The 60,948-nt window shown below is 42.0% G+C and overlaps 3 protein-coding genes across 3 annotated transcripts; all 3 read left to right on the forward strand.

The window, feature by feature from the left end:
* Positions 1-21,495: 21,495 nt before the first annotated feature.
* LOC133971400 (phosphoinositide-interacting protein-like) lies at positions 21,496-24,085 on the forward strand. The gene is made up of 2 exons (XM_062408734.1): positions 21,496-21,590; positions 22,150-24,085. Exon 2 carries the CDS (start codon positions 22,166-22,168, stop codon positions 22,571-22,573), a length of 408 nt encoding a protein of 135 aa, XP_062264718.1. The 5' UTR covers positions 21,496-21,590; positions 22,150-22,165; the 3' UTR covers positions 22,574-24,085.
* A 2,186-nt stretch (positions 24,086-26,271) lies between these two features.
* Positions 26,272-30,910, forward strand: LOC133971609 (transmembrane protein 238-like). The gene has a single exon (XM_062409035.1). It carries the CDS (start codon positions 26,833-26,835, stop codon positions 27,457-27,459), a length of 627 nt encoding a protein of 208 aa, XP_062265019.1. The 5' UTR covers positions 26,272-26,832; the 3' UTR covers positions 27,460-30,910.
* Positions 30,911-32,463: 1,553 nt separating this feature from the next.
* foxk2b (forkhead box K2b) lies at positions 32,464-46,504 on the forward strand. Its single transcript, XM_062408381.1, has 9 exons — positions 32,464-32,971; positions 38,341-38,535; positions 40,206-40,359; positions 41,400-41,546; positions 41,649-41,842; positions 42,323-42,525; positions 42,690-42,935; positions 43,529-43,729; positions 44,565-46,504. The coding sequence occupies exons 1-9, from the start codon at positions 32,679-32,681 to the stop codon at positions 44,768-44,770; spliced, it is 1,839 nt and encodes a 612-aa protein (XP_062264365.1). The 5' UTR covers positions 32,464-32,678; the 3' UTR covers positions 44,771-46,504.
* The last annotated feature ends 14,444 nt before the right edge of the window (positions 46,505-60,948 follow it).

Below are 60,948 nucleotides of genomic sequence, written 5' to 3' on the forward strand. Positions count from 1 at the left end.
TTCAATCTAGGCAAGTAGGCTGAAGTCTCTCAGAGGAGTTTCCTGTAGGGGCACAAAGTAAGCACAGAAGAAAAGAAAATACTCACCATCACTTCCTCTGCAGTAAGCAGCTCTCTGACAGATCAGCTGTGTCAAGAGTTCACGTTGCAAACTCGTCAATCAACAGCAGTGATGCTGCGGAGGGCTCAACATGAGGCCTGTGATCCTTCACTGAATCACTGTGTGCAAAGACATTTGAATTGAATGCAATATTTTAAATATATGTACTGTATTTTTGGGGGGAGGGGGGGTCTTTTTAAGAAACGTGCACAAATGTGCAGCGCCAACTTCCACTGAGAGCCACCCTGGTAATATGAGGCCAATGAACAGCTTGTCACATGAGACGAACTGTCCTGGATTCCAAAGACACTGTGTGACCTTGATTACTACAGGAGAGAAACCTACAGAGCTCTGATTTATTTCCCTGAGCCTAAAGGAAAAGCTGCAGCATGTGTGTGAGCAGAGTGACCTGGAACAGCCTACTTCACTGTGGAGGCCGCTGTGGGAGGAGCAGAGGACAGGTATTGATACGGACAAAAACTAGTTTGATTCTGAAACTGGGACAACACCACCATATGGTCTATTTAAACCTGTGCTATGAGTCTGCTCTCTAATGAACTGGTTAAGATTCTGAAAGATAATTTTTAATGGGATGGACGTTCTACATGGTTTTCCTCGTGTTTCTGGATTTTTGTGTGTTGCCCTTCTGTCAGTGAACGATGGTGGGATGCATCACACAAAGGGCAGCAGATTCCTTAAATGAAGTCAAAACAATATGTTTTAATATGAATTCCCACTCTGAGAAAGTCAACCATGTGTTTGGTTCTGTGTTTTCAGCTTGAGTTTTGTATCATCTGAATCCAACATGCCAACCTACTATGGATAAGCCTGTTGATTTGTGAATCAATATCTTTGTGGCAGTTTCTGTTTTGTTCTTTGATGCCTGCATTTGGGTACAGCTCTGCAAAGAACCTGATCACCTGGTATTAAAATGTCTTTTGTATCCAGATATGATTTTAACCTGGTTACAGTTACACCACAGTTATGAATGTGTGTGAGTGGGGGAATGTAAAACTGTACCATAAAGCACTTTGAGTGTTCATCAAGACTAGAGAAGTGCAAATAAATACAGACCATTTACATCACACCCTTCCGCAGATACAATAACCAATAAACACCAAAAAAGTATAGAAGAAGGGAAGAAGATGGTGGCCAACTTTGAAGCTTTGAGCTCTGATGGGATGAAAGGACTAAATTGAGACAGCTGGTGTGTTTTCTTGCTTTTTGATTGGACCTGGCTTCACTCTAATTGTGTCTTCAATTACATGAGGACTGAGGAGGGTACTACTGCCTAACGGCTCCAATCTGCCTAACTGCTACATTGCTAGTTCGGAATAGTTGCATATGATTTTCTTCCAGCCCAGATACTTCTTGTATGAAGTTTGTCAATGTAATCACAATGAGTCCCAGACCACCTACTGATCACAGCCCAGCCTCAGTGCATCTTAGGCACTTGTACACCTTCACCTTCTTGTAGCCAAGCACTACAAGATTGCAATCTGATAATAACACTGCCAGGGTGTAAATGGTCTAATAAGGGTGTAGTATCAAATAGGCCACACCTCTACAAGAGAGTCAGACATGGCCTGAGAGCTCAGTAGTTTGTATCACAAGACTCTCCTCCTCCTCCTCTCCTCTTCTGCCTCAATCAGTTCAATGGTCGTACTGATGCTACTGCTACTGACAACCCTTCAGAAAACACAAAGGATCCCCTATGGAGGAAGTATTTGATTTTTTCCATTGTGAGCCACTGTAGAAAAATGTCAGTGAAACCTACCGCACTCTAAGAAATGTATTTTATTTTTTTAAATTAGAAATCCTTGTACAAGGTTAATACCTGACATGAATAGTTCTGTATATATCTATCGTTGTGCTCCATGAGAGAGGTACTTGACATTTTGGTCATTCAAATTAACATTTTAGTCTCTCTCTAATTATGTTTGTAAATGTCATTGCTAGATTAAAGTTATAGTATTATATGCTGATTTATTTGTGTTATTTAATTTCTTAAGGGGCTACACAAATGTACTCAATATGGCTGTAATGATCCTCAAACTGAGGCCGAAATCGTACTCCAAACTGTCCATGGTTTTGTGTTGCTATTCAAGAAGACAAACTGCTTGTGCAGCCTGTTGAACTCTCATTACAGCATGCATTACACCCAGACCCAATGGTGGCTGTGTGTCACGATTGTGTGTTGTTCACGCAGGCAAAGTGTTCTGTGTGTTTCCTTTTTGCAGTCTTTACTGGTTTCCAGTGTTTTTTCTGTTTATGAATGTTCTGGACTTCATTTTTTTAACCCTGTTTTCTGTAAGTCCCTTGGTTTAATTAAAATACTTATGTTTGTATTGCTTCTGGAAATGTGTTGGCACAAGAAAGAAACATTCAAACATCAAAATCATGCATTGAATGTTAGTTTGTTATCGATAACGAGGCTTATCAGTACTTATAACTCAACGACCTCTCCATTAACAGCAGTTTGAATTGCTGAATAATTTCTAAATAATCTGTGCACATGTCTTTGGTTTTACGAACATTTGATTTTAAAAATGAGTTATCAAACCACTCAATGAACTCATCCTCTGCTGTGCCAGCTGCTGTGTTCTTCCACTGTAACGCTTTTTTTCAGTGTTTCTGCTTTTTTGTTACGCAACACAAGCATTTCTAGAAGCCACCAGTTACATATACATTGATGAAATCACACATTACTATTATTTTCCTATTCAGGCCAAAGATTCTTCTTAACCTACACACTGGTTAATTGTGAAATGAAAAGTGCTACATTTGAATCCTGGGATGTGGAAACCAGGCTAACAGCTACCCCAATTACTTGGCCTCCCTCCTGTGACTTGCCGAATCAGAGTGCTAATTTCCCCCAGCACTGCCGAAACTACCTGAAGCCCAGAAGTAGTGTTTAATTCATGTGTGGTGAAATCGCTGCTGTGTTTTTTTTATTGAAGTCTACACGCTCAAAAGACAGATTCATAAAGAAATGTTTTTCCCTGCTTGGTGTGGAAGAACTTTACTGGTCTGGTCAGACAGCAGTCAAATCCCAGGTCTCTCACTCTGAACCACAAATTCTCCAACAAAGGGAATTTCACAGCAATCCCCTGATGGCAGCACAAATGCACTGATGTGAAAATATGCGGTTATTTTTATTATATTTGTTTACTGAAGCTAAATCATATTTTTTAACCACTTCTTTTTCTAAATCATTCTCGTTTTGGTTATTGCCGGCTTGTGTGTGTTCTTTTCTGTCTCCTTTATGAGTGCAAAGCTTAAATGTGTGTGTCCCTGGCGTCTTGGCTACCTGCATCTCCCACCAGGTTGGCTGACTCAGTGAACTCTTAAGTCCTTTCTGAAAACACTTTTATCGGAGAGCCTTTCCTGATTTTACTTGAGTCTTAACTTTTTTTATAACTGTCTTTTAATTCCTATTTTTAATTCTTATTTTAATTATATTTGCTTGCTTTTTTCTAAACCGGATTTGTTTTGTGAACTGTCTGTTTTTAACTTGCCGCCTTTGTAAAGCACTTTGTAACATATGATTTGAATATAAACATATAATAAGGTTGATCATTAGTAGTAAAATTAATAGTCTTTCTGTTTGAATGGAGAAAGTGAACGAACCGGCTAATTTGGTTGCCACTAACTACTCCACACTAGTTCAAATGCATCAAATGAATGTCCTTGTTGTTTAAATTGAAAGCATTCAGTTTCGGGAAGTTCCCTGAACCGTAAAACCAATGTCTTTGTACCCAGCGCCTGAGTAGACCCGTCTGATAGCTTTCTTTGCTGCCATTACAAAATCTTGTCACCTCATTCATTGTATGTTAATAAATCTCTAATTTGAGTCTACACACATCTCCTGTGTTAGGAGTTGACACACTGAGCCCTTGAACACAACAGAAAGACTGCAGCCTAGCCTGTAGGTCCCTGATGTTGTGTTAACATATTGATATAAATTAATTATAGCTTACATATGGCTACATAACTAACACCTTTTACTATTATTGCAGTTTCCATATAATCTGTAGAATATGTCACACACATGAAGAAATATCCACATATGCTTCACTATTTAATAATCAAACGTAGGCCATAATTCCACTAAAAATTAACCAATCAAAATGCTGCCCCTGCATATATCGATTTGAAAGTATGGGAGGGCAGGAATAACATCAAGAAGTGTCCAAACCACTGTCTCTCTGGACCAGTTCTCTCTCTGAGCCTGATAAAAGTTGACCTTAACTTGTGTTCACTTCAGACGAAACATCAATGAGAGAAAATGAGCAGAACTCACTTTGTCTGTATTTTTTAGCAGTCCAGCAAACCGCTGCAAGTAATGTGCTTGAAAAAAAGAAAAAAAAGTAATAACAGAGAAAAAAATCATAAATGCTTTTATCTAAAATGGCAAAAAGATTTCCCTGTTAAGGTCAAACCTCGCAGTGTTTGCCTCTGTGCGGCTTCAGAATAATTAAATGTGGCGGGACAGTTTAGAGAAAACAAAAACACCTTTGGGAGAAAAACAATATTATATTATAATAATCATGAATAGTTCAAAATGTTGATCTTTCAGCAAACTGCACATTGTACTGGGTGTAAGAATAAAGCTGATGAGAACGTGTTTGTACTGACAATGTTTGAGTCGAGGATGAAACAAGGTGACAAACACAATCAGGTTTACAGTTCGGAATCTACAGACACCGTGGAGCTGCAGTAATTATATTCCTGTTCCTCTTTTGAAATGAAGTAAAAAAAAAAAAAAAATCAATGGCTGTCTCGACAGAGAGATGAAAATGAAGGGGGTGAAAAAAGAAATCCATTTTATCGAACATAATCCAGGATAGTAAGTGTTCCTCTGCCTGTTTGTCTGAGAAGTGCTGAATGAAATCTTTATACCTGATTGAAATCTTTAAAGCTCAAACAGCAGAGAAAGGAAGTGAGACTTCCATCGTCAAAGATTCATTTTACCAATAAATTGCACCATCTGAACATCTGAGGGAGGAACTCATGCTGGTAAAAAAACTTAGTGACTTCATCTCTTCTGTAGCCACATGACGGAGTTTGTTAAGTTGTTCATCCTGAGCCTGACATAACATCGTATTCTTCTGTGTTCAAGATGTATTCATTGATCACACAATAAACAAACGTCCATATTGTTTCAATCCCTCTCACACACACAATGTTCTGCTGCTGTTTCCTCTTCTATGAGTAACATTTTTTCACTTCAACCACATTTCATATGAAAACTAAAGACTCAATTTGCTTCAAGATAAAAAGCTATGATATACAACAAAAACATCACATGACTGTACATATGAGATGAAAACATGTCCAAAACAAGGATATTCTAAATATAAAAAACACAAAAAATAACATCTAACATAAATATGAGGACATGAAAACAAATAAGACAAGCAACATTATAGTAAAAATGTAACACTGTAAAAAACCTATACCACTGAACTTGTAAGAGTTGTGGGAGGCTGGAGCCTATCCCTGCGAGAGGCAGGGTACACCTGGACATGCAGGTCACCGTATGAGGGGCCGTGAGGGATATTATTCAGAATACCCTCTCACAAACACATATGAAATGCTCTCACACACAGTACTGAAAAACTATACTCTCTCACACTAACTACTGAAATGCTCTCACACACACTACTGAAATGCTCTCACACACACTACTGAAATGCTCTCACACACACTACTGAAATGCTCTCACACACACTACTGAAATGCTCTCGCACACATTACTGAAATGCTCTCGCACACACTACTGAAATGCTCTCGCACACACTACTGAAAAACTATACTCTCGCACACACTACTGAAATGCTCTTGCACACACTACTGAAATGCTCTCGCACACACTACTGAAATGCTCTCGCACACACTACTGAAATGCTCTTGCACACACTACTGAAATGCTCTCGTACACACTACTAAAATGCTCTCGCACACACTACTGAATTGCTCTCGCACACACTACTAAAATGCTCTCACACACACTACTGAAATGCTCTCAAATAAATGACCATTTCAAATCATCCAAACTGATGGGCACAGATACACCCCTAGTGATGCTCAAGCACTGGCCCTATTGCCCTGGATGAGAAAAGTGCCCTTCTGCTGGAGCCCATTTTTTCTTCATTCATCAATATTTAAGAATAGAAATGATTCTCTGAATATCTGACGGGGCATTTATTTGAGTTCTTGTGAGAATGTCACCCCGACATGCGCCTTGTTTTGTCTGTTTTTGCCTGTTATTCATTCAATTTGATAATTTGAGTTTAGTTTGTTAACAAAAATAAATATATCAGTTGAAAATATCCTACTGTGTCTTTTATTTATTATTATTATAATTTTTAATTTCATAAATAATTTTGGGCGATGGGTGCCCTTTTTGGGGGGTTTGAGCCGCTGCCCCCCAACATGTCTGTGCACGTGCCTGCTCCGCAGAGATGTTGACGGTGGAGCCTGTGGAGCTTAACGGCCTCCCCGCAGGGGCCGGCCAGCACCGCGGCGTGATCAACTGAAATGCTTGTGCGTGCCGCGGAGCAGTGTTTCGGGTGCGGAGAGGAGGGACACACGGTGAGAGCCTGTCCGAGGCGGAGTGACCCTGCTCCGCCCGGTCCTGATAAAGCTACGAGTGCTGGGGCCCCCGCTGATCCTCCGGCTGGTCCTCCGGCACCGGAGCGACGCGACCGGCCAGCAACGCGTTGGAGTCAACCGGCTCCCAGAGGGGGCCCGGCCGGGCAGCGTGTCCCTGCAGCGGGTCCCCGTCGCTCCGGCCCCAGCGCTCGTAGCCGCATCAGGACCGGGCAGAGCCGGGTCACTCCGCCTCGGACCCTGTGTCCTTCCTCACCGCAACCGAAACACTGCTATGCGGCGCTCACAAGCCCCCCCCTCCTCACATAACTATCCTTGATCACCTTCCGTTTCAACTGAAATACCTTCCATTTCAACTGAAATACCTTCCGTTTCAACTGAAATTTTCACATGTGTGTATGAGAGCTTTTCATATGTGTGTGTGAGAGCATTTCATATGTGCGTGTGAGAGCTTTTCATATGTGTGTGTGAGAGCATTTCATATGTGCGTGTGAGAGCTTTTCACTAGTGTGTATGAGAGCTTTTCAGTAGTGTGAGTGAGAGCATTTCAGATGTGTGTGTGAGAGGATATTCTGAATAATGTCCCTCAGGGCCCCTCATATCACCAGGGCATCACACACACAGAGACTAACAACCATTCACACTTTCATTCACACCTACAAACAATTTAGAGTCTCCAATTAACCCACGGACAGGGTGGAGAAGTCAGAAAGTGCTGAAGTGACTCAGTTGTGCCATTATGCAACAGTCTTTATCTTTTATCTTTATCTTGTATCTTTATTTTGTATCTTTATCTTGTCTCTTTATCTTGTCTCTTTATCTTGTCTCTTTATCTTGTATCTCAAGTGTAACGGATTTGATCTTGTGAAAATATACAGGTTAGATGGACTACATTGAAGATGATGGCCCCGATGTGCAGCCTCAAGGCAGCAGAAGCCAGTTCCCCTGTGATCACTGCTACGAGTCATTGCAGCTGTGGTTTCCAGTTAAGGCCGATGCTTAGAGCACGTTTAAAAAACACCTCCAGTTGTCTTTCTTTTCTGTGATTTCAATGGAGGTTTCCGTTGTTAAACTTCGATTAGCTTCAAATACAAATGTAATCATTCAGTTTTAGTCTCAATTCTTTAAAGTACACACACAGGGAAATATTGGAGGGTGACACAACAGTATAAATGCTCATGAGGTCGTAGGCCACCTAGGTAGGGTAGAGCATAAGCTCTGACTTAGAGCTATCTTGGGGTAATAAGCCATATTTAGCAGCTTAGAAAAATAACCTGTGGACAGCAGAGCTTCCTCAATGCTTGGCAAGGGTTGCGTCTAATGGCCCCACATGATGAGGAAGTACCAACCATTATAATTCAGATGAGACCTTCTTTTCCAAGAAAATACAGGGTTAAATCAAAAAGTCTGCAGCCATGGTGATTCTGAACATGTGCCATGCAGGACACAAAATTGCTGAGTCAATTGTCTACCCCGAATAACAAGCAAAACAATAACAAAAACTGCATTCAAGCAGATCATGCTCAGCTCAGACTGACACAAAGTTGGAGCGGGTTGAACAGGCGGTCCAACTTCATCTAACGTGTGCCATCTCCAACACAGAGGCAGAGATTAATGAGATCAGCTCACAGAGGCACAAGAAGCCGAAACCAGCCGTCGTGCTGATTGTTTGGACTTTGAATGAAGAGTTTTTTTGGTTTCAGTGTTTGGATTAATGATTCTCCCTGATTTCTGTGTTTCCTGTTTTTATTTTGTGGCTTTGCTCCTTGTGTGTTTTCCTACTTGACTTCCTGTCTTTGGCCTGTCTCCCCGCCCTTGTGATGGTCTGCACCTGTCCCTCATGTGTTTCACCTGTGTCCAATTACCCCTGTCTAAGTATCTGTGCATCCCTTTGTCTTTGTCAGTTCCTCGTCCTCTTCATAGCCACCTCACGTCACCCACCTCTATCCCTTACTTGTGAGTTTCTAGTGTCTCCTAGTGTTTTGTTTGTTTTTGCTGTTTAGCCCTGTTGAGTTTTGAGTACTCTGGATCACCGTGTTTTTAAATTTTTTATGATTTTGCCCCTTTTTGTAAGTGTCTATTAATAAAAGGACACTTTTAGTTATACTTTCTGTTACTGCATATTTGACTGCCTAAAGTTGAACCCTCATGTAAAGACACAAATAAAATGCAAAATTGCGAACACTAGTTGAGACAAACGACAGTTATTAATAAACTCGTCAGCTCATGTAAAGGCGTCAACAGATGATGATCAATAAATGTAGGATAAATACAATTCCACAATGTAGCAGCCAGAGCTTTAATGGCATGATCAATTAAAATGTTTAGCCGAGGGATGACCAGTAAACGCTGGTCAGAGAACCTACATTCTAATGCTCACAATGAGAAACCCATTGTCTGGACAATGTGTCTCCACTTCCTCCCACAATCCAGAGTGACTGTGGAGCGGAGCCGCAGTAACGAGACCCTCAGCAAGTCAGTATAATATAATCAGAACCATAATTGAAGGTACATCAAATGACAGAAACCATCATGAATAAAAATGTAATGTGTACTTTTTAGTACAAATTACTAAGTTAATTTAGCTATACTGGAGCCTGCCACCAGGGGGTGATTCTTTTGGTAGCTGTCATGACATTTTCATGTGAGAGCAACACAATGGTACATTTATCTATTGAAAATATTTGTTGGAAAACATCCATTGAGAATACTGTTAAGTTCTAATGCTAGTGTTGTTTTAGTATTCAAGGGTCTGTGAGGGTCCATTTTGCATAAAGTGGCTCCTGATGGTGTAAGTGAGGCCCCGTTTGGACGTCCATGTACCATCCAAATTATTTTTGCTCTTGTAGTATATATAGTGGCCACTGGGCGTAAGACAGTGGCTCAATTAATGATTACAATACAATTAATGTCATTTGGCAACCTTCTGGTTATAGGACGTTGTACTCTACCCCTCAGCTACAGTTGCCCCTATGATGACAACAGAGGGTATTCATCATTGAATGATGTCCTAAATAATAATTTTCTTAATATTTCGAGATGTACTCAGGCTGAAATGGCAGAATCCAAGTAAAGGACTTTGCAAATTGTTTCATGTTATGTGAGATTGTTCGACGCTGTTTGCTCTGAGTAATCTAAAGTCTGCAAGGACGCCGAGCTCCACAGGGAGTTTCCCCGGGTAACTCACTGGGAACACCATATTGACTTCCCAGCACACTACAAAAGGCTCCCATTTATCTTCATTAGGTCTGAACATCTGCACAGCCTTGTCCGTCAAAGTGTCACTGGATGTTAACGTCTGCTCAGCACACACACGAAATATGGATGTCTGCGTGGACGAAAAGGGGGATGTAAAATACTCATCCATATGACCGCAGGATCTTCTCCTTACTGCTGATGGGCACGTGGATCAATATCATTGATCAGTCCCCTCTGCTCTGAGGGGAATTAGCATCTCAAAAGGAACTTCATCTATCGCTGTGGTATTAGATCTACTGGAGGGTTTGTCCATCAAAGGTAGGACACGTCTAAGCCTTGACCTGTGATCTCTGTGCTTCAGCAAAGACAGAGTGTACCAAACACTAGGCAGCTTTACAGCCTGGTCGCCTTGGAAACCTCAGGATTATGGAGTACTGATTGTGAAATCTCAATCACATATGGGGAGATAGTTGTCGAAGCACGGAGCCCTTATCCCTTTGAAACCAGGTTATTTCCCATGGTTCAGGAAGTCAGGCCCTTTTGATATATGAAATTAGGTCTCTCTTGTGAGGTAGAGTCATAACTTTGCTGTATATTGCTTCACTTGGTTTTGTAACCTCGACCGATAGCTCTCCGCTCCATTGCGGGGCTGACATCATTAAGAGTTTTTATTGCCTTTAAGAGGATCGTAGAGAATTGGAGATGACACGCTGAAAGTTCCAGGCATCAAAGGGTCGGTCAGTTATCGCAAAGTTTCTCAGTTTTATTTTTTTTTCTCTCACTGCCTTTGTTTGTCTGTGCTGTGTCATGTCGCAAAATCCAATACTCAGATTTCTGTGATGTGCGATGGTCGACCCAACCTGACAGTAAATTCTCAATAGCACTAACTGATGGTGGTGTACAGAAACCTTTAACACCTAAAACATGATCTAAGATGAAATCTTGCAGCAAAGGTTCACCAGACTGCTGCCATACCCTGTTCTCTAAGACATGAATCCAATTCCCTCTGTGCAAAAATCTACAAAGTGCCAATTTGTCTTTGTTTATGTGTTGCTCCAATTTGCAGAGGTCACCTTATAATCAATCACTGACCAGTAGCATTGGTTTCCTTTGCTTTTCTCCTGACTCGATGTGGGTGATGCTTTCTGCTTTGTTTTATTCAGGCATCAAGTTACATCATGTTCCTGATCTTCATAATCACGGTCAACCTCATTCTAAATGGTGCTAACACTGTCGCCTCACAGCAGGAGGCATCTGGGTTTGAAGCCGACGGTCAATCTGAATCAATGGATTTAAAGTGGTCTAACAGCGTTTGTGTGGGCTTTCTCCGAGTACTATGGCTTCCTCCTACACTTCCAAGGCTTGCACCGAAAGTTAATTGCCGACTGCAAATTGCACAGAATGGTTGTTTTTCTCTACATGCTAGCCCTGTGATTGATTGACAACCTCTCCAAGTGCCCCGCCTTTTGCCCATTATTAGCTGGGACTGACTCGGCAACCCCCGAAGGAAAAGAGTTATAGATAATTCATGGGTGGATAAATAATTTTAATTATTCAATATCTTGTCCAGTGATTTCCAAAACAGATTGAGTAGGCTACTTTCTCAACTGAACAATACATGTTTTCACAGGTGTAACTCAACAGAGGCACATCAAGCCCTCGGGAAAAGAGACCTTTATTTCTTTATTGACGACATAAGGTGACTGACAATCTATCACAACTCTTTTTCTAGACTTCCATTAAGGAATGAATTATGAACAAATGCTCCAATGAGTTCAGTCACTCACGTCATTAGGTGCGGCGGCTACTCACAGCATGTTCTTGGGTTGTACATCTGTCCTTCCCATTCTTGTGAACATGATATCAGAGGAACGCCTTCAGGATATTTCTTTAATTTTGGTTTCAAAAGGTTTCAGTTGGTCTCTTGGATGAACAGATTACATTTTGACGACCAAAGGTCAAAGTCACTGTGAACTCACAAAGCAAGATTTTGGTGAATGTAACCTCTCACAGACACCCTGAGGGGATTTCTTCAAACTTGGTACAAATATTCACTTGGAATTAGTTGATGGCTGAAGGTTGAAGGATACAATAGTTTTTTCTTCAAATTTGGTAGAAGATGAACTGATTCGATTTTGGTGGTCAAGGGTGAAGGTTCGTGGTCACAGTCACGTCATGTTGCTGTGAACATGGTTTATCAGGAACACAATGAGGGAATGTAATTGCACAAGGATGATCTCATAAAGCTTTCATTAAATTCCTTTTTAAGTCAAAATGTCCGTATCTGAAACCGCACCGGTTGGAGGAGGCAGGGTGGTGATTCTATTTGTTCATTCATTTTATTCAAGTGGATGTGATTGCATTTTATTTATAGGGTTTACATGTAAAAACTGCCAGTGGGAGTTGTCTGTCTTGATGAATGTGTGTGAAATGCCGCCTTTAAGCAACAGAAGACCTGCAACCGGAAATGGAAAAAACAAAAACAAATGTGAAAGTTTTTTATTCTAGCTTTGGTTTGAATCATTGAGTTACATCATTACATGAAAAAACAGCCAAGGGGTTTTTAAATCAAAGCTTCACCTTAAGGCAGATAAAACTGTACATCCGGTTGGATTTGTTCATACCCAGGAGAATCCAAGATCCAAGATCACCTACAGAGCTTTAAACGATGGCCCCTCATAAATGCTGAGTGTTCTAAAAATGTAAGTCGCTTTGGACAAAAGCTCAGGTAAATGACATGTAATGTAATGTAATGTAATACCAGGAATTGGAAGGTGCTTCCCCTCTCAATGATTGGCTTGTAAGTTTTTAGTGAAACCCTCTAATTCTCCTTTTTCCCCTTTTTGCCTCAGGACCTGCAGGGCCAATCTGCCCACCTGTCTCATCTCACAGGATCGCCTGCCCGATCTCTACCACCCACCAGCTAGTAAACTGTCTGTTTCAGCACTTCATTAAAGAGACTATGTTTATACCAAACCCTCTCCGTGTGTGCTTTCGAGTCCAGTTCTGCAACCTCACACCTCGGGTTGGTTTACCCTTTTATTTCTTTAAACAACTTGATTCTGTTATCCTCTCATTTGTCTGGGCAAATAAGCCACCTCTTATGTCTAAGGCCCATTAACAGAAGGATGTTAACAGGGTTGGCCTCTGTCTTCCTGTATTTAGGCATTATTAATGGGCTGCAAATGCGAGGGCTCTAACTTTCTGGCAACAGGACTTCCTTGTTGATGACTAGCCTGCTGCCTCCCCACTTTGGCTATAAATCCAATCTATGTCAATTTCAGAAACCTCCGTACCAACTCTAATCTATTCTGGAGCACAATTCAATCTGTCATAATTTCATTTGCAGAAACTCCCTGGAAATTTTGAATCAAGTAAATACAAAAATGTGGTTCTACAAGAAGTTCCAGTTAACCTTCCATAGCATACAATTACTTCAAACCAGCACAGATGGATCAAGCGTTTTTGGACTGGAGGGAGAAGGGTCTGCGCTGTATTGGTGATCTTTACATTGATATTCAATTTGCCTTATTTCTTTCACCACTTTCAAGTCAGGCATTGTATTAGGGAGAGTATCCCATAATTCATAATAAAACCAATACGGCTTCAGTCAGTGAAGTTCATCTGAGGGAGGCCTGGGCCGAAGAACTGGGCATACTTTACCAGTGTCAGAACTGTGGTTGGAGAGTCTGTCTAGCATACAGAGATGTGCTTTAAATTCCGAGAAAAATATTTAAAGTCTTACCCATACTACATTACTCTAAAACCAAACTTATAAGGATATTCAAATCAGTTTCTCCCGTATGTGATAGACGTGGTTCTGCTCAGGGTTCGTTACCACACCTATTCTGGTAATGTCCGGTATTGTGTAATTTCTGGTGTGACATATTCAACTGGCTTTTAATTCAAAACAAGTTGAACATTCAGCCAGACTGTCACCAAGCAGTATTTGGTACTTCAGAAAACACAAGGGCCCTTCCCTCTCATCAAAAGCAGGCTCTCAAAAAACACAGGCATGGTTGCAGCTCAAAAAATAATAGTGTTGAATTGGAAGTCCCCATCGCCCCCATGCTTCAGGAGATGGCTTTATGAAATGCTCTCTGTCGCTAAGATGGAACAGATCCTTTTTGGCTAAGGGAATTCACCACACTCTATATATAAGGTGTGGAGGCCATTTCTAGCATTTCTTTCTGAGACCTAATTGTATAAAGACCTCTGCTACTGCTATATTGACTATCTTGACTCTGTCACTTTGTATCTCTGCTTTATCCAATTATGGACACATTTTTTGACACACTCCTACCCATGTATTTTTTATTTCTCCCTGTTTTTCATAACTGCTTCTTTGTTTATTCAATGTTGTCTTATTTCAGTTTTGATAGATTTTTTCTGCCACTCTCGATCCACATTGTGGGAAGGCAACTTACAAGGTTTATTGTCTTGGTTAATTAAACTCTGTGGTCTGGCAGCTCTGTAGGTTAAAATCAATCTGGACAACATCAGTCAAAACGTTGTTTGCTTCACATTGAGCGTTGACATTTTTTTTTTCTCTGCTATGTTTTCATCCAAAGGCTGCCGGCCCTAATTTTCTATTTGAAAATGGGACAACAACATGACTCACAGCAAACTCATTATTAGATAACATTTGAGAAAAATCCTGAAATTATTCATTTCAAGTGTGAAAATCGCCCTTTGAGTGTACTCGTCCGGCCAGTGTGGTTCACCCACTGAGACTTGTGGTAATATGCAGAGACAGGCTGTGTCATCAAAGACAGTGTCCTCTTAATTCTGAGTGATTCCTCACCTAAAGCTTCGAGTTTGTACCGACCGGCAGTGACAGTCACGGAAGTGAGTTGACACCGTCAGGTCACGACAACACTTTTCTTTCCGTTTGAGAGGCTGCTTGAACTTCCTGCAGACAAGTCGTGTCTGTTAGCTAAAAGTGAGGGATAAATTCAAACTATCCATCTTTTTTCTTCCACTTGCCCATGGTCGAGTTAAGGTTGTAGTGATTGTTGAAACGTCCATCCATTCAGCCATCCATTCATTATCTATTCCGCTTATCTTTTGAGGGTCATGGGGGCTGGAGCCAATCCCAGCCGACATTGGGTAAGATGTGTACACCCTGGATAGGTCACCAGTGTATCACAAAGTTAACATAAGCCGTTTTCCAGAGTTTGCCTTTCACATATAAGGAACGCAGCAATTGTCCGTCAGATGCATTCACAACAACAAATATAGGTTAGGGGTGGTGCGTGGGTGCAGCATGCAGGAGGCAGGTAATGACGCATATACCCCGCTGCAGAATTCATATGTTTTTGGGCCGAATATCTCTGTTTGAATGATTAAGCATATATTGTATTCATAAGGAAAATAATAATTTGGATTTATATAGAACCTTTCCAGATACAAGGCCGCTTTACAAAATCTAAACCTAAAAGTTAAACCAATCATGTACAGCAACTATCAGTAGAGATGTTAGCTGCAGATAATGAAACTAAGGACTTTTTGAAAGGGTCCAGAGATGGGCCATCACAGAGAGAGAGAGAGAGATCCAGAAGGTGGGGGCGGCCACACTGAATTCCCCGAGCCAATGAGTTCACAGGCTGGTGATTAGACCCATAGATACAGTATATATATAAGGCTAGATGTCTCGGCCAATGGACTCGAACGTCCACAAATGGCGGCCATATTGCGACAGGCGGCTCCCTCACCCATAACATTGTGTTGTAATGGTACATACTTTTTAAATAACCATAGCTTGTCAAATTTTCAACCGATTTTTAAACGGTTTGGTTTTTTATAAACATCAGAGATGTAGTTATGACACTGCATACTAATGAATACTTATGTTATTTTCCCAAAAATTGTATAATGTTCTTAAATAGGTATAAGATTTCCTTTTACAAATATACATCAAGAATTATTTTATTTTATTTTATTTAAAAAGTACATGTACCACTACCAACACAATGTTATGGGTGAGCGAACCGCCTGTCGCAAGATGGCCGCCATGTGCGAACGTTCAACTCTGTTGGCCGGAAACGCGGAGACATTTAGCCCTATATATATAACTATGATTAGACCCATATCCAAGGATTAATGCCATGTATGGGAGGAGGAGGTCACGCAGGCACTGGGAGGCCAAGGCATGGAGGCATTTATGTGAAGAGGAGGATTTTTTGTGTTGCTGAACTTAACATGAAGCTAATGAAGATGGAGGGGGTGGGGTTATGTGCTGCAACGGATACATTTATTCAATGATCAATTTGTATATGAAAGGATTTCCAAAGCTTTAAACACCTTTCACTATATCCAGTCAAGGCAATATGCAGCAGAACTCTTCAGTGTCCCCTGGGCAGTTTCAGTCTATCAGCACCTTCCAACATCCCCACCTTTAAATAATTTGGCACTACTTTGCCAGAGCATGATACACTCTGTTCTTCGCCCAATTATCAAAGTGGGAAAACAAATCTGTCAGAAATGAGATGTGGCCGGGCTATTGATCTATTTATTCACTCTACATCTCCTTTCTCCCAGCATTTAATGGCACTCTGTGTCCTCTTCCCCATCTCTGACATGCCACAGCAGGGGGAGAACAGTGCAGGGCATTGACGTCACAAAGGACCATCAGAGGCCATCATCAACAGGCCAGGGCTGCCTTCCCTCTGCCTGCTAAAAGCATGCATTATGTGCTCTATTTTTATACCAGTGCGCTGAATCAACCCGATGGATTTGAAGATGTACGTCAATATGAATACATATGGATGTTGAGATCATCAAAGCATGGAAATGCCTGCCATCGCTTTCCTCCTTGAAAATATGTGGTGGGTGGAAGACTCCACCTAAACAGCTTGAACACATGTATGATTTATTTAGAGAGAAAAAAAGATCACAGTTTCAAATTACTGACCTAGATTACACTATCCAGTTCTCAAAGGGTGTGTTTGAAATGTCAATTTTGCATAGGAAGCATTGAAGCTCCTATCCTCTCATTTAGAGAATTCAAACAGCTCTTATTATGGCAGCCGCTGAAATACTTCTGGGTCAGAAATACTTCTGGGTATTCAAAGCACCCATTGTATCCCACAGTGAAAAACTGTGTACAACCGAAGGTCACTTCACTCTTTTCCTCAATCCTCATGTGTCACACCTGTGTCTTACTTTCTCCCTCACCCTCACCTTTGTGATCGTCAGGTGCTCTGGTTAGTTCTGGTTCATTTCTTTTTGATTCCGCCTGGTTTCCCGGTTCAACCTGAGGTTTGCTGCTTCAGTTTTTTACAACTGGATTAGCTTGGTGGGAATTTTTGGACCACCTGAGTTGTTGTCTTGTGACAATGACTGTAAGTCTGTGTTCACTAAAGGCATAGTTCACCCCGAAGTGAAAATTCACTTATTTCCCATGCAGTCACCATTCTGCCAATGGAGGGTTGGGTGAAGTGTTTGAATCGGCTGCAGCACTGTTTACACCTGAGACTACCAAGGTGTTTTGTGGACTCACCAAGCCCTCCATTGGCATTTCTGGGTGAACTATCCCTTTAAATGAAACTTCAGTAACCTTTTGGGTCCGTGCTTGCACTTAGGTCCAAGTTGCTTGAACCTAACACCTTAATCTCTTACCCACATAGTTGATGATCAGTTAACGTTATTGTAGATAATTTTTTAGGGTTCGGAGGCTGGACTGGTGCCGGCTTGGTGGGGCTGAGAGAAGAGTGCGATTTCATGATGAAACCATACAGAGAAGAAGTACGAAGCGCAAAGTTCCAATAGCATAATTCTTCGAATGGACTGAGTGAAAAACTCACCCAAAAAGTCCCAATGGGGTCAGTGACCCACTGACCCACTGACCAGTGACCCACTGACCCCATTCAAGTATTTTACCGATAGTAGAAGCCCAGAAAATGTATTTTAAACAATATGGGCCCTTTGGACAAAACTAATCGCACCAACCTCAGTATCTTCGCATCTGATGTACATGATATTCAGTGGGTTCTTACGTGACCCTTACTCCATCCTTCCACTGCATCCTTCCATCAGGTTATAGTGCTATATAAAGTGAGTATAGAAAGGTTGAGGGAACATCTAAACGGCATAAACTTAGCATTTCAGCTTAATGCTCATGAAAGATCAGCAGAATTGAGCTAAGTGACTGATTCATAGCTGGTATTTGTCTTTAAGGGGTAGATTGATGGCTACAAGAGTATCATAGATCTCCCTGCATTTCCATGAGTGAAAGACCCTGAATGCTGCAGTTTTGTGCATGCTCTACCGTCCTGGGATTACCCCAAAAGACGCTATGAATATGCAAACCAGCTTAATTAATTTTCCAAGGTCATCTATACAGAAAGGGCTCTATGTGTTAATAAATCTGCAGAATTTTACCTGAAATGTGACTCATCTACAGACGAGTGAGTATCTGCAGATGAGCTACCGCACGGCGATATTTGCTCAGGAGTTAACGAAGCTCCGCGCAAGGCTTCATTTGGCCAAAAAGTATTCCTGTTTAATCCACAGCCCTGAAAAACCGCAAGGGTTGGAGTTGTTAGAGCATCTTAGTTCTGGTGGCTTTAACCGGAGGAGCCGCGCTGTGCCTCAAAGTCCACAGTTCATTTGAATCCGGCCTTAAAACCCCTGGCAAACCAACAAACTCAGCGTGCTGACTCAAGATGAGGCTTATTTCGTCTAATCCCTGGCAACCTTCTGTGTTTGTATTACCAAACAGGATTATACTGATACCTGTGTGTTGGTTTACCAGTATACTCAACTTTAACTTTTGAATACTGACAAGTAACATAATCCACGTGTGATTTGATTCATGATACCACAAATCTGGGGAATCTGCAACGGTTTAATTTGCATTACAGATCGTTTTAACGTTACATAACACTCTAATCTAAATATTAACTCTAATTTAAATGGCCTGATATGTTTTTTCCTGCCAATTCATTAAAGATAGATGAAGACCACTGATTTAATTAAATGAGTCATGCTTTACCATTTTAATGAATTTACTTTCAGCTTCACAAATATGTCTATAGTTTTCCAAATCAGGACTGTCGATAATCTGCTGATCTTATAATTGTCTGATTTAGTTTTATTATTTATCTTTTCATCAACTACAAGACACAAACTTGAAATTAGTTTTGCACTCGACACCATTGACCATCACCTACTTTAGAGACTGGAACATTTAATTGGCACAAGAAACTGGCTTTATGCAACAAATGCAAGAAAAGATTATTTTGTTATTCCTAGGTTGGATTATTGAAGTGTCTTATCATCATTCCACATCAAGTCTGTAAAGTTGATCCAAAATGCTGGAGTGTTAATGCTGACAGGATTTAAAAAAAAATACATAATTCTTAGACATTATCTTTACTACACTCACTAGCATTATCTTTGCTACACTATAAAATCCTGAAATGAATTCAGAATCCTTCTCCTGACTTACATAGCCCCATGTACCAGAGCTCATAGTAGCATATTACCCCCTATGATTACCCCAATAGACCACTGTGCACTCTAAATGCAACCTGACCTGTTTTTCCTCGTGTCTCCCAAGGATGCGAGGTGCAGCCTCTAGCTACCAGGCTCCTCTCCTGTGGAACCAGCTCCAGGAGGCAGACCCCTTCTCTACATTTAAAATTAAGGCTTAAAAATGTCCCATTTTTATAAAAGCTAGAGGCATAGACTGCCAACAGCAATTGTCCTCCTCTCCTCCTCTCTGTCTCCTTCTGCATGCATTCAAATCAGGCTTGACAAAATCCCTGCTACTAACTAGGCCTCTTCTTCTCTCTCCTGTAGTTATCTTTCTCATTCTCCCGTCCCTCGCCCTGTCGCTCTCTGCAGGTATGTGTCCCTCCGGAGCTGCAGAGTCTAGATCTGTGATTGCAAACCCCCGACTGCCCCCATGATCCTGCTCCACACCTGCTGATACAATAATAATTATAAATAATTATCATTACTATTGATATTGCTATTATTACAGCGCTACGTGGAACCTGCATTTAGACTATGGTCTCTTTCCTCCTGCTCTCTCTCTCTCTCTCTCTCTCTCCCTCTCTCTCACTCACTCTCTCTCTGCAAACCCATTGTGGCAGAGGAGTGCTAAGCTTTTCCTCATCAATTATTTTCTCAGGGGAAATTGTTGGGTCTAAAAAAGTCAGTATAATAAAAAAAAAAAATCCTGAAGCCCAAGATGACGTCATTATGTAAACATGCTATGTGTATTATGTAGTTTAGTAAGACAAGTAGTCCAATTGATTATTACCACCTCTCCAAATTGTCTCATCAGTCCAAATTTTAGTTGCAAAATGACACCCTGCTTCTTCCTCAACTGGTTTATGATCCTGGAAGTATTTTTCCTGATGAACAGAAAACCAACACATTGTGTGTGGAGCCGCAGTCAAACAGGGGCCCTGCTGCTGCACCTCATCTCTGAGCAGGTTTACTCAACAATGTAAAATACCCTCAGGTGATTATGATCAACAACCCACTTAACACGGCCATGAAAGAGAATAGGGCTCATCATAATCTCAAGATAGTGTGACACATTACATGAAATGGATGTAATCTCACAGGTGGCTGCAGAGTGAAAGACTTTGATCCATGAGGGACGTCAGAATCGAGGGATCAATTCATCCTGGCATGAAATATTTCACTAAAAGTTAATGACACATGGAAACCGGATTCAGGATTTTGCCCACACGGCCAGCCACATAACAGCACTGCCCCCTGTTGGATTTTGTGGCTCATTGCAAGCATTGACAGGCTTCATTACATCAGTGTTGTGCCACAGCATGGTAAAATGATGCGTTTTAAACAGATGACAGCAGTAATCTAATGAGATCCGGCTGGAGGTTCGGGTTCGCTACAAACAGCAGGGACGAGGAGGCATTTTTTTCAGAGCAGGAGATTTCTCTGCAGCGTGTAATTGTGTTAAAGAGTGAGATCATATTCCGATCAATGGCCTCACGCTGACACTCGTGTCTTTCCAAAAGTGAACACAAAGCAACAAAGACACAAATTGTAACATCAGGGCTGTTAAGTGGAAGCAGCAGTGTCATATTGCAGTATCATCCCTCCTCTACGCGCCCAGTGAATCCGAGGCAGGACATTTCAGGAGCGGAACAACGGATAAATCAAAATTTTTTCCAAAACTCTCCATGACTCCCATTGCTTTCTGAGGGTTAATTATGCTACACAGATTTCATCGATCCCATGTTCACCGAACAAAACTACAACTTGCACATAATTGCTCCGGGGTACTTAGGGATCAATACCCTGCCAACATATCAGGCTGTATTGGAAAGTCTCTGTATGGGTGATTGCTTGCTACATCAATCCAGCTATAGCAGAGAGCCATTTCCCAGTCGCTGCCCTGCCCTGCTCTTTGTGTGGAAATAGAAGCAGGCAATTGAGGCAGATGTTTTTCCTCTCGTTGTCCGGTCCCCTGGAAGTTTTAGACATTTTTAGACAAACGGGCAACAACCGAGCTGATTGTCAAAGTTCTTTTAGAATCATTTCACAGCCCTATGGAGACCTCAGCCTGAGTGGGGATTTTTTTTTCGGGGGGGGGGGGGGGGGGGGTTGTCTATGGATATCCTCTGGGGACCTGACGACAAGCTCCTCGCCCTGGATGCAGCATCAGGAGAGACCGCCTGCGATGGTAGATGATGGTAAGGGGATGGTGCTCACAGGATCCTGTTGAGGAGGTGGAGAGAGCAGAGGAGGGTGGGTAGATGGTGGTTCAGCGTGGATGTGTGTCACTGCCTTTTTACTGGTTTCTCTGGTCGGACGGTTGGGGAAGCATCTAGTTCAGGTTTCTGGATGTTTTCTGATGCTTCGTAGATTTAAAGTTATCGTGGACTCTTCAAGAGTAAAGACAAAGGATATTGATCCAGATTTGAAAGGTAGGTGTTTGTGTACTTCTTCACTTCTGTCCGCCTGATGGGATCTGCTCCTCATGGTCAAATGAGTGGAAACGATAAAGTGAGGTGATTAGAATCATCATAATATGCAGCTGGGACATTAGTAAGAAAAAGTTATTCCAATGCTGGGTTGGGAAAAACAAAATTTATTTAGATTTTTTAATATTTGAATCATTGATAAGTGTGCTTCAGGCTTCCTGACAGGAGTTGTTTTTTTGTGGTGTGTAGACAATATTATTTATTGTGCTTAATGTCATGTTATTAAAAGACGCACGCAGATTGACTCATGTCTCACGCACTTCTCCAGAGTCATCCTCGAGGCCATGCCAGGCAACCCAGAGAACATCCCCCTGGGAGAGTGCACCCTCTCCCAGTCGAAGGACCAGCTGACGCCCCCAAGCCGCACGGAGAGCACCGTGTTCAGCCTCTCACGCAGCGAGTCCCTGTGGACTACCGAGACGTCCCACAGCAAATGTGAGGTCTTCTGGTACCCCATCCACCTCATGTCCACCGGGGGCAGCTTCCTGGCATGCGGCATCATCATCAGCGGCCTCTACTTCGCCGGCCACTGCAAGAGGGTCACCAACATCCTGGGGCCGGCACTGGTCTCCATTGGGCTGATGGTTTTTGTGGTGGGCCTGGTCCTGATCCCCATCACCAAGGAGAACAGGAAGCAGTCGAACATGAAGAGGCCCCTCAGCTACTACAGACCCCCCATGTTCAATCTGTGACCACGTTGGAGGGATTATTCTGCCAGAGAACTTCGCGTTTGGATGTAAATCTGAACGGAGACACTTTACCTTTAAGACGGCACTGATTTGAAATGACGCTTTTCAGCATGGGAGTGTCAGTGGAACCTAATTGTGAAAACTCTGCGTGTCTGTGACATTTATGTTTATTCCTCTTGTTTACCAGGATCGACAAAACATTGCCCTTATCTCAGTCTGAAGTGAGCATGAAAACATTTGCATTTATAACCGTGGCTGTCAAAAAGTAGGTGTGCGCGCGAGGACAACAATGTGCTGTTTAAAATCCAATTATGCACACATTCACACTCAATTTAGCGATGAGAATACTAGAATGCAAACTGTGCCTATTAGTATTTATGAGGGGAAAAGTGGACATGGGGGATTTCCTAATGCTGAGTTGTGCAGTGTATGCCAATGCATGAATAATTAAAGATTGTGAGAGCTAATGATTGTCCATTCATGGTTAACTGTGTGTAGTTGCGTCCACTGAAGTCCTTATTGGGACAAAATCACAAGGAAGGCGGCTTTGAATTTGAATGCATCCCTCTTCAAATATACAGTATGTAAAAAAGAGAGAATTTGACTGCTGTGACCTGAAAGTACATTTTCATGGGATTTAAATGTATGACGTGCGCAGAAATGTGAAGTAACCCCTTCAGAGACATGCAGCTTCTACTGTAACGTAATGGACACTAAATATTTATTGTTGTCAGCCGTTGAACATTTTTTATGGCGAAACTCTGGTCTGTAAAGAGCAGCTTGGATTTAAAGCAGCTATAATCAATATTCACATGCCAAGAGATGCTGCAGCCCATTTATGAGAAAGGTGCGGCTCAGAGAATTAGCACGCCACTCTGCAGCTACTCTCAGCTCACTGCTTCTTTTTTCCGTCACCCCAACTTTACTGTTTTCATTCACCCACACAAATCACATTGTCATTTTGTGGAGCAGGAGAAAAAAAATTAAAAAACATGATATATCTGCCCTCACCAAAAAGCCGACAGATAAAGATAAGATAGAGGGTTTTATTTCTCAGGAGTTTAGGGATGTGACAGCTTTAGATTAATGGACCTGTTGTTGCACATAGGATGAAAGTCTTATGTCATGTTTCCACCCCGTCCTGACGTGTTGTTTTAACAAGATTACGTTAGAATTACCATTAAACCTAATGGGAGCATGTGGTATGGGTCAGGGAAGAACTCATTTAATTTAAGTGCAGATCCGAATCAGGGGGCGTATCCGGGATGTCATTTTTAACTTCGTATAGCATTGCGGGATAGGCCCTTTTTCAACATTTTCTCTTCAGACCTTTTCAGAGGACTAACATTTTTAAGTGTGTGAAAGTTGTTCTTTCACACAGACACTGTCGTCACATGTTGTATGTTATTTGTAATATCCCCTAATGGCTTAAAAAACATCAGTCAATGCATTCAGTGTATTATATATAAAAATGTGTACACCGGAACATTGTAACGTAAACATTTGTAAAGCCTATACGAGCTTAATGCACAGTTTGGATAATTCTATAGATTACAGACTGCAATTAAAATATCAATGTACACGATGAAAATCTCTTACTTGTTACCTATTCTTATTTCATATCAAAAGTACACCTGCAAATAGACTGAATAGAATTGGTCCACAGAGACCTGAAGATAAATACATAAATATTTATGTTATATATACTGTTACCATGACATTATCTGAGTTCCTATTCCAGTTAGCGTGATTATTGGTTAGTAAGATAGATAGATAGATAGATAGATAGATAGATAGATAGATAGATAGATAGATAGATAGATAGATTACTTTATTCATCCCCGAAGGGAAATTAAGTCGTCATAGCAGCCGGTATATTTGAATACAATAAAATACAATACAATAGAATTAAATTTAAAAATATATATATATTGAGGTAGGTAGAAAGAAAAAAAAACAGAAACACAAGATAAATAGGTAGATAAGGTGCAGTGGCAAGATGATGGTAATAGTACTGATGATATGATGGTAATGTTATTGTTAGACAGTATATAAAAATAGTACAGTATATATAGTATATAATATAATATAACATAATATATATTTATATATGATAGTAATTATACCAATATAATAGCAGTACATAGTATTAATGACAGCAACAGTATATATCATAATAAAAGCAAATATAATAATAATAATTACATGTACACATGTATAAATATGTGTATATAGACTTATATATACAAAGAATATACAAAGATTATGATATAATATGATATGATATGATATATAACATGATATGATATATAGTAGAGGTATAAATAAGTATTTGACAATACAATAGATAATATAATATACTATGAGTGTAAGAATATGTAGACAGGGTGTGCAAAAGACAATATTATTGTATAAAATGATATATAGTATCAATATGGTTTATATTAACACATATCACATATGATGTGGAGTAAGTGTTCCAGTATATGGAGCGGAGTGTTGTACAGGGTACACAGTGCAAGGAGACAGGTATCCAGGTAATATAAAACCATGTCTAAGTTATACAACATAACTGCATGTGAGATCCTTCCAGATGAAGTGAATCAACCTCTGAATCCACAAGAGGTTCATGTTTGGTACAAAGTTTGACCTTGTGACCTCACCAACAAGGTCTTTGTGTATTATAAGAAAAGTTTGTATTTATTATACTATTTCCTCATTGTTCCACACATAATCATGTGGAGGTTTGGGAAAAGAATTAACATGAATCACATCTTCCGACTGCCAAAAAAGCAGTAAGAATTGCGGATGGATCTGGTTACCATGAACCAACAAATCCACTTTCTATTAAGTTATATGCCTTAATATTTTATGATTTTGTTGAATTAAAAGGTGCACAAATAATGTATAAAGCATTGCACTCCCCAACATCACCAAAGAATACTTGAATTATGAGAGAGCCTTAATGAACTGAGGGTTCATTCAAAACAATGTCAAGGACAGATATCAGATGTTCCTCTTTAAAGGAGTAAATATATTGAATCATTATGATGATTAACATAAAATGGGTAGCCCACTTTTCGTATTTTAATATGTTTTTTTAAACATGTTTAACAAATAAACAACAGAGATGTTATCATTAATAAGTATTTATTTGATTTCATTTAATTAATTTTAGGGATCAAAAGGTTTGCCAGTAGAATTCTTCTTGGTATGAAGGGTAGCCATGTTTTTTGTAAACGTATCGCCTTGTTGTTTTTTTTATATATAACAAATCCTTTGTTTAATAGTTTGAACTGGCCTTTAAACAGGTTAGAGACAAATTGATCAACTTTTTATTTGACGAATTGAGAATTTATCTTTATATGTTCAGACAATCAATCAATCATTTTTAAGTGAAATATATGTGGAGAGGTCATCTGCGGCAGAGTTCGCCACAGAGGTTTTGATGCAATTTCTACCATCAGGTTACTGGAATCCATAGAAAATACCCTGCACCACGGAATTAAAGAAGCTTCACAGTCTGCCGAACACAGCAGCCAACATAGCACTGGATCAGGAGGAAAGACCCACTGGACAGCAAGATGTTAGAGACATCTACCCAGGTGAGACAGTGGTGGGCCTTTGGAACCGATGGTCAGAAAAAGATAAACCTTTGAATGTAGGGCCAGAAGAACTTAGAGATGAATCACAATCAACAGAAAGGCTAAAATAAAACAAAAGAAGGATGAGGACTTTCCTCAGTTGCTTTATGTGAAAACAAATCACTGCCCATGTTAAGGACAGTCTACTGTGGGAGGGTGAACAAGCAGAAAACGTAATCAGACAAAAAGCTCACACAAACATGTTGATTCAGGCTCATCACATGGTTTGTATGTCAATCCATCAGGTTTGAAGAGGTGGAGCTCCAGTAGTTGTCTCAAATGAGTTAGTGAGTCAGCCCTCTGTTTGCATGTGTAGCTCTGTTGTTGGTCTATAAACAAAGAAGATAAAAACTCAGGAGAGACACGCTGAGTCATGCATGTCGTCCTGCAGGGTAGAATCTGACTGCCAAATTCAAGTTCCCTTCATTTGCATTATGGGAACCAAGGCGCATTATTGTGTGATATTGGACGGTGCTGTGACAGTTCAGAGGTGGAAGCTGCCTGATCTAGTGAGGTGTGTGTGTCCGTGTGTGTCTGTGCGCAGGGGAGCTGCCTGAGGAGACGTGTGTTTATTCAGTCTTTAAGGTGGGGCGTTCTCCCCAGGTGCGCAGGTACAGGATGAAGCATCCTCCCGTTATTCACGCGTCAAGAGGCTCAGCTCTCCACGTCTTCGCCATGGACCTGATCCGGTACGTGGGCAGCTGCGTGCCTTCCTTCTTGATGGCCATCGTTTTCGACGTCATCGGCCTTGTTGTGCTTTTCGTTGGGATATTTGCCAACGTGAGCCTCGGCGGCCGCTTCTATGGCGACTTCTTGATCTACACGGGCTCCCTGGTGATATTCTTCAGCCTGGGCTTCTGGGTCATGTGGTACGTGGGCAACGTGCAGGTGCCCGGGGACTACGGCGGCTGGGACAAGAGGAACAGCGTCGTGGAGCGGCTGGCGAGTAAGATCTCCAAGAGGATGAGCCAGAAATCGAGACACGTGAAGTGCGTGGAGGACGCAGACTCCGAGAGCCAGGTGGGGCCGACCTCTCCGCGCAAAGCCAGCAGGGTGACCTGGGGCAAAAACTCAGCCTACCACAACGAAGGCTATGATGACTCGCTGGAGTCCTCCACTTTCGAGAATAAACAGGAGGAAAAAGGAGAAGAAGAGGGAGAAGTAGAAAAAGAACCAACAGAGGAAGAAGTAGAAAAAGGACAAGACGGGGAAGAAGGAGAAAAAGGAGAAGAACAGGAGATCTGAGCCGCTGCCTCTCTGAATAAGTAGCTTCATTTCAAATTGTGCCAGTTTTCTGGTCATATATATATTAAAACATACAGCTGCAGCCCTTCACAGCCTTAGACAACCATCTTTACATGTTTCAGTCAAAACAAGAAGTTTAGTCTGACTGACATGTCTATTTCGGCAGGCCCGGATACAAGAATTATCCAAATCCCAGGTAGCAGGCAGCATCCTGGGGCCCCAGAGTCATAAAAGCCCCCAAAGTGTCAAGGTTTGTGTAGCGGCTATTAGTTTGTGGTTATTTAGTTTATTTATTTTCCACTTCAGCACTTTAGAATCTCAAAGAACCTTGAGGCACCACCTGTATTTACGTTTTATAGAAGGGTCTCAAGTTAGAATCAAGTTTTAGGTCATTTATCATTTCAGTTTTGAGCTTGTTAGTATAATGTACGTGTATTTAGACAAGTTAAGTCAGTGAACTGACATCTAAATGGTAACTGTGGGAGGGGGGGGGTCTCATTTGGTTAGCACGGCCCATGAGACAGAGTCTAAAAGACATTAGCTTAGTTTAAACTCCCCCTAAGCTCCTAAAAAATTGTTTGCTGCTGGCTGTTAAACGTACTGGACAAATGGTCCTGTCCACAGATTCCTCCATTACTTAAACTTCAATTTATTTATTCTTTTTCACAAAGGCTTTGTCGCATCTGAAAAAAATGCATGTGACATACCTTACACAAGTTGTAGCTGCAACCAGAAAGAGGGAGGTAGAGTTGTGCAAACACACACATACTGGTCAGACTGGTTTGTCTCTCGTTGTTGGTTAAACAAACCGGGAACTCCTCAGCAGAGGATCTCATGTGACCTGGGAACATGTGTATCTTATGGACTGTTTTGACGTATTTCCATATGTTTAGATGCTTAGATTCATGGCGCACCCTATGCAAAATGTCAGCTCTGCCATGTGAAATGGCCATTCACAAATAAAGCCACAGCCACGACTGAGGGGAGAGCTTCACAGTAATTTATCTGTGCTGTGTACACCTGCTGTAACTACAGGCATTCAGGACAGGGGAAGCGGAGACAGATTGCAGCAGCAGGACTGGTCAAATAAGGGAAGTTTCCATTACGTATATTTCCTCTTTTTGCAGGCAAGTCCCTCCACAGTAGGCAGGGTTATTGTAGTGATGCATGGGCCACGGATTGCTTATGTTTAGTGAAGGCTCAGTGCAGTGTATCCACCCTGTGAAGTTAAATATCACGGGTAAACATACACTTGGGTAAATCGATGGGAGTGATGTCAAGAGGAGGCTTTGAAACATCTGATAAAAGATGAAACACACTGATGCAGTGCTGGAATCACTTAATTTTCATTAGCTGAATAAAATAATCCAAGGGTTAGGGGTTGGGGGAAGATGGCAAATTAATTATATCAAGCTTATAACTGTGTAAAGACAACCTCGATGGCTGTTGATTATGAAATATACGTGCATAAATCTGTCACACAGGTTTCAGACAGCGGCCTGATGTGTCACATCAATGACATGAAAGGGGCCAAACAGGTCAGGCCTGTATAGGAATGAAGACGGACTGTGAGTTTCTCAGCTGTTGTAAAGAGCATCACAACCTTTTGTTGTGCCTGGAGACCTGACTTGCCACTGAACTATGATAGAAATGCAAAGGTGTGCTGCTGGTTAAAGGAAATGATCCACAGGACAAGAAAATCACTTCTACACAGAGACTCACTCCTGTCAGACCTTGAGACGACAGCCACTCGTCCTTTTTCTCTCGCTCGGCTGCGGCGATGGAGCAGAGGGGGTGCGTCAAGTTCTTCATAGCGCTGGCTTTGTTTCTGGACATCGTCGGCCTCATCCTCTTCTTCATTGGGATCTTTGCACCGTTGAGTTTCTGGGACTTTTTCGTGCTGTCCGGGCCCCTGCTGATCTTCTTAAGCCTGATCCCGTGGATATTCTGGTACACGGGGCAGCTCACCGTGTCCGAGGAGGAACTCAACCTGATCAAACACGACATACTGTGACCGAAGCGTGACAGGAGTCGGGGCCGAGCGGAAGAGACCGGACTCCTTCAAACGTGAGGATGAGGAGGGAAGCTGGCAGGCGGGACTGAAGCACGCGGGTATTCGTCTCTGGCTCTCTGAACCCCGGGAGGTTTCGCCTCAGTGGAGGATATGAGATAACTTCAAATCCAAACACAACCTGGAACACATTTGAATAATCCGAGCAGATAAAGAAAACTTTATTCCACACTTTGACTTCAGGGTAAAAACAACTCGCCATGTTGAGTGTGGACAGCAGTGTTACAGTGGAAAATGTGTTTCTCAGCACTTTTGGCCGGAGGAGGAAGCTTTTTAAAGATGGCACCATGATGACACTGTTTGCCTTATTTATGTGCTTGTTGTCATCTTTGTACTGTCAGAAATGATATTTATGTTTGAACGTGTCTCTTGTTCCTGAAGGATGGATAAACTTGTGAAATATCTGACTAAATATGGTTTCAAACGACTGTTGTTGTGTTCTTTGTGGGGCTGCACCTCATTAGAAAAAGTAGCCAAACAGGCAGTGTGGGTTTTGGCCCTGTTTTTTTCTTGTAAGATCCACGCAGCGCAGAGACTGACAACGAAACAAACACATACACTAAAGTAGTGAGCTCAGCAGAAAGCTGAAAAGCCCTGTATGTGCAGAAGGGTCTGGCCAATTAGCAGTTCTCCCTTAGAAAGGTTTGGGATTTGGGCTTTGGTTTGTTCACCACAACATCCAGTGAAGAGAGTGAAACTAATACTCCTCCACGCCTGAATCTTCCCAGCCGTAATCAGCACTTAAGGCAGCATTAGCTCCCTCAGACATGGAGAGTGTTATTAATGTGTGCATTTGGTTCCTGCCCCTGAGGAGAAGGAGGAAATGGAGAGGCGTAATGTGTCTCTCTCTCCCTGCAAAGAGATGGAAACCCTGCTGCTTGGAGCCTTCTCCACCCCCATGGGACACCGCCCTCCCTCCCTGTTATACTGAAATCCACAAGTTGACTTGGTGGTACATGTCATTATGATCTCTAATCACAACAGTCCCTCATGTGAAATACTCATATTATCAGATGTTTTATTTTGGCAGATCCATCCTGACTTACTCTTAATCTAATAAAACTTGAAGCTTCCTAAAGCCTACTCTTCCGTGGGCGACAGTGCAAAAAAGATATTAGGGTTGTAAATCCCTGTCATGTGGTTTGGAAGAGCTTCGATTAATAGTTGATTCCCATAAACTGTGCCACAGAGGTCGCTGCTCTTCCTGGAACTAATAGACTCGACTATCACCAGTGGAGGAATAAGAGGTCACCACAAGACAAACACACAGAAAGTACAATAAGTTGCGTAGATAAAGTAAATCTTTAAATGTCTCTTTCAGATCTGTGCTCTATTAAATCATCTGTATATGTACTATCAGCCGAGATGTGTAGAATCAAAAATACCCTCAAAGCACTTACTTAAAACAATCAAATGTGTATGAATGTATAATTAAACATCTGGCCCATCCTAGCAACTTGTGTTATTAATAAGTCTATAGATGCTGGTAAAACGTGGCTGTGGGTGTGTCAGTGTGTGTTTTGGTAGGCGATGGAGTGATGCTGCTCTCTGTCCAGGCTAAAAGCCGGAAACGTCCAGTGAGTTCATGCTGTCATCAGTGGAGGGATGTTCCGGTGCATGTCTCCCTCCAGTGGTTGAGATGAGGTTGGAAGTTGCTGCAGGTGGATTTTAGAGGTCATTCAACTCTCCAGTTCAACCAGCAGGTGGAAAAAGTAAAACCATAACAACTGTATATTCATCCCTGTTAAAATCTAACAGTAGGGATTTTCTCAACAGACCTCTTTTCAAAGCTGCAATGCACCTCCATTAAAGGTCATATTCCTGTCTATTCATTGCAAACACATCCATCACATGTCTTCATCGAAATACGTCAACCAGTCTACATCTATAAAATCTTTTCAAGTTACACATGCAATGAAGCTACATAACAGAATTTTTTTTTGCTGCGAATGATTATCAATGCACATATCCAGTAAAGAAAATGTTAATCGTTTTATGCCCACATGACAGGAAGACTTATCAGATGGTCACTGAATGTCACTGTACTCAATCAAAAATAATGGATTGGATGTTTCATCTAATTATATGTTGTACCTTTAATGTATCGTGATGGACTCTTATCATATTTATCAAACTCAAAATCATTTTCTAGTCGATCAAGTTAAAAAACAATGATTCTGCATCCTGTTATCGCCTGATCAATACTCATCCTTTTGGTCTGACGTGTTATCTTCCATCAGGTGTTACGCACGCGCACTGCCCACAGACTGTGTTTACAAACAAGTGGCCTACAGATGGCGGGGTCGCTCATTCTGACGATAACAACAAGGCCAAAGCACGGCACGGCACGGGAGTGAAAACCTGCAGCCCCGCGCCTCCCCTGATAACATGGAGTTTTATTTGTGTGTGTGTGTATCAGGACAACGTGGTTTGTTTGTGTTGATTCGAGATCAGTTACGATGATAACTTGAACCATTACAAACCAAAGAGGTGCTGCAGAGGGGGCCGCGCGGAACGCCCGGCGTGGATTCTGTAGTGGAGCAGGCGCAGCACCGCGGCTCTGCGCTGCTGCGACGTGGAGACGGGAGCGGAAAACCCGCCAACTGCTTCAATGCACGTGGTCGATTCCCGTTTTCGATTCGTGATTAATCCGTGATGCCGACGCGCGGGCCGCGGATTATCGATCATATTTGACAGCAGCAAGTATTGTGATAGATTGCACGTGTAAGCCGCTTGATCCGCTCCCTGTCCTACACCCGCACCACTTCTTTCGCCTCTCCCAGAAGCGTATGCGCGTATTACTACGCACCAACCGACCTTGAATCTGTCCTCACATACATTCGGACATCTGATTGGTCGCGGTGTGGTCGCTGCAGCCGCTTCCTCCCATCTCATTGGCGGAGAGCACTGTCAGTCGGGAGATCTCCGCCCACTGCTCCTTTCGGTTGGATCGCTCCTCTACTCTTTCTCTCGGCGGTGGGTCGGAGCCGCGGTCCCTGGCCTCGCATGTTCCCCTCCAAACTCCCGGTTTCAATTCGATGCCCCGCCTGTAGCTTCGCTCCATCTCCACGCCACTGAAGGGCTGCAGTCCGGCGTCCGTTGTCTTATTTATCCCACCATTTGTTTCTTTAGGGATTTAAAGCCGAACATGGCCGTGGTGAGCGGATCGTCTGGGCCGGTTGCCCGGCTCGAGGGCCGTGAATTCGAATACATGATGAAAAAGCGCTCGGTGACCATCGGCCGCAACTCGTCCCAGGGCTCCGTGGACGTGAGCATGGGCCACTCCAGCTTCATCTCCCGCAGGCACCTGGAGATATTCACCGCCAGCGACGACGGCACCGGCGGCGGCGATTTTTACCTGAGGTGTCTCGGTAAAAACGGGGTGTTTGTAGACGGAGTGTTCCTCAGACGGGGCGCCCCTCCTCTGCAGCTTCCACGAATGTAAGTCCCCCTCCATCCTTGGTGAACATGTGGATGCGGCGCTAGTAGCCGGGCAGCTAAAGTGAACAGTCAACAACATTGACTTCGCGCAGGCTAGCAGGGTCGAGAGCACCACGTGTTTTAGCATGTTAGCAAGAACCCCGCATCCTGTTCGAATAGCCATTTTCTTTGTTGACATTCCTGTTAGCAACATTGTTAATTAGCCGCCTGCCTTCGTTCCACATCACCCCTTCCCGTGGTTAACTCGGCGTTAGCCGCATTTCACGGTGTCTGTGTCGGGGCCGGTTAGCACGAACAGCTAGCTCACAGCCAGCTCACGGCCATGGGGGGGAGACGTGTGTGTGTTTATTCTTCAGCCACATGGACACTGTGGAGTCAGACATGTTGTGGTTGCGGTGCTGTAAACATTCATTGCGGCAGTGCAAACATGAGACCTAGCTGTTAGCCGTAGCGTCCCGGTAGTTGTGAATGGAGCTCCCCACGACCCCTAAACGTAAACAAACCCGGCCCGTCCCCGCCCTGCCGGCTCACAGCAGCAGATCCTGTGGGACCTTTGGCCTCGTCTGAAAACAGCCGGAGTCATGCTAGCCAGTGTTTTTAATCAATAACCTGCTAACATTAAACGTCAATGGACGACATAAGCCCAGAGGTTAATTTTAACACCAAACTCCGACTCATCTGTGAAGGAGTTGGGAGCTTTCTGGGCCACGTTGAGCAGGTCTAAACCTGCACCGCCACTGGTTCACTTGTTGATGGTGTGCTTGTGGGCTGCTTCTCAACAAGCAGGAATCCATCCCGATACCGCCATACAGTACTGTACTAATAAATGCTGCTGTATACTATGCGGAGTTGTTACACGTGGTACTGCTTGCTTTGGATGTAGGCCATGTTGGAGTGGCTGCTTTGGATAAGGTTACAGACGAAAATAAATGATGAAGTAAATATAAGCTGGAGTCTTCCAAGTATTAATTATAACTGGAATTATAATTAAGTCATCACAGCGTCTTGGCAACTGTGAAGGACACTTATCAGGATTATTTGGGGCAATATTATAGATAAAATGATTTAAACAATCAAAATAAATGAATAGAAATATGTTAGTGGCACACATATGATTGCCAACCAATCTCTGCTTTCAACCTTTTTATTATTTTTGGAAAAGTGTGCTATTTGATAGCATCACCGTAGGCTTTTATGACTTTTGTAAGAGTAATGACTCAATACTACTCATAGTTTCACCTGTTCACCAGAACGGAAACGCTTCCTATTTGACAATATCGTTGATTTTATGTTTTTCGTCTTGAACTGTCTCATGAACTGAACAAAAACAAGGGAAAGTGTAGTCTAACACATAAACAAGTGAACATTACACTGTCAAATTCTAATTATTGTCAAAGTATTTTGAACAATGTCAGAGGCTGGTAAAAACAGTCTCACCTAAAAACAAAAACTGGTCAAAATGAAAACAAGCTGGTTTTCTCTCTTTCTCCTTAGACCTTTATTTGGGTTTTTGGCACAAAGAAAGTGGTTCGAGATGATTCTCTAAAGTGGTCTGTGATGTGGACAAACCTCCAGCCTCTGCCAACAGCGGCCACACTCCCCCCTCCTGCTCTCTGCTATTGTGCAATCCCTCAATGTGAAACCACTTTTTATACTGCACAACAAAAAGGCTTGTTTTTACTACTCTCTGAGCTGCTCCTCATTAACATTATAACACATTGTACGCCGATCAATGAATTTCATTGTATGCCCACCGTTTGGAATAAGGAAGGAGCTGCAGTGGTTTCAGGTTTTCTTATTGATCTGGCCAACTGCCTATAAAGAGCTTTTAATCAGCATTATTTTAAATGCTGCTCTGGGGAAGATGCTACCTCCTAGCATGGGCTCATGAAGATGGGTTCAGCTAAGGCAGCAGATTGGCGGCATGAGAGAAATCGCAGAGCTGTGGCCCAGGGGACAGGTCGGTTGTATTCCAGGGATTCCTCTCTGGTGATGTAAACAGACAGAACAGAGAAGAACACCTCCCTCCCGTTCTTCCTGGTTTCATCCCACACCCATAAATTGTGTCCGAGCTGGTCCTCTTCCTGTCTTTGCTGTCTTCTTGTGTTTACATTCTTTTTTGTTGTTTTTTTACAGCGAGTGTGGGAGGAGAGAATCAAGTGAAAGTTCAGTTGAACAAGACCGGTTTGTTGCCGTTGTAACAGGAGTGTAGCAACCCTGTGTGTGGCATTTAGCCCTCATTAGTCATACGAGGTGAATAAAGTGGGTTAATGAAGGGCTTTCTGTGAATGCGTGCACGGGGGTGCTGAACAATATATTTACACAACCTGCCTCAGTCTCACACAGACAATTAACAATTTACAATCATGAATGAAGTTTTGCATATATATAAGTGGACGTTGAAGCAGGGCATGTAACAGTCTGCAAACCTAGATACGTATTTTGACGACACGTTTCCTAATGTATATCAGGAAGCTCCTATATATATTTATACAAAGCTCTATAATACAGATTTACCAAGCAGTTTGACTAGCTTGAATCCTCCAATTAACAATTATATTTTTTATTAACTGCTTGTTTTTCTGATTTATTTTAGTATGAATTGTTTAACTGTCGGAAGTAATTTCTAAACAAAACCAGTTGCTTGATCATTTTCTCAAAATGTAGTTATAAGTTTACATCATCCGTAGACCATGGTGTGGATAAGTGTTGTTCTGACCTGAGAGTCTCATCAGCCTAAGATACTGAAGTTACATTTTAATGATTTGCCACCTGCATACAAAAACAAGTAAACAAAATGTTTGATAATCTCTGTGTCATTGTATTGTAATTTAGATTTCAACTATTAGTAATATTTGTAACTGGCATTTGAAGGAAAAGCCTCACTGGCATCAGATGTCTGAGAAACACAGCAGATTTTTACATTTGATAAAGTAGAAACAGTTTTGTAATTTTAGCTTGAAAATGTCTAACAATGAAATGCTTAACAATATAGTTAACAATTGGATCAGATTAATTCAATATTGATCCACTAACTTTTTAATTGTAGTAATTTGAGAGTTTTAAGGTTCATGGAGTGTGATTGGTTAAGTCATCTTCTTTAAGTCGTGGACTAATCATTTTTCTGTTTTCTAGAAATGCACAGACTAAATCTTTAATTGCTCAATCGTTAAAAAAATAATCTTAAGGTGTAGCCCAGTTGTATGGGTATACCTTTTATATCATTACAAATTTGTTGAAATGTTTTATTAGCACATATTTTGCGATTTGGGGATTGAGACTCAGTCTTTAACAACACATTCTCTGAACCTAAAACAATGCTCAGCCAACAATAACGCATTCTGCCCATGTGATATGCTCTCACATTTATAATATTTCTGAAGCTTACTATTCCCATGTAAGATTTCTTTACGAATGTTTAACTGGCTTTGAGAGCTTGGGTCTGTGTTTATATCCTTGAAAGCAGAATGAAGCGCAGGAACGAACACAAAGGAGCAGCGTTGCTTTTGATATTTTAGTATTTATTGCTATATTAAGATATCATTGTCCCCACTCTGTCACTACTGCACAGTCTCTAGATGTTGAGGGACGCTATGATGTTATTTAAAGCTTGTGTATAACTTTAAAGGATCCACAGAGAAGTCTCTACCCTTCCTGAAAGGGTGCTCGGAGGGCACATGCATAATGAAAGTGTCTCCCCTCACCAGTCTGGCTCCAGGAAGTGTTTCAGTCTCCTCCTGTGAGCAGCAAAGCTAATTTGAGATGCAAGTGTCGGGGATACAGTTCTCTCAGCAGATGCCAGCTCTGTGAGAACTTGGCAAAAAAAACAGAACTGCAGTGTCTGCCACTCTGCAACTAACTGAGAAGCAATGTGTCAGACGCCCTGATCCCAACCCTGATTTTTAAATAAAGCTCCTGATATAACATTTCCATAAACAGATTCCCTTAATCCCTCAGATATAAATGTCTACATAAACCAACGATGTTCTTCTTGTCAAACCTAAAATATTTTAATTACAAGAATTCAAAACTTAAAATGTGCTCAGTTGCTGTTGGCAGCATTCTTTCCTTCCTGAGTCCATTCTGTTGTTTTTTTATGTTTAAATCCCGTAGACGCCAAATGAAAAGTGAGACATTTTCAGCCATTGAAAGACCAATGATACTTATGTGTCCAACAATAAATGTCAATCGTTCAGACCTGTTCCATTAAAATTAAACAGGGATCCAGTTGGTTCAAGGTACTGACGTCATCTAACGTGTTGAATCCAACAAGTGTGAACACATCATTGTCACGTTTGTCAGTGCAGCACTACAGCTCACTGGTTTTCTTTGTTTTGTGTCTTTGGAAGCAGTAATTCCAGATTCTGTTTAAACACTGCCTTAACAGACCATAGTTCAATGCAGCAAGAAGGCCTCCTGCATTTAAATGAAAATGGAGCAGGTCCTCACTCTATTTTCTGCTGTGTTGAAAGTCATGTTGGCAGGAAAAGCTCAACAGAAAGAAGATAAAACAGTGGAATTAGTGTCACAGGTTTAAATATCACTAGTGGGTGCGGAAGTAACAGAATGTCTTCAACTATAGTTTTTTTTAATGTATTATTCCACCACTGCAGTTACTTTTAGTATCATGTCTATATTTGAGCCCTACCGATGAGGGATTTTGGGGGTTGGTGTTAATACTGAAATAAGAATTGCAGCATGATATTTTACAATCAACCATCAACCTTATTTGATGTTTTTTCATTTCCACAAACATAAAAACAGCTGTTTTCTAGAGCGTATTGTGACTTTACGATGATTTAAAACACACAAAAGCGGCCTCTTGACACGAGGAGCTGGAAAGTCGTAAATATTTAAAAGAGGTACTTGATCAGTCTCCAATTATTTCAGTTCATTATAATGGTTTGTTCTCTGCTGACTTATATGGAGAGATAGAGCAATCAGCTAATACCTACTGAGAAGTATCGCACATTTTCCACTGATGTATATTTTCCTATTGACATGTCTTATATTTGACTCACAACTGCAACAACTGTCAAATTCAGCGATGTCCTCCTCTGAGGCAACCACTCCCTTTGCAAACAAGTGCATATCAGCAGCGGTTCCGTCCTAACCTCCAGTTCTCTGCAGTGTATTAATGCTTCATGTCATTGCATCAGTATTCAGATTGAATTAACTCACACATTGTCTCAGGCAAAGATTCGGCAAACAGTTCTACCCAAGCCGGGGCTTTATGTTATCAAGTTCTCACAGATTAAATTCACCTTAATTTGAAATGCTGTTCAAGTTCATTGGAAAAATCTCTGCATGCCCCAGCTCACTGGGTTCTTCATTTTTTGAAATCCTGTCTTGTTTTTGTTTTTTTGCAGGTGCACGTTCAGATTCCCCAGCACAAACATCAAGATCACGTTCACAGCTCTGTCCACTGGAAAGAAGGTGAAGCGCGAAGCTCCAGAGTCCCCAGTGAAACCAGTGCAGCCGCTGATCTCCCCACTGACTATCAACATTCCAGACAACATCGCTCACCTTATGAGCCCCCTGCCGTCGCCGACTGGCACCCTCAGGTACTTGCTACTGGAGATGATGCATTCACTGACCTACAGCTGGCAACTTGCCTGCTGCTGCGATTATTTCATATTGTGTAGAAAAAAAACATCTCTCGGATGAGGGTTGATCATTCAGCAAATAATGTGTTTGTGACAAATGTTGGACATGTCAGTTATCCTAAAGTGAAGCCACACAATCAGGAACACCTCCTGGCTAACTGCAGCATAAATGTAGGTCGTAAACATCGGCTCCTCCATGTTAGCAGATGTTAAATAGACCACATTAAATCACCGTGATGTTTGTTCAAGTGTTCATCTCTCTGATAAGTTAGTTTTTTTACAAAAGGTTTGTTGACATAGAAAATGGGTGAAACATCCCGATTGACAGCTGAGTCTTACTTCCTGATTGGTCGAATTTGGGAATCGGTGTGAACACGATCCCACAGCTCCACATCAAAATCTTTACTACGCAGTCTGGCTCTAAATATCCAGGATATTTTGACTTAATCAAACCACAGCAAAACAATTTATTACATTTCACTATTAATTTACTTGGCTCAATCCATACATTTGATGAGACTAGGGGAGTAGATTCAGTTTAAAGTCAACAACAGTTCATCTTACTTGTCAATTAAATCCAGATAAAGCAAAATAACAGAATAGGAGCTGTTACTTTTACCTTTCACAGGGAACATACATTTTCAAACACTTTCGTCTTGCCTCCTAATGACGCTTAAGTTTAGCCTGGTCTAAGTTTAGCACTTCCTTCTGTCAGTGCTATAAGCCTCCAGTTTTCCAATCCCAGTTCAGTGTATGGTCGTGAGCGAAGTCCCTGCCTCACCTCCGCTGGGTGACCTTGAGTCGCAAGCTGACCTTAACATGGGCCCTATGCGATGATCAGCTTAGGCTTAGGTCACAGACTGCAGGGCTCAGAGAAGGCGACACCGCCATCAGTCCTAGATCCTCTCAGCCGGCTCGACTTCAAACCAACCAGCTTTGTTCTTCCATACACGTGTCCCTTGTTGGTTTAATGATAAAGTGTGTTTCCCGTTTACAAACAAACAATTGAGGTAATGAAAAGGGACGGCAGCTGTTGTACATGTGAGAGTCCAGAGCTGCTGCCTCTCACTGTTTGTTTGGTTTGACAACACCTCCAAAGTCCCCTGAGAACCAACACACACATATAATGGGAAGCACATTACCCATATTTAAATATCCTCATCCCCTGGATAATAAACCTTTTTACTGGATAATCACATTTGATGCACGTTTGAGTGTGTTGTTGCTTTGGACCTGATTGTGGCTCCTGAAGTGATTGCAGTATTTTCATTCTATCTGGGAGGTGATTTGCATAGACGTCGGCCAAAACCATATCACTGGGGGAAAAGCCAGGCTTGTTATATTTAAGCAGCTTCATGATGAGGGCTTATCAGAGTGCTTTCGTTGTGGTTTCTTGGATAAACAATTGTGTATATAAAGGCTTTGAGTGACATATACGTTAAAATAAACAAGTTTTATAGTGAGAAGACTCAAATGGCACAGATTGTGCCAAAGCTGACCTGCGGAGATGACGATCTACATATCTCTACTAAATCTCTTACTTTGCTCTACTCAATTTATAATAGTGTTACCAGAGTATAAATTGAATCAATGTCCTGGCAGCTCACATTCATGTTGTCTCCCTGCAGTGCTGCTAACTCGTGCCCCTCCAGCCCGCGGGGCGCAGGCTCTTCAGGCTACAGGATGGGCGGTCGCATGGTCAGCTCTGCAGAGCTGCAGCTTATGAACGACAACTCCCAGCCTGAGAACGACAAAGACGCCTCCGGAGGGGACAGTCCCAAGGTGAGACCATTACCAATCACTAATTCCCCCACTATCATTAACATGTCGATCAATCGTTGAAACTAGATCTGTATTGCTCATATTCACAAGTCACAATTGGCTTCATAGGACATCCTCTGCCCTTATTTCACTGTGGAGCCTGATTTCATTTCAGCTTGTTGTTGACACACTCCCGCAGAGTTGAGTTTACTTTTTCAAAAAGTACATCAAACTCACTCTACTTTTAAACATGTTCTTCAATACAACCATTTACCTTTTAGATCCATTCTGTTGTTCACGGGATATATTAAGCACATCACTTGCTGGAACTTTTTCACAACCTAATATGCACAGTTCCTCAAAAGGTCCCTGCTTTCTGCAGTTGAAACAAAGCTGTTAATTATTAATCGATGATGTCGGATCATGAATCCCAATCGTTCAGGTCACCTAAACCCTGATGTCCGGACTCTGCATCACATTCTCGTCTTTTTGTTCTTTTTCTATGTGTTTTTAAATAAGTGTCTCGCTAGCAAATCACACAAACACAGAATAAACTTCAAATACTGTACGTGTCCAAATGCCTAATTAGATTTTTATTGTTAATGTGCAAAGTGATAGCAGGGAGGGAGGACATGCGGCATGGTAATACAGTGCTAAACAATAGTACAATACCCACCATAAACATAAACAGCCTATATTTGTTTGTTCCCTTTTGCTACGGTGACATTTGTCAGACATAATTTAATCAAGGTAAAGTTTTACTTGATGGAAGTTGTATTATTTTATATGTCTGACCTACTTATTAGGTAAATCGCTAAATAAGGTAACGTTAGAGTTATCGGTTCTTATCTCAGGAATCTGCAAAATGCAGTGCATTAAATGGATCCTGTTGGATCAGAGTGATCAGGAGGATCTCTTACCTTCTGTTGCAGCCATTATTTTCTGTCCTTTGGCAATTATACACCTTATATCGTTAGAAGGTAACATGAAGACATTTTTATTATTGTCCAAAATTTGACCAGTGTAACTCAAGAAATGTGTATTTAATTTCTGCTCCACAGGATGACTCCAAGCCTCCGTACTCCTATGCACAGCTGATTGTCCAGGCCATAACTCTGGCTCAGGACAAGCAGCTCACACTAAACGGAATCTACAATCATATCACAAAGAACTATCCTTACTACAGGACTGCAGACAAGGGCTGGCAGGTGAGTTACAGCCTCATGTACTCAAACTTCAGAGTAAGAGTCACGAAAGTTATCTACTCTCACTGTAAAGTCCTCACCACTTGAACCCTTTCTCTGTCGCAGAACTCGATTCGTCACAATCTGTCCTTGAACCGTTATTTCATCAAAGTGGCGCGGTCGCAGGAGGAACCTGGCAAAGGCTCGTTCTGGAGGATAGACCCGTCCTCAGAGGGCAAGCTGATAGAACAGGCCTTCAGGAAACGAAGGCCCCGGGGCGTCCCCTGCTTCAGGACCCCCCACGGACCCCTCTCCTCCAGGTCTGCCTTCATCACACCATTGTACACTTTCGCTAGGATTTAACATCTCGAATGTAGAATGAAACTCCAGACTAAAAGCAGTTTATGTACTGATAGTCAACATGTAGTTACACATGAGTCATCAACAAAACAAGCCTACATTTATCTCACCCACACATTTGAGTTTTAGGGGCTGTTAAATATTTGTTATACTAATTCATATGAAAAAGAAAATCTGTGATTCGTAAGATGTCATTACCAAACTTGCGGGAACAATTATTGTATGATATTTACTTAAAAAAATTACTTCAAACATAAAGATTAATACACATCTTTTCATCATTATATAAACTGATAAATACGTTTTTATCTTGGCAAACATGAGGCAGATACTGATTGTTGGTTTTCCCTTATGACGTATTGATTTTTCACAATAGGCTGCAGAGTTTATGATAATTTTATAAGAACATAATTTATATATTTACATTTTTCTTGTCTCAGGAGTGCACCAGTGTCTCCCAATCACTCGGGGGTGCTCTCCGCTCACTCCAGTGGCGTCCAAACCCCCGACAGCCTATCACGAGAGGGCTCACCGGTTCCGCTGGAGTTGGAGACCCCCTCTGCTCCCACCCCGGTGTCCGCCGCTGCAGTCCAGCCCAAACTGGCAATCGTCCAGGAAGCACGCTTTGCACAAAACACAACAGGTAGATTCAGTAACCATGTAATATGGTTGGCCATGATTTTCTCTGTAGACTCTGAAGGAACTTTTCACCTGTTAAAATTTAAATGTAAAACAGTCTGTGTATCTGACACATGGCAATAAAACTGCTGCGTAGAGTTCATCTCACACCACGCTCTCCTGTTCCAGGCTCGCCTGTCAACAACCAGCCGGTACTCATAGCAGTCCAGCGCCAGTTACCTCAAACCATCAAGCCAGTGACCTACACCATGGCATCCCCAGTGAGCACCAGCAACTCCCAGCCTGTGGTCCAGACTGTCCACGTCCTACAGCAGATCCCGGCAGGGTCCCTGAACCCCGCCACCATCATCACCCAGCCAGCCACCATCATCAAGAGTGGGACGCAGGAGAACGGAGAGCGCACAGAGGTCAAAGGTGAGTCATCGAACAGCATTTGGCAACATTTCTTAATGCATCCCTTCTTATCTTGAATTTGGTGTCATCGGAACTATGTTTAATGCCATGAAGAAGTAAATGGCATAATCATTGTCTTAATTTGAAAAACTATTTTCTCAAATTGTAATTATGGCCACCTCACAGTATATTGAATGTGATTTATTCTGTACACATGTCTTCTGATGCACGTATGTCCTCGGTTCATATGTTAAGGCTCATGCCTTTCTAACCAACTGGTTTATGAACATTGGGAAATGCAAGTTTAATGATTCGTGGCTTGAGAATGTCCTTGTAGTGGTTAAAGCCTGAAAGTGCTGATAGAGCAAACGTTGCGGTGTGTCAAAACTCTTTCAAACTTTGTACAATGGGGTTCAAGGTCTAGTCTAACAGGCATTAGTGTTGACTTGTAACAAGTGTGTTTACTTTTTTTTTAATATTTCCCATTACAGAAACGAAATTAAAAAGATCTTAAATTTCGGCTATAGACTCCCTGGTGTTAACCAGATAGTGGAGTCCAGCGGTCACTTCTGTCGTCGATCACTGACACATTTAAATGTTTTTGGTCTTGTCAGTCAAAGTGGAGACGGTTCCAACCATCACCTCTATAGGCGGCTCCAGTCGCATCATCCAGAGCTCCCAGTCAGCCACCGCCCTGCAGACCGTAACCATAGTGCAGCAGGCCCCCTTGGGTCATCACCAGCTGCCCATCAAGGCCATCACACAAAACGGCACCCACAGCATCACCACTGCCATCCAGGGACCCACCAGCTCAGGTGAGACACCAGGGCAGCATGAAACCCGGGGGGCTGTTGTTGTTGTACTACATTGTGATCTTTAAATGTTCCATGGTGTAGGAAACAAAATGCCTCTCCTTGAAAGTAAATCAGCAAGATAAATGAAATATGTTTTTTGTAACTCAAAAAGAAACTTAAGTTGAATTTGATTCATGTTTTTGGATCGATGTAAGTAATTTGAAATGAGACGTGTGATCTGCTCATCCACATCTCGTGGATGTGAAGTGGAAGGACATAACAATGGCATGGTCATAACAAGTTTATTTCATGATACAATTTGAATGGGTCCATAATTAACAATAATAAGGACTTATTATAGCTTAATCAGCTAATCATTCCCTTTAATAATCAATGAATTGCTGTGTTTAGTAAGTGTCAAAAAGGTTATGTCTGGAATCAGATTTGTTTGAGGATTTTAGCTTGAAAAGTGAGTGAAATATACTAATATTCTGATTAGAATCAGCTTTAGAAAAAAGAAAACTGACATGTCGAGCTGCTCCTCTGCAGAAAGTTTTTTTTATAATAGGTCTGTTACTGCAGCAAATGAATGAGAAATTGCTTCTAAGTTTGATAATATCTGTGTTTACTAAACACGCAGTCAAGTTCACCACCAGATTTGACAGTCGTGTGTGTTTATGGTCGACAGTTAACACTTTATGCCTCCGCCAAATAAACGTCTTTATTATCCTGAAATCGCAGCAGCGGAGCCAAACCACATGTCCCACAGGCCAGCTGCTTCCAGATGTTGGTTAACTACAGATCCAGCAGCGACACTGAACTACTCCGTCTCTCTCTTCCTCCCGTTCCTGTTTAGCCCCGGCTGTGGCGAGCCCCCTCCACCTGCTGGCGGACCATGCCTCCGCCTCGGCCTCCCTCCCCACCAAACGCCAGAACGGGGATCAGCTGGCCAGCGGACAGCCGGACGCCAAGCGTGTCAAAGTGGAGGACGAGGGGGCCTCGTCCGTCGCAGCAGACTCGGACTCGTCGGCAGCTAACAACCATGGAAGCCACCCCAACTAGTCTGCACCACCACATGCACCACACAACCCCCACCACCACCACCATCACTGTCTCCTCCCCCCTCCATTGTTTCTCCCTTTCTCGTCTCCCCTTCCCCGTCGTTTTGTTTTGTTTCTCCTACTTCTACCACTGACTCCAGAGGTGCCAAAAGGAGAGGATTCTTTTCATTTTCAGTTTGAGTTCTGTTCTCGAGCGTCAAAAAGAATATAGATATGTCCACCCCTTACAGACTGGAATGTGGGTCGAGAACAAAAAAATACAGAAACGGGACAAAGAACTCAAAGGTGCCCCCTGTGAGCCACTGAAACAGAAGAGTGATGAAACCAAGACCACAGGAAGCCTTAACAACAATTAACCCTTCAGAGCTGACCTTTGACTGAGCTCGGGCTGGACGCCACCTGTCTGTCGCATCTACCTCAGAGCAGATAGGAGACCCCAGTGGAGACCACACCCCCCCAGTCTGCGACCAACCGAGAACGTCGAGCATTTAATGGTTAAAAAATAACGGTCAACGCATTTAGAAAGGAATCAACTCGGAGCCAATATTCCTGAAACTCTGGCAGCTAGCCTCTCACAATACTGACCTTCCTTTATCGCAGCTGTACGTAGATATGCAGTATTTTGTTTTTCAAAATGTGGAGCATAGGATTTTTTTTAAATGTATTTTCACCTCTCTAGATAAGTAATAATTTAATTAAAGGAAGAGTAAAAAACGGTGAAGTCGGTGACATTTCGGTAACCAAGTTAGAAATCTCACTTTTTCTATTATTATTATGTGGAATTCATTTTTTTCTCTTCAGTGAAACGGTGTAATAGTTTTCGTAATATTTGTTTCTTTCCCCCTCGTTCTGACATATCCATATAATGCCTACATATTTTAATACTTGCACAGATAACCGATATAAGCATATGAATTCTCCATGTGTAGTTCCAGATGTTGACCTTGCATGTATCCGATGGAGAAGTTGAACAGAGGAAAAAAGAAAAAAAAAAGACCTGCTTTGTCCAAACCAGACCTGCACTTGATGAAATGTTTGTGTTTTACTTTCCTTCCTTCTCTTAAGTTTTTTTTGTTTTGTTTTCCCTCCCACCACCACCACCCTCCCTCTCCTCCTCCTCCTCACTCTCCTCACCTGCTCCTGGCTGTGTTGACATTGTGGTGTTGGCAGACCCTACCCCAGCTCCTCCACCCCCCCCCCCCCCCCCCTTCATTTGCTCAATTATTTCACTCTGCTCTGGCGACCCGGGGAGTCTGTTTTCTGACTGTACACGTTCCAAACAAAGGTAAAATGGAAAAAAAATTGATGTTTGTTCTGCTTCAGTGGAGAAATGCTTTTTTTTTTTTTTTTTTTTTTTTAATAAATTAATTTAAAGCCCATTTCTGCATCTGTTGCTTGGATATGAGCACCATCTCTAGTGGTTGTATTTCCTAATGTTTCCACCAGGGAGCATTAGAGGATTGTTTTAAAGCTCTCAGGTGGTTAAGAAGCAGCTGGTTTACTTTAACACAAGATGGCTGCATCAGCACAGTCAAAGAGTAATAGAAGAGAGCAAACTAAAGTAAAATATTTCATACATCATTTTGCTTACAAATGTCACCATTCTGTGTTTTTTTTCATACTCAGTTTTTCCAAACATGCATCTCTAATTTCCCGTTTGAAGAATTCAGTGATATACTGTGTTGTACGACACCTCTCCTGCTATTTATGATGAATAAACCATTCAAGAAAACAGTGGATGATTTAAAAGGAAATGATGAAAACTGAAATGTGGATATCCAGTCTGTTAAAGGTGCAGTGTGTACAATTGAGGAGAAAGGGATCCATTTGCAGAAATTGATTATAAAATAATCCCGGTGATGTTTTCATTAGTGTATTTCATCTGAATCGTAGGAAATGTTTTCTTAACCCTAGAATGAGCCCTTTTAGGAGCAGGTCTGCCGCCATGATTTTAACAGAAGCCCAGACAGGACAAAACTAAACGCCTTCAGGTTTTTTTAATGACAACCTTAAGGCTACCACAGGTCCTCTTTCATGTTTGGAAATCGACGTGTACAGTGGGAGTCAGTAGGGCGCCCCCTGGACGTAAAGGTTTGCACAATATTTAATAATACAAATCCGATCTTCTCTTTAAGAATGTTACAGCTTTTACGCTATCAACAGAAGTTACAAAGTGCTTCACAAGGAAATAAGAGATGGATACAACAATGTCAATGTTTTAAGGCACTTTCTAAAAATGTCTCTTAACTCTGACTCCAATTTATCACGCTCTGTACATTAACTCTCAAACTGAAACTTTCATCAATCAGTGTTTATAGCTGAATGAGGGGGTTTCATTTAACTACGTGAGTTACACTCAGAGACAGTGGGACGGGAAGGGGCTTTAGAGCGTCATCTACAGGACGGGCCTTTGTGTGTTTTAAGATAGAAAATGTCCTCCAGCTGCTGAAGGCCTTAGAGGTGGTGTTTAAATGCTCTGATGGTTCGGAATGTGCATGTGTGTTGTGTGTGGTTTTCTGTGGGGGGGGGACAAACAGCCACCCGGGCACGGTAAAACTATTTCCCAGTTTGCACCCTGCAGAGTTCCTGCATTCCTGCTTTTGTCCTGGAGGAGCTAAATAAAGTTGCTGGGTGGAAGGTGTTTCCTCCCGTCGGCCTCTCACAGTGAACGCTCCAGCATCCACGCCACACAGCCGCAAAAAGATGTGCTGAGGTGCACGTGTGTTCACTTTGTAAGATGCTCGGTACGTCCAGGAGTTTCTAAAATAAACTCCTGGACGTGTGTTTATTGTGTTCAGTACATATTGAAAAGATACAGACGAATACGACACAGTGCAGGGGAAGGCAGAAAAACCCAGAAGGCTTGTTCTAAAGCCTCCACCTAAATTTTGTTAAAGTAAATGACATTTAAAGCCTATTAAAAGCTTGAAGGTCAAGGTCAAGAAAAATATTGATCAGAAAAGGATTGCCCATCATATCAAGGCACGTGAGAAGTGATGTCATGAAAAAGTGAGAGTACATCAGCCCTGCCATAATGAAAAAGTTGCTAGTATTTGGATTTGGATTTAAATTTGGCTCAGTAACAATCACTAACACACAAAATGTATCAATATAGCATCTTTCAGATAAAGGGCTTTACAGGTGACATAGGATATTATTAAAAACTGAATTAGAAATTAGTTCAGATTAGGTCAGACTTAGAGACCAACGCAATCAATAATACAGGAGAAGGCACTAAAAGAAAGAGAATATAGAAAAAGACAAATAACAATAGTAAAAAAAAAAATAATACAAAACGAAACACCACATGACAGTCAGTAAGGTGGTGGTGGAGTAGTGGCAGGAAGTTGGACTGTGGGCTGAAAATCCGACGGTGGTCTCTGGTTCGAATCCATGGAGTGACAACAAAAACCACATACCTGGACAGACAACACCTGGATCTGTTCCACACTGTCAAAGTGCCTCCCACCCCACTGTCTAAGTGCCCCTGAGCAAGGCACCTTACTCCCCTAACACCTGCTCCCCGGGGCGCCGTGCATGGCTGCCCACTGCTCAGTGTGTACACCAGATGGGTCATAGCAGAAAACAAATTTCCCCCCTTGCATGTCGTGTGTGTGTTTGCATGTGTGTGGGACAATAAATGTATCTTAATCTTAATCGTATTTTAAGTAACATTCTGGTTTCTCTCCACCAGATGGCGCCTGTTTGCTCTCAAACTTTTCAGAATTAGGCGAGTTATGTAACGTCGGACGGGTTTGGTGGGTTGATGTTGATTGTCTGACTTGTTGCTGCAGTCTCTGTATGTAAACACACAATGACACACACACAGACACACACGCACACACGCACACACATACACACTGAGTAAATATGCGTCACACGCTGACGCCTGCTGTCACACCACATGCTGATAGACACCTACAGTCTATGGTAGACACCAGGGGAAGGTGACTGTCAGCAGCCGTGTTTAAAACACTGGAAGTTGTCATCACCAACACATTAACGTCGCCTCCGCTGCAGCCTGTGTAGGTGGACGCTCTGTCTCTCTCTCCCTAGAAACCAGCCGCTTGATGTGCGACAGCATGGAAACAGTGTTCATTTTCCAGGAAACCTGAAAACAAGCAAAACAAATCTGCTGTGTATGATTTGTCTCTTCAAATATTTCTCTCAAATAAAGATCTAATCATTAAACGGCGTCTCCAGCCAGGGCCTCGTGTCTTGAATTAGCTGCTCTCGCAGGTCATGAGGTTGCTCGCTGCTCCCACGGGAAAACAACTATTCCAGGACCTTAATCCTCTAATAATATCCGCTCTGTGCACGGTGAGGTGCGGCTCCTTAAAGCTGAAGGTCCCGGTGACATTCAGCACAAGGTGGACAACAGCAGAGATCAGGCACCAAACTATCCTCACTCAAGTATCAGTCCTGTAAACAAGTGTTTTTTCATCAAGATCCATGAATTATTCTCTTTGAAATGCAGGGAATCTCACAATGTTAAAGGAAGTGAAACCAAAATCCTGGATCTGCTCCCTGAGCTGGATCGAGTCCAGATCAGTTTCCCCCTAGTCATGCTCCAACCCAAGGAAATTGTATTTCCTTGCATAAACCTCACAGCTAACACAGAAACAAATGCAGGCATAAACTTAACAATGACCACAGAGCCCTTCCTGTGCAGCCTCTCCCTCTGTCTGATCGTCCCATTCACTTTATTGATCTCAAAGGATGGGGAAATGTCCAAAAGTCACTTCGAAGTTCCTTTGTTTTCACGTTTCCTGTTTCAAAAGAAGATTTCTAGTACAGATTTATTTGGTTTGCTGTTGAATTTGGTGTTATAAATTAGCATGAAAGATTATGATTGACAGCTGAGACTGACTGATGATTGCTCTCCAGGATACTGTGGCTTCATTTTCCATTTCATTTTGGGATACCTAATCTATCTTTATTTATAGTTGGCAGTCCAGGTAAGGACTGCCCCCCCAGCTCCCTTTTGCCCGGGGCCCCAACTTCATCCCAAAGACATGGAAATCGTACTTTTCAACATCTACTGCTGCAGTGATCCTACTGACCACATGATGGCAGTGCAGAGGAGAGGATGTAAACTTGCAGAAACACACTCCTACACATACACACACACACACACACACACACACACACACACACACACACACACACACACACACACAAACACACACACACACACACACACGAACACACGAACACATACACACACACACACACACACACACACACACACACAAACATAGTTTGCAACAAAGTCACAAGTTCAGCACCGGAGTGCTCACAACACTGCACAGCACTAATTTCCCTTTTCTTGCTCTCAGCCTCTCAACGGCCCTGACATCGGATGGTGGCCTGACAGCAGCCGTTTCCATGGGCAGCGGTGAGGGGAATGAGGACAGAAGGATGAGAGTGTGATGGACTAAGAGTGCAAAACAAAATCGGTGAAAGCGAGACAGGATGAGGGAGAGGTGTGGGTGGCTTCTAGCAGAGAGAAGCGATTTTCTACATCTGGGAGGCAGTGTGGGCGTTTGTTGCCGGTGAGAAGCGCAGGGACAAGCCGTGCCGCCTGTGACCCCTCTGTGGAGACTGTAACGGAGGGTAGCAGCTGATACACAACTAGCCCGGACCAGATTCCCAGAGTCCCCGGAGTACGCAGGGCTCCCACAAGTCCCAGCACTTTGAAAACCTCCCTCAGCAGCAAATGGAAGTTAAGAGCTCTCTTGATCGAGAGGAGAGGTCTCAACGTGCACATAGACCAGCACAGGACGTTCGAACCACTTGAAACGCCACCACTTGAAACGTGGTGCTCCAGCTTGGTGAAGAGTATCCCTTTACTTCCTCTGATCAACTGTAGCTGTTTGATCAAGGGAAACTTTGTGCGTTGCACCTCTGTCGTATGTTACTGGTTCCTTTTGGACACAGTTTAAGGACACTTTCACACCACATTTGTTCCGGATGTCTTTGGTTTAGTCTCAACCATAGTAACACGTTTGAGGGGTGCCATCCCAAACAACAGACCAAACTTTAGTTGGAGCTAAAGAGGTGGTCTGGGTCTTGATCAAACTTAACCATGGCATGGGTAACCACATCATACCATACTATTTTGTATAGTTCAGCCTGTCAGACCATTTGTAGGAAGTTGAGACAGCATTAAACAATAGAAGAAGAAAAAGAAGTGGACGCAGATTGCAGTTGCTTCAGTCTTCACCTCTGACGGTTCGACAGTTTGACCGACATGGACGCTCATTTTTTTTGGTAGTAAAACCATAATGATTTTACAGTGGTAATGAAATGATTAAAGTGAAGCGGTTCATTAATTTTCTCCATTCAAACAGGAAGACGTCTACCAACTGACAACACGTAAACAAACCAACCCATGTCAAGTATAGATACTGGGTGCTGACGACAGGACGTACATATGGATTACAAAAGGTCTAGCCTCCTGAAGTACAATGTGAAAGCAAAACAAACCCAGATCAAATGTAAACAGTGTAACAAAGACATGGTTCAAATGTTCAGGTGTGAAAACATCCTTAAATCCAAAGGCAACAACTCTGAAATGGCCAATAACCTAAAAACAGCCACCGGACCATAGACGGTACATACAGATGGACGACATGATACCCCCCTCATAACTGAAGCCTTAGCATTTGATAGCCGCCTAGTGGCTGGCTGCAGCATATGTCATAAACTCTGCCTCCTCTATGTTAGCAGCCGGGACATGGACCAAACTAAAAAATCTAAATAAGCATCAAATAAATGTTTCTCAAAGAACGATATTTTTGGTAGTTCCTGTCACGCTGATATTCAAGTGCTTATTCTCCCGGTAGGTTTGGTTTTCAATTTCTTATTTGACGCCAAAAACAGTGGGTTTACGGGCGTATCAGCAGGCCCTTGTTACCGCAGCTCCACCACTGCACAGACTCGGGCTCCAAATGGGGGGTCAGGATCAAGCGGAGCCTCAGGTCATCAAATGCTCTGAAAACATCACATGAAATCCTCTCGGGGTGACATCAGAGGGGCCTGAGAGGGGTGGAGCGAGTTGGTCCGTCCCATGATGCATTTTTCCAGAGCTCCTCAAACACAACCCTTAGATTGTGAGGATAAGTTTTTGCTCTGCAGATTTTTTTTAACGCCACGGTGGAAAATAAAGTTAGTCACAGCTACGAAAAACACACTTTAGTGTTCTAGCTTCTCTGCAAATGTGTAAATGCAGACATTTAGTTAAACCACACTGTCTTTCTGTTAAAACAATAAATGATTTCACTGACAACTTTCAAATTTGATAGGCTGCACATTCATCATTTCTTAAGATCCAACGTGTTGATTTGTTTTTTGTTGTATTATTTGGATTCCTCTCATGGTTTACGGATGAAATTGTTGCAGGCTGCTTGTTATTTTCCACCCTCCACATGTCTCTGTGGATGATGGAAGACACCCAAAATATTATATCACACAAGACCAGCTTCTTCCCGGCTGCAGTTGGCCTTATCAACAAGGCCCGGGACCGCCACCTCACTCTGACTTTTATTCCGCCACCACACCTCAAGGATGTGTTAAATGAACACATTATATTATATTATATTATACTGCATTACATTGCATATTGCAATCTGACACTGTTCACTGTTTTACATCTTGCATTTCACTCTTTTCTTTTGTCTTTTATCTATTATATATTTTTATTTAGATATGTTTATGTCTAAATAAATGTTACTTTGTATAAATATTAGAAAAAGGGAGTAAATAAGAAGTAAATAGTGAGTAAATATATATTGTTTCTTTTTTATTGCTTTTCTTATGTTTGTTGTATTTATTTTGTTTTTATATTTTTATGTTTCTATGTTCATTGTATGCACCAGTAACCTGAGCAAATTCCTTGTAGGTGTAAACCTACTTGGCAATAAATACTTTCTGATTCTGATCTGACTGTAATGCTGCATTGATTTTTTTCAGCCACCTGGTTGGCAGAAGAAAGAGAACATGATATGATTATAACTGGTAGCAGCTGCGCATTTACTCATCTGTAAATGCGTATTCATTCTTTTCTGGCCACCTGATGAATCTAAATCTAATATTCACTTTCTTTTTAGGTCTGGAGAAAAACGTGAATGCTCCTCTTTCTTGTGTAGCTACTTTGTGTGTCTGATGTTTGGTGCTGGACAAACAGAGCACAGTGCAAAGCATCTGCCTGCTGATGGAAGCAACAGTGATAAGCCTGAAGTCTGAAGGTCCGTCAAATCTCTGTCGCTCATTCTTTTGTTTTTCGATTGAGGCTAGCAGCTCAAGGCTTGGTTAGCTGTGCAACACACAACCGTTTCTGTTGGAATAAACATTTTGTTACATTTTACATGTTGATTCACAAGAGTGTAATAAAGAAAGTGGATCGGCACCAATAAACGTTCCCTTTTCGTCACCCAAACGCCAACTTCATTGATTTTACCATTTCAGTCCATAGATAAGTTTCTGAAATATGTGTCCTATCAACAAGCAGATGAGAGTTGAACTGTCTCAGAGGTTCAGGTCACTCTGTGGTTCAATTTGAGTCTTGATTGGCTGATTCGCATCACTGCAGATGTACCAAAGGTTTTTGAATATGTAAGACCTGATGATAGAGGCCTGTGTTCATGCTTAAGAAGTTTTAAATGAAATTAAAATGTTGCAGCTTTTGGGATTTTAGCTGTGAGGTAATTATGGTAATTGCAACAGATTGTAAAATGTATTGCTCACAGGTCTATTTCAAAGTGAAACTCAACTGATGATAAGGGAAGCAGACATTTTTTTCATTGCTGAGCAGAACACAAGATCTCATGTGGACTTGGCTCGATCACAAAAATCCATGAAACCATGCACCAGAACACACTGGTATCTGTGTGTCCTCTGGGAGATGAAGAGTCTGATAAACCAAAAATGAAAACAGTTGCTCTTCTCTTTCAATTCAAAGCTTAGTAACTTTGACCCACAGCCTCCACCCATCTGAGTTCGGCGAGTTCAGCTGGAATCGAAACACTGGGATTTGATCAATGACTCAAACTGCAGGTGAAGTAGCGAGCAAATGTTGATTTTCTCTTATGTGCAGAAAAGCTTCTGATTTTTCAGTCTTTAGTCAAACAGAAAAACCTGAAACTGTTTATATAAAGGGACTTTTTGCTTACAATAAAACCAGATGTAAGATTCATGGTCCCCAGGTGAGTCACTGATATCTGTGACTCTCTGAGCCGCAGCAGGCCAAACGTCACATTTCAATCAACAGTTTGGTTTATGAAAAGCTGTCACAATCCTACTCACTGGAGTCCCCTAAATTTGTTGTGGATATTCATGGTCCTCAGATGATGAATTTGTCAATTTCCGTGAACTTCTCACCTTTTCTATTGTCCTACAACTTAAAAGGTTAAGAGAACTAACCTCTAGAATTTAATTTAACCGAATCTGTATATTCATTGTCCCCAGATAATGTTTCTGTATCAATATGGGGACTTCTTGTTCTTGTCTTAACTTGACCATAGACACTGTTTCTTTTCTGGCACCATCCTCCTAATTCCTATGAATCTTCATGATGTCTGGATATTTTCACCTCTAGGTGGTTTTCAGTGTCCAGGCGACTAAGGGGAATATTTCTTCAAAATGATGATGTCCCGATGGCGTCCAATCGCCAGAGACTCCTCGCACGTCTCTAATCGTCCTTTCGTTTACGCTACGTCAAATAAAACCAAATCTCTTTCTTTAAAATATAAGTTTGAATACTGAGGTGGCCATTCAAGAGGCTCTGTGCTTTGTTCCATATATTTTCTTTCAATGGTGAGAAAAAAGACAATTTCACTCCTTTTAATGGGAAACAGAAATTGATGCAAGTGCCTCCTAAATAGATATATTTGTTGATTTTATTCATCGGGCCTGAATAAGAGGACTGATCTGCACAAAGGGCTATTTACTTGTTAATTTAAAAGTTTTCAAGATCTTTGGCATTTGAAAAATGTATTAACATGCATAGAATGAGACTTTATAGTTACTTATAGCCAAATACATCATAAAAGCTCAAATTACAGTAACAGACTGCATTATCATCCCATTAATGCATTGAGTAAAAGGCCACGCCGCCTCCGTCATTTAAGATGGAGAACGCCTCATCAAGAGAAATCCAGGCAAACGCGATGAGGAAGTAAAACACACTCAAATGTAGCGAGGCGAAATGCTTTAATAATCCCCGGAGCTTTTGCCTTCCTGATTATTAAATGCAGTCTTCACTGAGGTGACTGAAAAGGCACTCGAAGATAATTTACCGCGGCTCGGGCCCTCTCGCCTCTTAATTGGTCGGCGTCGCAGCACTCAGCCGAGAGATGGAGAGCCTCCTCTCAGTTCCCAAGGAAACGAGGCTGATTTCACACCGCAGCAGGTTGTTATGTGTTTCGGCTCCTGCCAATGTAGCGTTCACATGTCTACACACAGCTCAGACACACACGCACGAACGGAAAAATGAATCAGTATTCACGAGGAAGAATTAATGTAAACAATATGCAAACGAGAGCTGTGATTGGGTTAGAAGCCAGGGCTACAGACACGATATAGGCTGCTGTGGTTTAGTGTATTGAATCAGATCAGAATCAGAATTCTTTTTATTGCCATGTATATTTGCACATACAGGAAATTGCCTTGGTGTGGTTGGTGCACTGTCCAAACAACAATATAAAAACAACAATGCAGAACAACAATATATATACAGTAAGAGAGTTATGGGCACGTGCGTTTCTAACGTGCAGAGATTGGTGATAGTGGCAATAATATATAGTTATAAATTATGTGCGGGGGGGGGGGGCGTCAACAGAGTCGGTGTGATGCAGGGGGCTTGTTTGTGAGCCCCCTGTGTGGTCACTGTTTAACAATGACAGCATTATTACATTATTCACCATCCATCTGATGAGAGGCTTCAGGCTGCAAAGGGATCATTGCTGGAACACAAGCCTGAATGAAGAATCGTAGCACACTGAGACGACTGCATCATGTTGTGGGGATCAATGTCGTATTGTTTTGTAATTTTCACCTAAAACCATAAATTCAAACATTATATATCGTAATATAGTGCTGAATGAAACACACTATATTTTAAAAAGTGAAAGAGTTCACTGATGGTGCAGAGCATTGATGTTATAGATCCTGGTGTGTACAATGTTTGCATCCTTTTGAGGTTTATTGGTAGAAAGTGCTTCATGACTCTGTGAGCTATGAATCAGAATCAGAAATAATTTAATGCCAAGTAGGTTTACACCTACTAGGAAATTGCTCTGGTAATTGGTGCATACAATGAATATAGAAACATAAAAACACAATAAATACAATACACATAAGAAAAGCAACAAGAAGAAACTAAAAAAAACATATATATTTACTCACTATATACTTCTGCATATATTTGACAGATGTGGCCTCAGCTTTTTTTATGGAACCTTTTTCTTCAAGCCAGTTGATTGTGGTTAAATTTAAAGGGTGTACAATTGAACTAAACTTTATGTAGGTGAGAGCCCAGAGGAAACCCTCACTGACACGAGTGGAACATGAAGCCAGACCTCGGCTGTGGCCACAGAGCAAAGCACAGGGCCACCGCGACACCCTGCGGCATCCAGCTGTTAAAGCTGCAGAGAAGTAGGCGCTTCGGAAAGACAGTCTTTTTTTAACGAGTTGAATTCACGGTGGCTTCGCAGGAAACCGTCTTTAACCCTATTCCTGTTGCTGCATCTCCATTGTGGAACTGTTCCCCACAACATGATATAAAGGCTCCGCTGAGTTTGTTGCATCGTGTCTCCAGGACTACCGATTCTCTGATGGGCAAGCCTTTCATAACATGTGACCCTGCACATGTTGTCAGGACAAAAGCACGCCTGTTCACCTGTGGCTGGCTGCATGTGCGGAAACTATTTTTCCCCCCAACTAAAAGGGAATCCAACAAAAGAGATGGATTAACACATCGTTTCTTGTTGTTGGATTTGACCTTGAGAAAGATGTGGAAAAACACCAGGCTCATTTTTTAATTCATCATGGGAGCGTGTGCTGTCCACTGGACGTCCCCTCATTCAGGTTGTTGGTTATTTTACAGTGGTCACACTTGATTTGAAGTTACACATATCAGGAAGGGCACAGTGTGCAGCCGGTAGGCAAAGATCAGAAACAAATAAACCCAGGACTATTCTTAAATCTATATCCTGGTGTCAGGAGGTCAGACTGTTTATATTTCCCTAAAAAAACAGGCCAGCAGTCCAGTGAGGTAAACAAGTCAAAATGCGGACGAGACAGCGAGAGGCTGAGAGCCCACGGCAACCACTCGTTAGGATGAGAGGATCCTCGAGGCTGCAGTCATCAACACACTTCACTCTCTGTAATGAGGACGACTGAATGACGTGGTTGAGCAACAATTGTTTCCTTCCAGCAGCACCAGCACTGTCACATCCAGACCGTGAGCCGCCAGCTTGGATTTTCAAGAGCGTCGAAGGGGAAGGTGTCCATAGAAAACAATTTTATAATCTTGTATGTAACGTTGTGAACTTCATGATGAATTTCACGAACCAGTTCTTGTCCTTGTGTTAAAACTAGATGAAAGTCGGACCATATCATCATCATCTAACAGCTTTTAAACACCATTGTGGGGCCCATTTTCCAAAACAGTCACAGCTAACATCAAATATCTATAAAAGGCCTCTATTAAAACTGGTCATTCCCACTTGGAAATTCATTCATGTTTTTATTGTCTCTCATCTTTAATGTTTGTGAGACGCTGATCAGAGTCGTCAAATCACTTGACAAGAAAAAGGGGGGAAAAATGCCTGATCTCCTCCGACAAGGATATTTTCACTTTTTGTTTTTCTTAGCCTGAAAAAGACATGATGGATTATTATCTTAGTGAGAGTGATGGATTTGTCACTTTCTCTAACATTGCCAGAGAAGGCAAAATAGTGCGTAAATGGTGAAGCTCGTTGATTTTAAAGGGGCATTGGTGGAGGTATTGTATTGTATTTTATTTATTTATTTAATTAAATAGTTGATATTTAATTTAATATACATATTTTTATGTAAAACAGTACACATTTTCTGCCTTGTTTTTTCTGTAAGCTAAAAACACAAATGTCAACAATGAATTGCCTTGAAAAGATCATACCAGCCAATATTATCTGTCAACTCATACATTGGTTGGTCTCCAGTTTAAATTTTCAACCTTTTCAATACTACATTGTGTGTGTTTGTGTTTTTGAAGGATTTTCCTTGTTTGGTTTTGTGTGTTTTCTGTGAATTGGGGTCGAAAAGGTATATATAAAAATCCTTCTTTTTATATAGGGATAAAGAGAGGTTTAAAGTGAAAACAGATCGAGGAATAACTGAAAATACTTGAACGTGTTTGCTAGTGTTGACCTTCCGTTGATAGAACAATGATCTATCTAAAAGCACCTGAGTGGGGTCAGCTGCATGTTGTGTAAACACACCTGCATCCGCACACTGCAGCTTCAGACGCACAGTCTCCATCATGGAGGCTTACAAATGCTCCAAATGTGATTGAGAAACTCCATTGTGTTTGTGTTCACTTCTCTTTTCAATGGACGTAATTGCAGATGATTGAGCTCAGCATGTGCACTGCCAATGTGGAGCTCAACCTTTTGCTCAGATTTCTCAGTACGTGTGTGTGTGTGTGTGTACGAACGGCTTTGTGCGGCTAACTATCATCTCTTGCCGGGGCTGAGGCCAGAGGTCAAACCCTCTCCGTAATCCCTCATTCGCCTCAAGAGAGCAGCTCGGTATATCTGTTCCTCCACGGAGAGGGAACACATGACACATAGTTACTTTCATGACTTTTGGTTTGTGTCGAGGCGGAAACAACATTCAGCAACATGAAAATAATCAAGAGCAACCGGTTATTCCCAGTCAAAGTCAGGTGTTCACAAATGTACTCTATTTTACCATCATCATTTTATTATCGTAATGAACTGAATTCAAGGTTTTATTTTCCTATTTAGCTTTTGCATACGGTCTTTAAACTCCTTAATAATCACATTCATACTTTTCATTGTTATTCACCACTTTAAACATCAAGCTGTTGATTTTAAGAAACTGTTCCTTAAAGTACCACCACAGGCACCAGAATAGGTTGAATATTAACTCGTCAATTAACATATAAAGAACTGGTGTTTGTCAGGGTGAAACCTCATGAGCCACATCATTGGCACAAGATGGCTGCGTTCGTATCCAGGATATCTTGGCCTCATATCTGGATAGTGTGATATACAGTCTGTGTTTCAAATATGGAATCAGATCAACAATGACAGAGGCTCATACATTGATTTTAAAGAAGGGTATAAGACTAAAGTTCCAGAGTCTGTGTTTAATTTGGCTCTTTAAATGAATTCCCATTTTTTATTAAAAACTTGTTTGTGGATCACACTGGCTCACTGTTATTGTGTGTAATCCCAAATTGTGCGTCATTTCAGGTGAAACACCAACAATATGCAAGTCTCATCCTTTGGTCACCGTGACAACCACCTGAAGTCATTATCTAAGATCAAGCTGAAGGTGTTGCTGTGTCACGAGTCCATCAGCTCGTGACACCCGGGGATTTCCGACTAGTGTACGCTTGGCCCTGTGTGTACCCTGATCTATTTTAAACCAGCATATCCGACCCCACGCACAGCCCACCTACAGGGGCCTGCTGCTGGATGCAGAGCAGGACCACGTGTCCTACATCTCCCTCTCAGATGCACGCTTCCTCCTCGGCACACTGTGTGAACTCTTACCAGAGGAGCAGGAGACTCAGCTGGAGGAGACATTGAGCGTCCCAGTCAGTGGAATCCACTCTCGTCTTACGTGATGTGATATGTACGCTTTGTCTCAGTCTGATGTTTAAGCTAATTCAACTCAGAGTGTGTAGATTTCCTTTTCAGATTTCACAGAAATGAGAAATGAGACAAATTAATGAATGACTGACTTCCCAGCATGCATTGCCCGAGAGTTCAAACTCCTTTTGAATCGGAAAAAGCCGACATAGTGTTGACACTGCTGTTCTGAGTTCATCCCTGTTTGTCCACAGTGACTCGGCAACTTTTCCTGACGTTTTTTTGTTTTGTTTTTGCTCCACATATTAAGAGAAAGTAGTTAATCGAGTACTGAGGAAAACAATCTGAGTTGACCTCAGCAAAGTGCAGAAGAGTTCATGTTGACCGACCCAGACTGGTGTCTGTTGGAACAAACCTGAGAAGGAGTTTCTGTTTAGTAAACAATTTTAATAAAGTTTTCCTTGTGGTGCTGCGTGTGGCGGTGTCCAACACGACTGCATCAGAGTTTTCAATTTGTTGTAAACTGGGCAAATCTGCAGCATTTATTGTTTCAGGTTTCGCCTCAACTAGTCATTTCTGTGTTTTTCTTTTTCTTTGTTTCCTGGTGCAGGTTAAAACTTAATGATGATAACTTGCTGAAATTCAGAATAACTGTCTTCTTACATCCTAGATCAACCTGCCATTAGGCCAACACTTTCACTCCAGCAATAAATTAAGTATGATGATGATTTAATGAGTTTCTTCTCTGTATGTGGGCTTGATTCAGGTGTGCATGTTTGTTTTTGTTTCCGTTTTCTTCTGTTGTCTGTCAACAGAAAGGCCCATAGCAACAAGTTGAACATTGCATCGTACCTGCAGGATAAACAAAATATAAACAACAGGTAAAAAAATTGCAGGAATGCAGGTGGGCGGGTGCAAGGTCAGTATGTGTACATTGCCCAGATGGATGGTTGTGACACATGTGTGAAGCCCCGTTTCTGTGAACTGCATTCCTCGTGCAGGGAGGCCTCCAGGATAGGGGCTTGCTGCAGTATTCTTGTGCCTGCCTGTCTAATCACATTTAAAGGAGCCGGCAAGCCACGGCCTGGCCCGGCACTCTGCCTGGATCGGACTCGGGAGCTCACATGGCAGGCCATGGCAAGCTCTCTTCTCCTCAGCACAGACCTGGCCTCCTTTCCTTTTAAATGGTAACACAAACCAATACCTACACCCCTCCGTCAGCGCACCGCCCTGCCTCCGCTCCGCTCCGCCCTCCGTCCACTTCCTCCGCCGTACTCCGCTCCGCGTCTTTACTCGAGCTTGTTCCCTGCTTCGAAAGTAGGTCACTGTTTGCTTTGTATTATTCAGCAACTGG

This window comes from Platichthys flesus, chromosome 16 (genome assembly GCF_949316205.1).
Source record: "Platichthys flesus chromosome 16, fPlaFle2.1, whole genome shotgun sequence".
NCBI lineage: Eukaryota > Metazoa > Chordata > Actinopteri > Pleuronectiformes > Pleuronectidae > Platichthys > Platichthys flesus.

What these genes read in the sequence shown, in the direction of transcription:
- LOC133971609 (XM_062409035.1), top strand. Translation starts at nt 26,833, where the DNA reads ATGAAGCATCCTCCCGTTATTCACGCGTCAAGAGGCTCAGCTCTCCAC.
- LOC133971400 (XM_062408734.1), top strand. Translation starts at nt 22,166, where the DNA reads ATGCCAGGCAACCCAGAGAACATCCCCCTGGGAGAGTGCACCCTCTCC.
- foxk2b (XM_062408381.1), top strand. Translation starts at nt 32,679, where the DNA reads ATGGCCGTGGTGAGCGGATCGTCTGGGCCGGTTGCCCGGCTCGAGGGC. An exon ending in CCGGAGGGGACAGTCCCAAG is followed by an intron (nt 40,360 to 41,399) that starts GTGAGACCATTA and finishes TCTGCTCCACAG; the next exon opens with GATGACTCCAAGCCTCCGTA. An exon ending in CTTTGCACAAAACACAACAG is followed by an intron (nt 42,526 to 42,689) that starts GTAGATTCAGTA and finishes CTCCTGTTCCAG; the next exon opens with GCTCGCCTGTCAACAACCAG.